At 44.4% G+C, this 72,089-nt stretch overlaps 1 protein-coding gene across 1 annotated transcript; it reads right to left on the reverse strand.

Moving 5' to 3' along the window:
• Positions 1-31,744: 31,744 nt before the first annotated feature.
• On the reverse strand, positions 31,745-39,672 carry PTMA (prothymosin alpha). The gene is made up of 5 exons (XM_089680080.1): positions 39,484-39,672; positions 35,948-36,022; positions 34,353-34,437; positions 33,822-33,895; positions 31,745-32,788 (listed from the first exon to the last, which is right to left on the reverse strand). Exons 1-5 carry the CDS (start codon positions 39,526-39,528, stop codon positions 32,738-32,740), a joined length of 330 nt encoding a protein of 109 aa, XP_089536206.1. The 5' UTR covers positions 39,529-39,672; the 3' UTR covers positions 31,745-32,737.
• Between the last annotated feature and the right edge of the window lie 32,417 nt (positions 39,673-72,089).

A 72,089-nucleotide genomic window follows, 5' to 3' on the forward strand; every position in this document is an offset into this window, starting at 1 on the left:
TTGCACCTTTTTCTCCTTACACAGGGGAGGAGATACAGGGTAGCAGGGGCGGACTGACCATTTGGAAGCTTGGGCATTGCCCGAGGGCACGGGGTCAGTAGGGGGCCCCATGAGATGCCCCTGGTACCTTTTTCATAGGCTTTTTTTAGTTTGGGCAAGGACACAGGGGCCCCATGATCCTCTATTGCCCGGGGGCCCCATGAGTTGTCAGTCCGCCCCTGCAGGGGAGTGATCATGTAAATGGGAGCCAGTCCTCCTAGTACCTGATCATAACTCTGAGAACAGTCTCCTTTTTGGGGGTATGCAATTGAGCACACTTCCAACACAAACATATATGCAATGGCAGAGTGTAGTGGGGTTTTATGCTGACTATACATATTTTTTTTTCCTCCTTCAGTAGACTCTGCCCTACGGGGGACATTGTATTGTGAAAGCAGCACCCACTGTTGTTTGAATACACTGATCAGTGACTGCAGCTGATTGAAAAATATTACAGGTCCCTTTGACAGAAGTTGAACGAGTTTATTATTTGATCTACTGGCAGAATTTCGATCAGTGTATGGCCAGATTAAATATCTTTGTCAGTTTTTTATATTAACTGTAGAACCTCAGTGGAGAGATCCCTCGTTGTCACCAAGACAAGAAGATGAGTGAAACTGCCTTATTTAGGATCCAATCAGCAGTGTGTTAATCCTTATCTACTCTATCAAAACTGAAAGAAAATGTTTTGTCTGCCATTCCGATTGTAGTGTAAGTAATGTTACCCTTTCACACAACTTCTTATATATACCAGAGAACTGGGAAACACTGTCACATAAAACCCTCTTCTGTAGGAGTCAGGCAAGAAGACAGATTGTTAATCAAGAAGAGTCTTTAAAGGGAATCTGTCATCCGTACAAGATTACTTGGACATGCAGCAACTTGCTAATTAGATAAGGTAACATGTTTCATGCCGAGTCTGTCAGTGTCCAGATTAATGTTACAATGCGATTTAAAATTCATTCTTAGGGCCTGCCATGTTGAAAGATATTCTGCTCTGTCCCAATACAGAACACTAGTTTTTCCCTATGTCTGGCTACAATAGAGTTCCAGATACATTGTAACGCTTGGCTCTTGACTTTCGTTTAACTATCCTGTGGTTGACTCCCCTTTTCTCTCTCAAGGTCTTAGGCTCAGTTCACACTAGCTTTGTCAGCAGGTGTCAGACAGACGTTTGGGAAGCGTTTTTAACGCTTCTCAAATGCCTATGAAAATTCTGAACATGGCAGCACACAATGCTGTTCACACTGAAGCATTAGTGTTGCATCGCGTCGCGGAAAAACTGACGCCTTGTGTCCAGTCAGGAGTTGAAATCTCCCATTCAAGTCTATGGTGCGGTTTCGGTGTGGTTGCGACGCGGTTGTGAGGCAGTTGCAGAGCGTTAATACCATTTAACTTCATTATAGGCGTTTGTGGTGCAGTTTTAACGCTTGGCAAACACCTATCAGCCGCCTCAAAACTGCGCATAGGGCGTTTGGGGAGCATTTGGGGAGCGTTTGAGGAGTGTTAAAAACGCTTCAAAAACACCTGTCTAACGCTTGTCAAATGCTATAGGGGCGTTTGGCAAGAGTTAGAAATAAAGTCAAGTTTGAACGAGCCCTTATATTCACAAGTCAACATTCCTGGCAGATCCAGTCTCTCTGGCCTATGGGTAATCATGCAGCTGCTAAAAACTTTTTCGGCCAGTTCCGAAGTCTTCTGCACAGTCGTGGACAAACCTCAGTCATTCGTATGGAGAGGCTCTCTATACAACCCAATAATAGATGGTCTACCCTCAAGAATAAATTAGATTTGTCAGTGTATATACAGGTGACTATGAAAAGAGGTGGGGGAGATGTACTGGAGATTCCTCCACCAGAGTGATTGGATAAAGTTTTATAACCTGTCCAGTCTGTTACCCCTTGTGGTATTTATAAAAGTAGAAGATAACTAGAGATGAGCGAATCGAACTCGGCGAAGTGGAATTCGTTTCGAATATTAGGAAAATTTCGACGAATCCGAAAATTAGCAGACTTCGGATGCGCGAATCGAAATTTTTCCTAAAATGGCGGCGACATGTGCGGCGACGGAGCGGGGATGTCTGGGAAGGCGCGCAGACAAGGCGCGCTGACCCATAATGCATTCATTCATGACATGTGATCGCATTAGCCAATCAGCAGCCAGCCAGCCAGCACTGTGTAATGGTCGAGCTATAAATGGCGGCCATTTTAGAATTCTCCATTTGCCTCCAGTCATTCAAGAGAGGCAGAGCTGTCTGTATTGAGGGAGAGAGTTAGGGACACAGAAACGTTACTTAGGGACACAGAAACGTTACTTAGGGCCAGAGAAACGTTACTTAGGGACACAGAAACGTTACTTAGGGCCAGAGAAACGTTACTTAGGGCCTCAGAAACGTTACTTAGGGCCACAGAAACATTACTTAGGGACACAGAAACGTTACTTAGGGACACAGAAACGTTACTTAGTGCCACAGAAACGTTACTTAGGGCCACAGAATTGTTACTTAGGGCCACAGAAACGTTACTTAGGGCCACAGAATCGTTACTTAGGGCCACAGAAACGTTACTTAGGGCCACAGAAACGTTACTTAGGGCCACAGAATCGTTACTTAGGGCCACAGAAACGTTACTTAGGGCCACAGAAACGTTACTTAGGGCCACAGAATCGTTACTTAGGGACACAGAACCGTTACTTAGGGCCACAGAAACGTTACTTAGGGACACAGAATTGTTACTCAGGGACAGACACAGAATTGTTACTGAGGGACACAGAATTGTTACTCAGGGACAGACACAGAATTGTTACTCAGGGACAGACACTGAATTGTTACTCAGGGACAGACACTGAATTGTTACTCAGGGACAGACACAGAATTGTTACTCAGGGACAGACACAGAATTGTTACTCAGGGACAGACACAGAATTGTTACTGAGGGACACAGAATTGTTACTGAGGGACACAAAATTGTTACTGAGGGACACAGAATTGTTACTGAGGGACACAGAATTTTTACTGAGGGACACAGAATTGTTACTCAGGGACAGACACAGAATTGTTACTCAGGGACAGACACAGAATTGTTACTGAGGGACACAGAATTGTTACTGAGGGACACAGAATTGTTACTGAGGGACACAGAATTGTTACTCAGGGACACAGAATTGTTACTCAGGGACAGACACAGAATTGTTACTGAGGGACACAGAATTGTTACTCAGGGACACAGAATTGTTACTCAGGGACACAGAATTGTTACTCAGGGACAGACACAGAATTGTTACTCAGGGACACAGAATTGTTACTGAGGGACACAGAATTGTTACTGAGGGACACAGAATTGTTACTCAGGGACAGACACAGAATTGTTACTGAGGGACACAGAATTGTTACTCAGGGACAGACACAGAATTGTTACTCAGGGACAGACACTGAATTGTTACTCAGGGACAGACACTGAATTGTTACTCAGGGACAGACACAGAATTGTTACTGAGGGACACAGAATTGTTACTGAGGGACACAAAATTGTTACTGAGGGACACAGAATTGTTACTGAGGGACACAGAATTTTTACTGAGGGACACAGAATTGTTACTCAGGGACAGACACAGAATTGTTACTCAGGGACAGACACAGAATTGTTACTCAGGGACAGACACAGAATTGTTACTGAGGGACACAGAATTGTTACTGAGGGACACAGAATTGTTACTGAGGGACACAGAATTGTTACTCAGGAACACAGAATTGTTACTCAGGGACAGACACAGAATTGTTACTGAGGGACACAGAATTGTTACTCAGGGACACAGAATTGTTACTCAGGGACACAGAATTGTTACTCAGGGACACAGAATTGTTACTCAGGGACAGACAAGAATTGTTACTCAGGGACACAGAATTGTTACTGAGGGACACAGAATTGTTACTGAGGGACACAGAATTGTTACTCAGGGACAGACACAGAATTGTTACTGAGGGACACAGAATTGTTACTGAGGGACACAGAATTGTTACTCAGGGACAGACACAGAATTGTTACTCAGGGACAGACACAGAATTGTTACTGAGGGACACAGAATTGTTACTGAGGGACACAGAATTGTTACTGAGCGACACAGAATTGTTACTGAGGGACACAGAATTGTTACTCAGGGACAGACACAGAATTGTTACTGAGGGACACAGAATTGTTACTGAGGGACACAGAAGTGTTACTGAGGGACACAGAATTGTTACTCAGGGACACAGAATTGTTACTCAGGGACAGACACAGAATTGTTACTCAGGGACAGACACAGAATTGTTACTGAGGGACACAGAATTGTTACTGAGGGACACAAAATTGTTACTGAGGGACACAGAATTGTTACTGAGGGACACAGAATTTTTACTGAGGATCACAGAATTGTTACTCAGGGACAGACACAGAATTGTTACTCAGGGACAGACACAGAATTGTTACTCAGGGACAGACACAGAATTGTTACTGAGGAACACAGAATTGTTACTGAGGGACACAGAATTGTTACTCAGGGACACAGAATTGTTACTCAGGGACAGACACAGAATTGTTACTGAGGGACACAGAATTGTTACTCAGGGACACAGAATTGTTACTCAGGGACACAGAATTGTTACTCAGGGACACAGAATTGTTACTCAGGGACAGACACAGAATTGTTACTCAGGGAAACAGAATTGTTACTGAGGGACACAGAATTGTTACTGAGGGACACAGAATTGTTACTCAGGGACAGACACAGAATTGTTACTGAGGGACACAGAATTGTTACTGAGGGACACAGAATTGTTACTCAGGGACAGACACAGAATTGTTACTCAGGGACAGACACAGAATTGTTACTGAGGGACACAGAATTGTTACTGATTGACACAGAATTGTTACTGAGGGACACAGAATTGTTACTCAGGGACAGACACAGAATTGTTACTGAGGGACACAGAATTGTTACTGAGGGACACAGAATTGTTACTGAGGGACACAGAATTGTTACTCAGGGACAGACACAGAATTGTTACTCAGGGACAGACACAGAATTGTTACTGAGGGACACAGAATTGTTACTGAGGGACACAGAATTGTTACTGAGGGACACAGAATTGTTACTCAGGGACAGACACAGAATTGTTACTGAGGGACACAGAATTGTTACTGAGGGACACAGAAGTGTTACTGAGGGACACAGAATTGTTACTCAGGGACACAGAATTGTTACTCAGGGACAGACACAGAATTGTTACTCAGGGACACAGAATTGTTACTCAGGGACACATAATCGTTGAATTAAAGAGTATGTCAGACAACATGCAGAGGAGTGGCAGAGGAGGCAATGTTTTAGGAGCGAGCAGACGTGGCAGCAGAGGAAGGGGTCGAGGCAGCACTAGTCGCAGCCAGAGGCCATTGCTCCCAGTGTCATCCAGCGGTCGTGTCTCCACCGACAACCCTGCCATCATCGATTGGTTGGCTCGGTCGTCTTCCTCTTCCCAGGTCACTTCTGACACCTACAGCCAACGGTCGGTGGGTACGTCAGACACAACCGTTAGTTGGCATGGCCCGGGAGCAAGCCCACTGAAATCACGTGTCCTCTACCTGCCCCTGTCCTTTGGTGTTCCCTCACCAAGCGAAGTATCGCATGCTGTGGGCTCAGCCCCACTGTACAGTGAGGAAGAGCTAACAGAGGGCGGTCAGGAACGGGGGGAGACATCCGCCTCTTCAGCAGCCAGGCGAAGAAGTAGTGACGAGGAGAGTGGCTCGGTAGCCGGTCTAGAGACAGGTCTGTCTCCTGACCCACACGCAGCCGAGGGGGCTAGTAGTGAGGCGGAGACCCTAATTGATGATGATGAGGCTGATCGCACTTGGCAGCCTCGTCGTCATCAGGCTATTGCTTCCGCATCATCAGGAGAAGAGGGTGGCAGCTTGGCAGCGAGCAAAACAGTCTGTGGGTTGCCCAGGAGGCAGCAGGGTCGCAGCAGTGTCAGTGGAGGCAAACGGCCACGGAGTAGAGCACCAGCTCCACTGAAGCCTACCACCACGGCCAATAGTGGTGCCGGTGTGCACGGAGGAAGTAGCAGTCAGCCAGTGAGGAGTATCGGGGGCAAAGTTTCCTACTCGGCGGTGTGGCAATTTTTCGTCAAGCCGCCCGAGGAAGTAAACGTAGCCATATGTCGACTATGTGGCCAGAAAGTCAAGCGTGGCCAGGGGGCCCATGTTGGGACTACAGCGTTGCGGCAGCATATGCAGCGTCGCCATTTGGTGGCCTGGGAAAACCGTGATAAAGATACGGCGGTTCTGCCTGCCCCAGCCCCCGCTCCATCACCCGCTCCGTTACTTGCTCCGTCACCCGACGTCAATCGCCCTCTATCAGCCAGTCAAGGCTCCAACACCTCTGCTGAGGGGAGTTGTCGCTCGTTGGCATCTTCCGCTCGTTCAGATGCTCCTTCTCCTGCTACTCCTCTTCACGGATTCCGTCAGCAGTCTTTCTTGGAATCCGTTTCCAAGAGACAACAGTTTGCGAGCACGCACCCGACGGTGCAAAAGCTGAACGTCCTCCTGTCCAAGTTGTTGGTGCTGCAGTCCCTCCCTTTCCAAGTGGTGGACTCAGCACCTTTCCGAGAAATGATGGCTTGTGCCGCGCCGCGGTGGAGAGTGCCAAGCCGTCATTTCTTCGCCAAAAAGGCAGTGCCAGCCTTGCATTCACATGTAGAAGAGATGGTGGGCCAGTCTTTGAGCATGTCGGTCTCTGCCAAAGTGCACGGCAGCGCCGACGTGTGGAGCTGTAACTACGGTCAGGGACAGTACATGTCATTTACGGCCCACTGGGTGAACGTGGTGCCGGCACAGCTGCACCAGCAACTTGGACAGGTCACGCCGCTTTTGCCTCCACGTTTGCACGTCCTTGGTCCACAAAAGATGTCCGCCTCTACCACCTCTTCTTCCGCCGTGTCCTCAGCCGCCACCCCCGTGCCAAGTCCCATTACCCGACCGGCATATCACATGTGCAGGGCGCAACGGTGTCACGCTGTGCTGCACCTGGTATGCCTTGGCGAACGTAGTCACACAGGGGAGGAACTTCTGAGTGTAATGAACAGAGAAATCGACAGATGGCTGTCTCCGCGCAAACTGAAAATCGGAACCATGTTGACCGACAACGGAAAGAACATGGTGTCAAGGAAGGTTGTGCCATGCGCCATGCATGGCTCACGTGTTCAATCTGGTTGTCAAGCGGTTCCTAAAATCCACCATCCCACTGCAAGACATCCTTAAAATGTCACGTAAACTTTGCATGCATTTCAGCCATTCCTACACCGCAAAGCACACCCTCCTTGAGCTGCAGCGGCAGAACGGAATTCCACAGCATCGCCTGATCTGCGACGTTGCAACAAGGTGGAATTCAACCCTACACATGTTAGACCACCTTTACGAACAGCAAAAGGCCATCACCGATTTCCTGATGTTACAAGCGGATAAAGGTACTCCCCTGTGTAACTTTGATGTCAGCCATTGGCAGCTCATGCGTGACACCTGCCGCTTGCTCAGGCCCTTTGAGGAGGCCACGCTATTCATGAGTCGGCAGGACTATGGGATGAACGACGTCATTCCTCTGTTGCACGTCCTGGAACAAATGCTGTTAACAATGGCTGGTCAGGGTGCGGTAGACGTGGCGCACAGATCTCAACGCCACATGACCCCTGTGGGGGCAGGACAGGCAGAAGAGGAGGAGGTAGAGGAGGACATTTGTGCTCAGGAATTATTGAGTGAAATGGGTGGTTTTTCCACTCAGCGGACAGGAGTGGAGGAGCAGGAGCATCTGGTAGAGGAGGAGGAGGAGGAGACAGAGGACCCAGACGCACCGTGGCAGTATGCTGTGGAGATGGAGGCAGGGAGTCCCTCGCATTCCTTGGCACAAATGGCCCATAGCATGCTCGGTTGCTTGCGTAGCGACAGCCGAATAATAACCATCAGACAGAGGGATGACTTTTGGCTGTCCACCTTGTTGGACCCTCGCTACCGTTCAAAAATGGTGGCCTTTTTCACACCTGCTGAGAGGGAGGCCAAAATAACGTACTATAAAAACCACCTATGTAGTCAGTTGGTCTCTGCCTTTCTGCGCCAACGTCCATCCTCAGACACTGTGGGCCCTGTGCGCTCGCGTTCCGCTGCCATGGCAGCAGGGGAGGGGTGGGGTGGTAGGAGCAGTGGCAGCTCCACCAGCAGCGGCTGCCTCAGTCTGCAGTCGATGATGAGTAGCTTTCTTCACCAGCGCAGTGAGGAAACTACTAACCAGCCGCAGCAGCAGCAGCAGCATCAGGTGGACCTGGAGCAGGACCTCAAACAACAGGCTTGGGCCTACTTGGACAGCACCCTGCCAACCGAGGTAGACAATCCCCTTGACTACTGGGCAACGAAACTTGACCTTTGGCCCCAACTAGCTGAATTTGCCCTTGAAAGGCTGTCATGCCCGGCCAGTAGCGTGGCATCGGAGCGCGTGTTTAGTGCGGCAGGAGGTATTGTAACTCCGCGGAGGACACGACTGTCCACCCAAAGTGTGGAGAGACTCACGTTTGTGAAAATGAATCAGGCGTGGATTAGTCTGGATTTCAAACCACCAGTTCCTGACTAAATCCGCCATGAATCATGCCCCAAACATGTGCCACTTTCAGGTCTCCTCACACTGCTGGTGTGTTCCATTTTTTGTCATAGGGTGCTGGCAGATTACGGGCCTCCCATTGCTGCTGCCAGGCCCGTAATCTGCCATGGGCCCCCGTACCACCTCCTCATGCTGCTGCCAGGTCCAGAGTGTCTCATGGGTCCCTGTACAGCCTCCCATTGCTGCTGTCTCCATCGCCACACTCTGCCATGTGCCACTTTCAGGTCTCCTCACACTGCTGGTGTGTTCCATTTTGTCATAGGGTGCTGGCAGATTACGGGCCTCCCATTGCTGCTGCCAGGCCTGTAATCTGCCATGGGCCCCTGTACCGCCTCCTCATGCTGCTGCCAGGTCCAGAGTCTCTCATGGGTCCCTGTACGGCCTCCCATTGCTGCTGTCTCCATCGCCACACTCTGCCATGTGCCACTTTCAGGTCTCCTCACACTGCTGGTGTGTTCCATTTTTTGTCATAGGGTGCTGGCAGATTACGGGCCTCCCATTGCTGCTGCCAGGCCCGTAATCTGCCATGGGCCCCCGTACCGCCTCCTCATGCTGCTGCCAGGTCCAGAGTCTCTCATGGGTCCCTGTACGGCCTCCCATTGCTGCTGTCTCCATCGCCACACTCTGCCATGTGCCACTTTCAGGTCTCCTCACATTGCTGGTGTGTTCCATTTTTTGTCATAGGGTGCTGGCAGATTACGGGCCTCCCATTGCTGCTGCCAGGCCCGTAATCTGCCATGGGCCCCTGTACCGCCTCCTCATGCTGCTGCCAGGTCCAGAGTCTCTCATGGGTCCCTGTACGGCCTCCCATTGCTGCTGTCTCCATCGCCACACTCTGCCATGTGCCACTTTCAGGTCTCCTCACACTGCTGGTGTGTTCCATTTTTTGTCATAGGGTGCTGGCAGATTACGGGCCTCCCATTGCTGCTGCCAGGCCCGTAATCTGCCATGGGCCCCAGTACCGCCTCCTCATGCTGCTGCCAGGTCCAGAGTGTCTCATGGGTCCCTGTACGGCCTCCCATTGCTGCTGTCTCCATCGCCACACTCTGCCATGTGCCACTTTCAGGTCTCCTCACACTGCTGGTGTGTTACATTTTTTGTCATAGGATGCTGGCAGATTACGGGCCTCCCATTGCTGCTGCCAGGCCTGTAATCTGCCATGGGCCCCTGTACCGCCTCCTCATGCTGCTGCCAGGTCCAGAGTCTCTCATGGGTCCCTGTACGGCCTCCCATTGCTGCTGTCTCCATCGCCACACTCTGCCATGTGCCACTTTCAGGTCTCCTCACACTGCTGGTGTGTTCCATTTTTTGTCATAGGGTGCTGGCAGATTACGGGCCTCCCATTGCTGCTGCCAGGCCCGTAATCTGCCATGGGCCCCTGTACCGCCTCCTCATGCTGCTGCCAGGTCCAGAGTCTCTCATGGGTCCCTGTACGGCCTCCCATTGCTGCTGTCTCCATCGCCACACTCTGCCATGTGCCACTTTCAGGTCTCCTCACACTGCTGGTGTGTTACATTTTTTGTCATAGGGTGCAGGCAGATTACGGGCCTCCCATTGCTGCTGCCAGGCCCGTAATCTGCCATGGGCCCCCGTACCGCCTCCTCATGCTGCTGCCAGGTCCAGAGTCTCTCATGGGTCCCTGTACGGCCTCCCATTGCTGCTGTCTCCATCGCCACACTCTGCCATGTGCCACTTTCAGGTCTCCTCACACTGCTGGTGTGTTCCATTTTTTGTCATAGGGTGCTGGCGGATTACGGGCCTCCCATTGCTGCTGCCAGGCCCGTAATCTGCCATGGGCCCCCGTACCGCCTCCTCATGCTGCTGCCAGGTCCAGAGTCTCTCATGGGTCCCTGTACGGCCTCCCATTGCTGCTGTCTCCATCGCCACACTCTGCCATGTGCCACTTTCAGGTCTCCTCACACTGCTGGTGTGTTACATTTTTTGTCATAGGGTGTTGGCAGATTACGGGCCTCCCATTGCTGCTGCCAGGCCCGTAATCTGCCATGGGCCCCCGTACCGCCTCCTCATGCTGCTGCCAGGTCCAGAGTCTCTCATGGGTCCCTGTACGGCCTCCCATTGCTGCTGTCTCCATCGCCACACTCTGCCATGTGCAACTTTCAGGTCTCCTCACACTGCTGGTGTGTTACATTTTTTGTCATAGGGTGCTGGCAGATTACGGGCCTCCCATTGCTGCTGCCAGGCCCGTAATCTGCCATGGGCCCCCGTACCGCCTCCTCATGCTGCTGCCAGGTCCAGAGTGTCTCATGGGTCCCTGTACGGCCTCCCAATGCTGCTGTCTCCATCGCCACACTCTGCCATGTGCCACTTTCAGGTCTCCTCACACTGCTGGTGTGTTACATTTTTTGTCATAGGGTGCTGGCAGATTACGGGCCTCCCATTGCTGCTGCCAGGCCCGTAATCTGCCATGGGCCCCAGTACCGCCTCCTCATGCTGCTGCCAGTTCCAGAGTGTCTCATGGGTCCCTGTACGGCCTCCCATTGCTGCTGTCTCCATCGCCACACTCTGCCATGTGCCACTTTCAGGTCTCCTCACACTGCTGGTGTGTTCCATTTTTTGTCATAGGGTGCTGGCAGATTACGGGCCTCCCATTGCTGCTGCCAGGCCCGTAATCTGCCATGGGCCTCCGTACCGCCTCCTCATGCTGCTGCCAGGTCCAGAGTCTCTCATGGGTCCCTGTTCGGCCTCCCATTGCTGCTGTCTCCATCGCCACACTCTGCCATGTGCCACTTTCAGGTCTCCTCACACTGCTGGTGTGTTACATTTTTTGTCATAGGGTGCTGGCAGATTACGGGCCTCCCATTGCTGCTGCCAGGCCCGTAATCTGCCATGGGCCCCCGTACCGCCTCCTCATGCTGCTGCCAGGTCCAGAGTCTCTCATGGGTCCCTGTACGGCCTCCCATTGCTGCTGTCTCCATCGCCACACTCTGCCATGTGCCACTTTCAGGTCTCCTCACACTGCTGGTGTGTTCCATTTTTTTCATAGGGTGCTGGCAGATTACGGGCCTCCCATTGCTGCTGCCAGGCCCGTAATCTGCCATGGGCCCCCGTACCGCCTCCTCATGCTGCTGCCAGGTCCAGAGTGTCTCATGGGTCCCTGTACCGCCTCCCATTGCTGCTGTCTCCATCGCCACACTCTGCCATGTGCCACTTTCAGGTCTCCTCACACTGCTGGTGTGTTACATTTTTTGTCATAGGGTGCTGACAGATTACGGGCCTCCCATTGCTGCTGCCAGGCCCGTAATCTGCCATGGGCCCCTGTACCGCCTCCTCATGCTGCTGCCAGGTCCAGAGTCTCTCATGGGTCCCTGTACGGCCTCCCATTGCTGCTGTCTCCATCGCCACACTCTGCCATGTGCCACTTTCAGGTCTCCTCACACTGCTGGTGTGTTCCATTTTTTGTCATAGGGTGCTGGCAGATTACGGGCCTCCCATTGCTGCTGCCAGGCCTGTAATCTGCCATGGGCCCCTGTACCGCCTCCTCATGCTGCTGCCAGGTCCAGAGTCTCTCATGGGTCCCTGTACGGCCTCCCATTGCTGCTGTCTCCATCGCCACACTCTGCCATGTGCCACTTTCAGGTCTCCTCACATTGCTGGTGTGTTCCATTTTTTGTCATAGGGTGCTGGCAGATTACGGGCCTCCCATTGCTGCTGCCAGGCCCGTAATCTGCCATGGGCCCCCGTACCACCTCCTCATGCTGCTGCCAGGTCCAGAGTCTCTCATGGGTCCCTGTACGGCCTCCCATTGCTGCTGTCTCCATCGCCACACTCTGCCATGTGCCACTTTCAGGTCTCCTCACACTGCTGGTGGGTTCCATTTTTTGTCATAGGGTGCTGGCAGATTACGGGCCTCCCATTGCTGCTGCCAGGCCCGTAATCTGCCATGGGCCCCCATACCGACTCCTCATGCTGTGACGTTGCAACAAGGTGGAATTCAACCCTACATATGTTAGACCGCCTTTACGAACAGCGAAAGGCCATCACAGATTTCCAGATGTTACAAGCGGATAAAGGTACTCCCTGTGTAACTTAGATGTCAGCCATTGGCAGCTCATGCGTGACACCTGCCGCTTGCTCAGGCCCTTTGAGGAGGCCACGCTATTCGTGAGTCGGCAGGACTATGGGATGAACGACGTCATTCCTCTGTTGCACGTCCTGGAACAAATGCTGTTAACAATGGCTGGTCAGGGTGCGGTAGACGTGGCGCACAGATCTCAACGCCACATGACCCCTGTGGGGGCAGGACAGGAAGAAGAGGAGGAGGTAGAGGAGGACATTGGTGCTCAGGAATTATTGAGTGAAATGGGTGGTTTTTCCACTCAGCGGACAGGAGTGGAGGAGCAGGAGCATCTGGTAGAGGAGGAGGAGACAGAGGACCCAGACGCACCGTGGCAGTATGCTGTGGAGATGGAGGCAGGGAGTCCCTCGCATTCCTTGGCACAAATGGCCCATAGCATGCTCGGTTGCTTGCGTAGCGACAGCCGAATAATAACCATCAGACAGAGGGATGACTTTTGGCTGTCCACCTTGTTGGACCCTCGCTACCGTTCAAAAATGGTGGCCTTTTTCACACCTGCTGAGAGGGAGGCCAAAATAAAGTACTATAAAAACCACCTATATAGTCAGCTGGTCTCTGCCTTTCTGCGCCAACGTCCATCCTCAGACACTGTGCGCCCTGTGCGCTCGCGTTCCGCTGCCATGGCAGCAGGGGAGGGGTGGGGTGGTAGGAGCAGTGGCAGCTCCACCAGCAGCGGCTGCCTCAGTCTGCAGTCGATGATGAGTAGCTTTCTTCACCAGCGCAGTGAGGAAACTACTAACCAGCCGCAGCAGCAGCAGCATCAGGTGGACCTGGAGCAGGACCTCAAACAACAGGCTTGGGCCTACTTGACAGCACCCTGCCAACCGAGGTAGACAATCCCCTTGACTACTGGGCAACGAAACTTGACCTTTGGCCCCAACTAGCTGAATTTGCCCTTGAAAGGCTGTCATGCCCGGCCAGTAGCGTGGCATCGGAGCGCGTGTTTAGTGCGGCAGGAGGTATTGTAACTCCGCGGAGGACACGACTGTCCACCCAAAGTGTGGAGAGACTCACGTTTGTGAAAATGAATCAGGCGTGGATTAGTCTGGATTTCAAACCACCAGTTCCTGACACAACTGACTAAATCCGCCATGAATCATGCCCCAAACATGTGCCACTTTCAGGTCTCCTCACACTGCTGGTGGGTTCCATTTTGTCATAGGATGCTGGCAGATTACGGGCCTCCCATTGCTGCTGCCAGGCCCGTAATCTGCCATGGGCCCCTGTACCGCCTCCTCATGCTGCTGCCAGGTCCAGAGTCTCTCATGGGTCCCTGTACGGCCTCCCATTGCTGCTGTCTCCATCGCCACACTCTGCCATGTGCCACTTTCAGGTCTCCTCACACTGCTGGTGTGTTCCATTTTGTCATAGGGTGCTGGCAGATTACGGGCCTCCCATTGCTGCTGCCAGGCCCGTAATCTGCCATGGGCCCCTGTACCGCCTCCTAATGCTGCTGCCAGGTCCAGAGTGTGTCATGGGTCCCTGTACGGCCTCCCATTGCTGCTGTCTCCATCGCCACACTCTGCCATGTGCCACTTTCAGGTCTCCTCACACTGCTGGTGGGTTCCATTTTTGTCATAGAGTGCTGTATGGCCTCCCATTGCTGCCGCCTCCACCGCCGCACTGTGGCTCCACACTCTGGTTTTGGCCCCGTGACTGCCCAAATGAGTGAAGTGTGCGGTGATTCTAAGATCGACGGCACTCATCTGCATGTCATACTGACTGACAGTATTATTTCTCTTCCCCAGCAGACTCCAAGGGCATTTAAATTAAAGGTACAGTGTTCTGCACTAATATAAAGGCTCTCTGAAGCCTAGAAACACCCTTTTACAAGTTAAAATCGCAGCGAATATATTCGCATCGAATCGAATTTATTCCTCGAATTCGCCGAATCAGCCGAATCGAATTTTTGAATACTTCGCTCATCTCTAAAGATAACGTCACAGCTCAGACACATAAATGGTAAAACTAAGAAGACATTGGAGTAAATATATTAGTCTACACTCACCAGCCACTTTATTAGGTACACCTTGCTAGTGCCAATAAAATATCCCCCACACCATTACACCACCACCAGCCTGAACCATTGATACAAGGCAGGATGGATTCATGCTTTCATGTTGTTTACACCAAATTCTGACCCTACCATCTGAATGTCGCAGCAAGAAATCTGCCCTTTCTCCTGTGACCTCTGACATCAACAAGGCATTTTTGTCTAAACACTTGCCACTCACTGGATAGTTTCTCTTTTTTGGACTGTTCTTTGTAAACCCTAGAGATGGTTGTGCGTGAAAATCCCAGTAGATCAGCAGTTTTTTAAATACTCAGACCAGGCAGTTTGGCACCAACAAATACGCCGCGTTCAAAGTCACTTAAATCTCCTGTCTTCCCCATTTTGATGCTCGGTTTGAACTTCAGCAAGTTGTCTTCACTATGTCTAGCTGCCTAAATGTATTGAGTTGCTGACATGTGATTGGCTGATTAGCTATTTGCGTTACCAAGGAATTGAACAGGTGTACCTAATAAAGTGGCCGGTGAGTGTATATCCCAATCACATTGGGAAATGCAGAATTTCTACTGTAGAGCCCTAAACCTGGCTATAATTAAGTATAAAGGGTCAGGTGTGCATGCACAATCCATCTTTTTTGCAATGTCTTCTGGGCCATGTTTTGCTGAAACAAAATCACTTTTTTGCAGGGTGCTCCTGTTAAGAGCAATGGAGGAGGGAGTATATGTTGTATGAGAGCCTTGCTGCTAGAAAAAAACAGCAGTGGTTAGGAGAGGTTTTCCAACCTGCCTAATCCCTTTGGTTCCCAAGAACATCTATTCAAGGCTGTTAAAATACTTTCCCACAGACATTGGTTCTTTACCCATCTAGAGCCATATTTGAAAACTGTCATCTATAGAATAAGGCATCCTTGCAGGTTGACTGGGCTAGCAAAGATTTGGGCACTAGCCATCATAAAGTTCAGCTTGATCATTTGTCTCCACACTTCCTTTTGTTGAAAAGGAGGTCTTCCAGCTTAACAGAACCTCATATGTCAAAATGTTTAAACTGTAACATCCATATCCTGCATCACACAAGCATAGCAACTGGTCCAAGAAATTGGATCATCACAAAAACTGCAAAAAGAATGTGAGCATGATTTTAGTATGATGAAAGTTCCAGCCATTCCTAATAGGTAGGGAAATTCAGAAGAATACCAGCAAATGTGTGAGAGTTTAATGACTAAAAATAGGGAATTTAAATAGGATAACCCTGTCTTTCTTAACCTTTTTAACATGGAAGAACCATTGAAATAACTTTCTGGCCTCAGGGAAGCCCTGGTTATTATTAATATACAGTATAGCGTAATCTTCACTTGGGAGAAGGCTCCTTATATTTATTGTCATTGAAAATAATCCTGCATTACAGATAGCTAAAAGAAAAATTGGTGTGAGTGGTTATCTATCTGGAAGGCAGAAATTGCTGATTGCTCAAGGAACCCCTAGCAACCTCTAGAGGAACCCAGGTTGAGAAAGGCAGAGTTAACCAATGAGACTATTATTGTTAATATTATTAGACAGGATTTATATAGCGCCAACAGTTTGTGCAGCACTTTACATAATATACTTATTTCTGTGCAATGTACAGATCAGCTGTCGCTTTTGTTTGAACATCGGTGCTAGTTTGAGCCTACACTGAAAAATTAGCTTAACACACAAATGACTAGCCCTTCATTTCGGATTGGAGGATGGTGGAATTTTCTACCTAATTTCCTTCCAATTTGTATTTAATCCTTCAGCCAACCAAACACAAGATTATATATTTCTGGAGTCCAATAAAGTATAGCAGTGTATTCATTGTTTCCTCCTCAGGAATATACATAAATCATTCTACTGTTGATGCTACTGTTGATGTTGTATGTTTAATTTTCTGTATTTTATGCGATTTTATTTCACAACTGTTAACAATTCTCATTTTATTTCTGCTTTATAACTTTCTTGCATTCTTCTATGGTAATGCAGTGTTACAATTTTTGGAATGTTAATAGAAAATGAATAGGTTGGCCTTTTAAAGCATTAAATCATATATTATGGCAAAAAACATAAGCAGAACAGCTCTGCAATACATGCACATTTCCTCATGCTTTATCTATTTAAAGATCCTGCAAGTACAAAAAATTCCCGTTGATCTACCAGAAATGCAGTCAGGGCAAGTGATGAAAGCAAACATTTGGGGTGGGAGGTAGCTGAGTGCTGTGCATTCTTATCCTTCTAGCTGTGTGTCAAATGCATACACCTGACCATGCCTTTGATTGGTTTGTGTGCATTTCTGGATTTATTGACCAGTGTATTGGTAAAATTTTGGACATGTGCATTCTTGCATTTATTGACCAGTGTGTTGGTAGAATCTTGGACATGACTGCGCCTACTTCACCTTGACTATCTGTGACAGGCAATTCATAAACAATTTAAACAAAAATAAAACAGCTTTAATTTGTCTATACATTTTTAAGTTACAGCATGATAAACTGTGCTTGAGCAATTTTGCTAAACTGCAATAAAATAAATAACTTTAGGTATAGCAATATTGGTTATGATCTAGATTTTTTTTTTTGTTACTCCTATCCAGGGGCGGACTGACCATTTGGAAACGCGGGCATAGGGTTTTTTGAGTTTGGGCAAGGACACAGGGGCCCCATGATCCCCTATTGCCCGTGCTCCTATCAAACAGCTTTTTATGGAACTTGAAAAAACTTACAAAGAAATTACATTTTCTACTCCTTATACAGCAGTATAAAAAGAGATCAGCCCAACCTGCTAATCAGGCATATCCATAGGAGCTGTAGAAGTTGGTGCGCAGGAATACTTCTTCTTTGATGCATAATTATTCCTAGTCCAAACACATATACATCTACCTTATCAAGGTCAGGATTGGCCAAAATATGTGAGCAGCGATGAAGGTTTTTTTATCCCTTTGTTGTACAGATAAAGTGTCAAGTGGATTGGTATTTTCTGGCTTGTTTGGATTATGGACCCCTCATACAGCATAGCCAGTAGTGGCTGAAAATAGACATACTGAACTTTCACATTCTTGTTCAAATTTTAACTCCTATATGAATTCACTATTAAATATACAACCTCAGTTCCAAAAAAGTTTGGACGCTGTGTAAAATCTACATAAAAACAGAATGCAATGATTTGCAAATCTCATAAACCCATATTTATTCACAATAGAAAAAAGAAAACATCAAACATTTAAATTGAGAAAATGTACTGTACAATTTTAAGAGAAAAATAAGGTAAATACTCTCCTTCCTAACAAATTACACCACAAAGCTCCTAGTTCACTCCCTGGTCATCTGTTGTTTTGACTACTGCAACTCTGTCCTCATGGAATTACCTTTACATAGGGTAGCCCCCTTCAGTCTATTGTAAATGCTGCTGCCAGGCTCATCCACCTTACCAACCATTCAGTGTATGCTACTGCTCTCTGCCAATCCCTCCACTGGCTTCCGCTCACCCAACAAATTAAATTTGAAATACTAACTATTACTTACAAAGCCATCCACAACTCTGCCCCCAGCTACATCTCTAACCAAGTCTCTAAATACCGACCTAATTGTTCTCTTCATTCCTCCCAAGACCTCCTGCTCTCTAGCTCCCTCTTCACCTCCTCCCATGCTCACCAGGAACTCTCTACCCCAATCTGTTTGAATATCTCCTACTCTGTTTGCTTTTATTCAAGCCCTGGAAACCCTCCCCTTCAGAGAAGCCTATTTTGCTCTCACCTAACAACTGGAGTTTTCTTTTCTCCATCAGCAGATCCCCCCCCCCCACCTATTATCTTTTGTATCACTTGACTCTCCCTCCTAGATTGTAAACTCTTAACGAGCAGGGCCCTCTGTTTCCTCCTGTATTGAATTGTATTGTAACTGTACTGTCTGCCTTCATGAAAATGTTCTGCAATTTTTTAAATTTTTATTGGCCCAAAGCCCATCAACACAGGCCATAAAAATGCAGCAGCTACAGAAAGATACTTGTTGATCTGCCAGAAATCTAGTGTGCTCCTAATCTCCTGTTTTCTTACATCTGTCTATCTATCCATTAAATTAAATTAACAAGAAACTTGGGCTTACTGGAGATTTAGTAAAGCATGACACGAATGGAAATGTCAAAACTAGCCTCTTGGATCCTTTTGTCAAGGCTGCAAAATTAGTCTTGACTTCTCTTCAAGTCAAATTCATGCCCCCTCCTTAGCTTTGTCCTTCACACCCTATCACTAAAGTGGTTCTAGAATCTCAATGTTTTTTTCCTTCACGCATTCTATGCATGAAGGCAAACCCCCCCCCCCCTCGATCCAGCGATGTGCACTGGAGTCTCAACTATCCTGGGGTTCCTGCTTCTCATTGGCTGAGAGAGATGTGGGAGCCATTGGCTCCCACTGCTGTCAATCACAGCCAGTGAGCCAATGAGAAGAGAGGCGGTGGGGCCGAGCTGCAGCTCCATGTGTGAAAGGACACACGTAGCAGCGGGTGCCCCCATAGCAAGCTGCTTACTGTGGGGGCACCCAACAGGAGGGAGGGGCCAGGAGAGCCTGCGGGGGACCCGAGAAGAGGAGGATCCAGGCTGCTCTGTGCAAAACCACCAAACACAGCAGGTAAGTATCGCATGTTTGTTATTTTTTCTTTAAAAAAACAATCCTTTTGAATCACTTTACATTTTCAAATGCCAGAGCCGATCTACTCATTAGGACTCTGGCATTCATAACTAAACAGCATTGGCTTTGACAAATTCAACCCCTTTCACTGTTCACAGGCAAGCCTGAAACCTCAAATCCATGCAGTCAGCCAGGTGGTAAGGCCCTAGAGCCTGCTCTTGCAGATTAAGCCCTACTTGTTGAGGGTGTGGCTTTGGGGGGAATGTGCGATGTGCTGTCTTTGCAATAAACCATGACTGGAGTCTTGGGTGTGCGGCCTTTTATTTCTATAGTGGACTACAGTGGAGCAAGCATAGGGATTGAGCTTAAAGTATAAATGCACTTTATTTCAGAGCACCCTCCATCCTAAGACACCCAACAACCCCCACCCCTCCCCTTCAGGCTTATAATCACCTGTCCCTGATCCAGCAAGAAATCATTATCTAATGCTTTGCAATCCCATTCATTCCTATGGACTTCAGTTGTACAAGCTTAAGGGGAGGAGGGCTGAGATTGATGGGTGCAGTCACACTTAAATCTCAACTTGCAGAAAATTTGGACACCTGTGTTATACCCAAAGGCCTAGGATCCAAAAGACTCCACAGGGAGAGGAATTGATTAGAAGAGTAACTCAGTCCTGCACTTTAGGACAGTTTTTCATGCTTAGTAAACAGGGCTTTGTCAGGTGTATTCATGCAGCTGTCATTTCTCACAGTTTTATATTCGTTGGAGTAGTTTTTAATTATCATTTTACTTTCTAAAAGCACAAACAAGCTGCTGTGTTAGGAATTTCTTCTTTTCTTTGCATATTTGTCTTTATAAATTTTAGTATAATGTCTGTTTTGCTGTTTGTACTTTTTTGGTTTTAACCCAGGTGCCTAAGGATCCCTGTTCTACATTTAGTAATGCAGCTAGGCTGGATTAGGTATTCCCTTAAAATGATTGTTACCCTAAATAATTTTTTTTATGTGTATGTTCACTTGTATGTGTGTTTTTTTATAAATTGTAGTCTCTATCATTCTCATATACATATTCCATCCTATTTACCTGACTTACCATGCCAGTCACCATTTTGTCTTGTTCTAAACTGACCACACAAAGTACAGAATCTGATTCATGTTAGTGTGGTCAGTTTTCATCCTGTGGCTGACCATTCGGAGATACAGGACACTGTATAGACACACAGCATGCCTGTATTAGGTAGTTTTTTAGCCACCACATTCCTGACCAGTCATAGCCTGACTCTGACACACACCCCTCCCAATCACAGTCTGCCTCTTGAAGATGCCCCTTCCAATCACTGCCTCTTGAACACGCCACCTGCTCAAGCACAGCCTGCATCTTGACTCAGGCTGTACAGACTATGGAATACAGGCAAACTGTGTGTATGCACAGTGTCCTGTAACCTGGAAGAAGAGATGCATGGTCACATGACAGGGTGTTTTGCCCTGGAAAAAAAACTGTGAAACTAAGCAAAAGCAGTTATGGTACCTGAATAGTTAGAACTGTATAAGAAAGTGTCTACAACACTGTATGTTCAAAACTACTTTAATTTCAGAATATTGTTTGCTTCTGCTAGTTGCAAGGGATTGTCTTCAGTAAGAAGAAACAATATTGCTGAGTTAAGAATACACTATGTTGCCAAAAGTTTTGGGACACCTGCCTGTACACACACATAAACGTTAATGGCATCCCAGTCTTAGTATATAGGGTTCAAAACTGAGTTGGCCCACCCTTTGCAGCTATAACAGCTTCAACTCTTCTGGGAAGGCTGTCCACAAGGTTTAGGAGTGTGTCTATGGGAATGTATGACCTTTCTGATGTACAGTCATGTTGGAATGGGAAGGGGCATCCCCAAACTGTCCCCACAAAGTTGAGAGCATAAAATGTCTTGATAAGCTGGTGCTTAAGAGTTCCCTTCACTGGAATTAAGGGGCCAAAACCAACCCCATACCATAATCCCCCCTCCACCAAACTTTACACTTGGCACAATACAGTCAAGTACCATTCTCCTGGCAACCACCAAACCCAGACACGTCCATCAGATTGCCAGACAGAGAAGCATGATTCATCACTCCAGAGAACACGTCTCCACTGCTCTAGAGTCCAGTGGTGGAATGCTTTACACCACTTTGCATCGCACTTGGTGATGTAAGGCTTGGATGCAGCTGCTCACCCATACAAACCCATTCCATGAAGCTCTCTTCACACTGTTCTTGTGCTAATCTGAAGGCCACATGAAGTTTGGAGGTTTTTAGCTATTGACTGTGCAGACAGTTGGCGACTTCTGCGCACTGTGCGCTTCAGAATGGGCTGACCCCGCTCTGTCATTAAACATGGCCTACCACTTCATGGCTGATTTGCTATTGTTCTCAGCTGCTTCCAGTTTGTTATAATACCACCAACTATTGACCATGGAATATTTAGTAGCAAGCAAATTTCATAGATTGCACAGGTTGCAACCTATCACGGTACCACGCTTGAATTCACTGAGCTCCTGAGAGCGACCCATTCTTTCACAAATGTTTGTAGAAGCAGTCTGCTTGCCTAGGTGCTTCATTTTACACCTGTGGCCATGGAGGTGATTGCAACACCTGAATCCAATGATTTGAAGGGGTGCCCCAATAATTTTGGCAATATAATGTATTTATTTCTCTCTGGCAAATCACTAAGAGGTTTATTAACAGTGAAGTCATGGCGCATGCTGGAAGAGGATATAAATATTTGTGGTGACATTGTAGAAGAGTTCTTATCCTTCTGGGATTTGTCTGGGAGGAGGTTTTGCTGGAGATCTTTGCCTCCTAGGTCTAACACCTGGAGAGGGCCTGCTCTGAAAGTGAGAGCAGTGGGCATGGAGAATTTATGCTGCCTTGCTGGATAGTACATCCAAAAGGAGGGAAACAGGAAGATGGTAAAAAGATGTTGCTGAATAGTGTCCTGGAAAACTAGATGCAAGCTTCTGCTGGTGGACATTGCAGGAATTTCTTTCTACTCATCCTGAAATTTATTTGTGCAACATTGTTGTGTCTACCAAAACAGATTCACTTTCAAGCAACAGGCAAAAGGAAGCCGCATTCCATTAAAAGCCTTGTGAATGTTTATTGAAGTATTCCATGCTGATCCCCCATCCCATGAGCTCTAACTCATTTCACGCCATCTGGGGCTTTGGAATGAGTTCTGGATGGAGTGACATGCATTAGATCTCATGGGACAGGTGGATCAGCTTGTGCTTGGAATACTTCAATAAATATACAGTGCATGTGGCTTTTAATGAAGAATGGCTTTGTTTCTTTGGTTGTTTGAGAATGGACTTTATGGAGTGGCCAGTGAGGCCTGCACCTGGTGTTGGAGGAGTGAAGGGGCGGTATGCCTGTAGAGGGACTGAATACTTTTCAGTGTACCAATACAGATTGCCGGTCTCAACTTAAAGGACCATAGTCTGTATTGACTGTTGCTATTAGAGAAGTCTGGAATCATTTTATTTACCTATTTTAGCTACCCTATGCCCTAGCCCTATCTACTAAGATTGTTGTGCCCTAAAAAAACTCTAAAATGTTCTAAAAAGACTAGTGCCTCATACTTTCCTCACAGAGAGTCAAGGATTCTGTCCTGAGGTTTAAAATGTTAGGCCCCTGAGCCACCTAAAGGAACCCTTCAAAACTGGGACATTTTCCACAGACAAACCTATTAACCTTGCACATTAGGAAGAGCTGACAACTGATCCCTGTCAAGTAAATTTTATCAAATTATTTATTTTCTTTTTACAGGATTACAAAGCAATGAATCAAAACAGGAATCTGAGAACTCTGAATCCAATATTTAGTAAATACAAAAATTGGTGTTATTTACGTATACAACACATCTGTATTTACCATGTGAAACAAGCTTTGTCATGCATGTACCCAACATACTTCACATTCTTGGGAGATGTCCGAAAAGAAAATGTTCCCCTATGGCGTTGATATCTAATACATACTGCAGAAATTACTACATTTTAAATCCTTAGCTTCTCCCTACACTGGACACATAACTAATGATTTGTGCACATTACAGTGTCACTCTTGGTAAATTTTGTTAAGGTATTTACCAGGGGCAGACTGACAACTCATGGGGCCCCCGGGCAATAGGGGATCATGAGGCCCCTTTGTCCTAGCCCAAACTAAAAAAAGCCTATGAAAAAGGTACCAGGGGCATCTCATGGGGATTCCTACTGACCCCGGGCCCTCGGTCAGTGCCCAAGTTTCCAAATGGTCAGTCCGCCCCTGGTATTTACTAATGCAGCCATTTGACTGCTAATAGTACAACCATATTGTCTTTAGTTATATGTGCCATTTATCACCAATGTTTTTCATTGACTTTTATTACCTATGTGTACAATATATACTACAATCACACTTGTGCAACTCCAAAGTTGCATGATTTGATCCGACTTTACACTCTCTACCACTAAGTTGCATCAAAGTAGTGCAGGAAGCTTTTCAAAGTCAGATCCAAACGGGTGCCTTTGAAAACAATGGGCTGCGACTTGTCATGCAACTTTATGTGTCCAAAGTCGCATGACAAGTCACCCAAGTGTGAATGGAGCCTAAAATGGAAAAGTTTCCAATACACTCATGAGCACATTACATTTAACAATCAATGAACATGTTTACATATATGTGCCCAGAACAGTAAAGAAAGCACAGCAAAGCAAGGAAAAAATCAGCCTTTCTTGTCAAATGCTGTGCTTTGCATTACAACACATGCGTTTGTGCAGTGTTGGAAAAGGCTGCTTTTAAAAAGAACGCCTGTGAAAAATTACTTTCTTTGTGGTGGGTCCACATAAAATCTATAAAATAAATTCCATTTAATTTACTAGAGAAGTTTTGGCATTTTGATGAGTAGAGTGAATCCACGCTTTGCAAAGTGAAAAATTACTGAGCTTGGTAAGTTAGGTGAAGCTGTGTTCACTTTGAATAGCCAATCAAATGCAAGGAAACATAAAAATAGAGGATTTTTTTTCTCTGCCATAGATTGATTGAACACAATTTCAATGTATTTACTAAGATTACTGAACCATCTATTTACATGATCCTCATAGGCTGAACTATAAGGGTGGAGGACATAACCAGCACCAGGCACCCCTCTCCCCTGGGTCTCAGCACTACGTCTGCCAGCATTTTTTTGCCATTTTAAAACATATGGAATACAGGCAATGCCTGTGATTACACTGTGCATCAGACAGTGCAGGTCACAGGCAAAACCCAGAGAGCCAATCAGAATGATCGCTGTTGTGGCCAATCACAGTAATCAAAACTGTAAAGAGAGCTTGTGTTTACATTTGAAAGCTCTCCCTTTGTCGCCAATTCTCTTCCTTCCTCCTCTGCCGGTGCGTCTCTGCCAATCCTGTGAGAGGCACATGGACCACCAATGAGCAGCAAGGGGTTACACAGCGGTCATATTGACCATAAAGGGGACACAATAACCACTAATGTAATGGGGACACATACACTAACAGCCAAACTAAAGGGGCACAGGCATTGACCCTCATTGTTATCAGGGCACAGACACTGACTGCCAGTGTAAGGGGGACAGACATTGACCTCCAATGTATCGGGAAACTGACTATGAGTATTTTTTTCTCCCTTTAACCAGCAGCGTCAGACATCTTTTACTCCCACTGAATGCTGATGCTGCCCTTTTTTCTTCCCCCTGACCACCAATACTGGCTATTTCCCCTCCCCCTGACCACCAACACTGGCCATTTTTTTCTCCTCCTGTTGGGTCATAGTCTCCATAGTCTCGGTTCAAATAGCCCCAGTCCACTGTTTTGACCACTATCCCCAGTCTGATTCTCTGCCTTCCTCTGCAAATTCCACTGCTCCCTCAGCCACCTTGTCTGACTTTATGAACATAATCTATGTCCAGTTTGAGGCCACAGATTGCAGGGATCGCAAGCAAGCCCCTTCAGTCTCTTCTGTATTTGTCTCTGGTGTTAATCTTGCTGCTGCTGCTTTGCCTAAGGAGAGGGTAGATGAGGAAGATCCCCTTTCTGCTTTGGAGGAATAGCATCAGGGTGAGATGCATTCTGTTGAGATCTCACCAAAACCTAAGGGTACCATCAAGGGCGGACTGACAACTCACGGGCCCCCGGGCAATAAGGGCTCATGGGACCCCTGTTTCCTTGCTCACACTCAAAGCACACCCAAAAAAGCTTATAAAAAGGTACCTGGGGTCCCCTACTGACCCCGGGCCCTCGGGCAGTGCCCGAGTGCTTGAATGGTTAGTCCGCCCCTGGGTACCATTGCTACCCTTATTGATGCAGGGTGGTCATGTTTATGGTTAAAGCAGCCTGAGTCTGCTCACCCCAAGGTCTCCAACATTGGTTCTTTAAAAATGTGCAAACCTGCTGAGACCTTTCCAGTTCAGCCTCTCCTACAGCCTGTGTTGTAAGGTGACTGGTCTAACCCTGAAAATCATTCTGTCTCTCCAAAACATTTTGCTCAGCAATACCCTCTTGAGGAGGGTTTCCTTTAGAAATGTACAGTCCCTGTGGTTGACCCAGTCACCTCTTGCCTTAACAAGACCTTGACAGTTCCTGTGGAAGATGATCCTGTTTTCAAGGACCCAGTGCCCTGTTTAAGGTCTTGTTCACTCTGATGGGTCTATCCATGTAACCATATAATTCATGTAATGTAGTTACACTCATTGGAGTTTTCATGACTCTTGCTGTCCGAACTAAGCGCATGACCCAAGATCATGCATGGCTCTACTTTATTGGATTGCTCCATTTATGACCACCTGTTTGAAGAATCCACTGGCTCAGTGCTGATCAGTGGAACTTCCATGCAAGAAGCATTTGAGAGGATGCTCTTTGTGGGATAGTGATGATTTGATATCTCCTTAGACAAGTAAACCATGAAATCAGTGGGGGTAAGAGTATACTTCCCATACGTAACAGATTTGCTGAAAGGTCCAGGGACCTTTAGTCATTTCAGTGGATACTCTGGTGACTCCATGGGATCAGTTTAATTTAATCTATACTTTTCATCCTCTACAGCTCCTCACTCATTTGCTCTGCAGGATCGAGAAGGAGGGCATTCCAGTGGTCCTCATTGCACTCAATTGGCAGACTCTTCATGGGCCCTTCCGGATCATCTGGATCTTCTGTCACAAGGACTGCTCTACTGTCCTGCTTCTCAGTTGCTGGCTTTAATGGCATGGCTGTTGAAGCCCAGGTGCTGAGGGAAAGGGGCCTAGTGCATTAATTTATCCCTATGCTCTTAAAGGCTTATAAGTCATCTTCTCACAAAGTCTACCATCAAACCTGGAAGGCTTACTTCGTGTGGAACAACACTATGAAATTCCATCCTAGGAAGTAATCTAGCCTTGAGTAGCACTAAAGGGCAAATCTATGCCCTGGCTATCCTTTTAGAGATCGTTGGCCTCTCATTTCATAGTTAGGGCCTTTGTGCAGGGTGTTCTCCCCTGTAGCTCTGTGGGATCTTAACCTGGTTCTTTTAAACCTTCATAAGCTTTTTCTCAATGCTTTAACCTCAGCCTGGCAGGTCTCTGATTTTGCAGCCTTATCCTGTAACCTGTAAAGAGCCTTTCTTAGTGTTACACACGGATAAGCTTGTTCTGAGGCCTAAGGCCACTTTTCACCCTAAGGTGGTTTCCTCCTTCCACCTTATCCAGAGCATTGTTCTTCCCTCCCTATGACTTTCCTGAAATATCACCGTGTGGGTGTACCTCTTGACTACAGCTTCTTTATAGCATTTGGATTTCTGCATCAGGCATGTTTCTTAGCTTTGAAAAGCCTGGTCTTCTGCTCACACATTTTTAGATTTTACCAAATTTCTGATTTCTGCTGAGCCCTTCCTTGAGCAGTTGTTGCATGGACTGGTTAGTGTGTGTTGTGTTGCTTACCACTCCGTTGGATTGCTTTTTGATGTCCTATGGTTACGACTAAAGATCCCATGTTATGTACTGTACCATTTAAGAAAATAGGATTTTTTACTTTTGACCTGTAAAATGCTTTTCTTGGAATACCGTAGAGGACACTGGTTCCTCCCCTCTGTTTTTTATGATCTCCCTAATTCTACATAACTGAGGGTTGCTGAGAGTTGGAGGATTATTTAGAGAATGCCCCTGCAGCTTTTTTTGCCAATGTCCAATCACCTGAAGATAGCTGCATGTAACCTCACAGTAATGATCCTGTACCCAAGCAAGTCAAAAACTTTTTTGTGGGTTCTAAAGGACTATGGTATATGTGTGTCATGTATAGTCAGTAGGCTCTGCTTGTATTTAACCATACCCATTTAGGCACCTCCCCACTATTAGCGCACCATTTACTGCAGTGCACTACACATAATGTATTTTCTCAGGGTGCTCTAGGTTTTTCAAAATCCTAGTTATGCCCCTACACAGGGGCCTATTTACACCGTGCTGGTTTTTTTTATGTTGTGCCTGCATTTTGGGGGGGGCACTCCATTTCCAAAGGACCCCAAAGCATGAGAACATGCTTAACCATCATAAAAGTTAAAACAGGTGTTGCATCCCATTAAAAACTAATGGCCTTGTGAAATACAAGCTGACGCAACAAAAACATTGATGCACAGAGAACACTGTAAATGGGCTCCTAGAACAGTGAAAGTAAAATTATACAGCTTAGTGTAAAAAAATCAGATTTGTTTGCTTCTGGAGGTATGCATAAAAACACCTAAAATTTAGGTTTAAAGCTCAACACTTACCTCTGTGCCCTCCTTCACAGGATGTTTCTGTGAAAACTCAGCTGTCACTGCTGTGCTATCCATGCCTGCACACATCCAGTTCTTGCCCATTATTGGAACTGAAGCAGTTATCCTATGGCTTATTCAGTAAATAAGGGCAACAATTTTCAACCACTCAGAATGTCAAAAAATGTCCTATCTGAGCTGACTGCAGTTAAATTAAATCTGATTCTTTAGTGTTGGCTAGTGCATTTTCACATTATCCCTGTAATTTGCACGGCTTTATAAAATAAGCTTACGTGATGTATTTAAAACCCAGTATCTGCATTTTCTACTGTATGTTCCTGCACTGTTTTGGATAATCTCTGTAGTTTGCACTGCCTTATTAAATAGGCTGACATGTTTGATGTACTAAAACTCAGCACTCAGGTTTTTTGCTGTAAGCTAGTGTGCTTTTCACATCATCACAGTAGTTTGCACTGCCTTTTTGAATCTGCTGACAAGTCTGATGTACTAAGAGCCAGTGTAGTTTCTTGTTATATGGCCAGATTCTGTAGTATCTGAAACTGCATCAGATATTCTAAGCATATAGTATTTATAGGTAAGGTTGGAGACATTAGCCAGTGTAGATGTATATGTGTGGATATTCTGAACAAAAACTAGGTTTATAGCTCATAATCTATAAAATTATTAAAGAATTTATTGCCATTTTAGGCTTTCTTCTCCAACTGCCGTGTGCCTTTCATAGCCTACTGCTGGTAGCATACATGCTTATTTTAACCAATTGATCTGCAATTCAATCAAATCTGCAAAAAAAAAAATCAAATAGCAATAATTTTTCTTCTGATCAATTTACTCATTTTCAAATTTGATCAAACGGAGTCCATCTGCCAGGGTAGAAAATTATCAAAGGCTTTGAGATAATTTGTTCATGAATATGTTGGTAGTTCGATAGATCAGATTATGAGGTTACATAGTGGAAACAGAGATGTGATTGATAATTTAGGCAAAACATAGATGACTCATTTTTCTGTGATTGCAGGAAAGATGATAGCTTGATTCCCCCATCAACACAGTCAGTGTTAATGGGGGAATGCCTCCCATGGAGCTATTGTATTCTGCCAGCGGGGAGCCTTCATGCCTGGCAGAGCACAATGATTACTACTAGCTATAGCCGACAGCAGTGATCGCATGTAAAAAATCCAACAGGCTGGTTGTACCCAAGCTAATCGATGGATCAACTTGGGTACAACCAGCCTACCCATAGATGGTTTGAATCTCAGCCAGTCCCTACTGAACGGGCCAATATTTGATCCATCTATAGTAGGCTTTACAATCGTAAGATCATAACTTGAAATACACTTCCCAAGTGTGGTATAGTGATCCAATGGATTGTCGACTATGCCAATAAAAAAAAAAAAAAAAATTAAAATAGTTTATAAAAATGTGTACAGCCTCCTTAAGAGGTAAGGACCGATTAGAAGATATCAACATGTTGAGAGCACTTATATTACAATTAGAGGATTATTGTAGATACAAGAGTAGTTTTGTGCAAACATATAACTATATAATAAGTAGGACGAGTATGCTAAAATAGTATTTCTTGAGTGCTGTCATAACTGACACTTGTAGTTTTCATAAAAAGCATTTTGTTATTTAATCTAGTGTGTAACTAGCTGCCGTGTCATGTTCGCATCCTAAGCATTTTATTAATTTTTCTAGTGTGTAGCTAAGGAAGAGTGGCTGCTAATTCAGACAACTCACCTTTTTAGGTCTGCTGGGGGGAATGCATGCTGAAAATACCCATTAAAAGTGCTAAAAGCAAAGCCACACATCTAAATCACTTCAGACTAAAACTCCATAAAATGCCTAGCTATTTATCCTGTAGTGTCACACAAGCATGAAGGTGGGAATCTTCCAAAAACACAGATGCAGCAATTTTAGTAGTGCATTACTTACACTCTCCCCTCCCCATAATAGTAGCATTTGCTAAAATGATAACATTCCACATGTCTAATCACAGGTAACGTTAGCCAGAGGAGCAACACCCTACAGCCTGATAGAAGCTCTTTGGGCTGAATATAAGTGGTTACTTCTGCTGTACCCAAGAGTTCATTTCTTCAGAATGTGTAGCTATCCTTTAAACAAAATTATATTGTTAATGATAAAGAGAATAAAAAAAAAAACAATAAAGTACTACCAATATTTTACTTTAATTACCATCAAACCCATCTGGCTGTTTAAATCAATTGCTATATGTAAAGTCATTTGGTTCCAGTCATCAGATGGGGGCTTCGTACATTCATACTGAAATATTTAGAACATCACAACGCTGTTGTGTGCCACCTAAATGGTCAGTAACAAACAAGCACACTGGGATTGCATATGTGTGCAATGTTATGTAAAACAACTGAAGAATGTAGTGTACTGTTGACCATACCAGTCTAAAAGACCACTTTACCCCAGCTCTTCACAGAATCACAAGTAAAATGAGAATAGGGCTTTATTTAAAAGATGGATTGAGAATAGCTGGACATCATGATCTTTAGGGTACCCAAGAGTTGGGTGAGTACTGGTACATGATCTAAGAACGCCACAGCTTGTCATTGTCTCTTGATTCCACCATTTAGTTCTTAAAGTTGAACTCCAGTTTTGATTTACCTTAAAGGGGTGTGTTTAGACCAAGCTAATCCAAACTATCTTTTACCAATACATGCACCAGCTGGGAGCACAGTGTAAACTGTATGTAGCTGCAGCTGTTTCAGGAGCAGAACAGGGACTTCCCCATCTTCCTGGGCCAACTTCAAGTCAGGATGAGGGCTGCTTAGCAATTCACAGGAAACCTTGTATTTTTATTAAATGAGTACAAGGCCTTGTCTGAATGGCTGAAGTGGAAAGGCAAGGGGATGACATCACAATCTCCACCTCAAGCATGCAGAGGAAGCCTTGTATTCATTCATAAAAATACAAGGCTTCCTGTGATTTGCTGAGCAGCCCTCAGTCAGGCTGTTTTGTTTCTGGGATCTATCTACATATATAAAAACTTAACCAAAACTATACTAATACAAAGATGGATTCTGGTTAGCTGATGTAAGCATCACACTTTGCATTAATGTGCTATAATGTTATAACTCCCTCTATATTCACATTTATGCATAATTATGAAGTTGTCTAAGCAAATACACTGCATGTAATCAGGACTGTGAAAGCCAATTTGCTAGTATAGGGCTATACCTGCTCTGCTGCAGAATCAAGACTCTGACATGGAAATATTTTTTTTTTTTAAATACCTGACTGTAGTAGGTTGTCATATGCTATTGCTATATATGATCGATAGAACAAGAGAAAACTGTGTGCTATAGTAATTACATATTGCAATACAACTCTTACTCAGATGTATATAAAATGGTTCACAATGTAATTCATGTTGGTGTGCGTTTCTTCTATCTCCATAACTGTTGTGTGCTATTATTTTAAAAGTTTTACCTATGACCTCCCCGTTGCCCCTACTAAAATAAATGAACACAATACTCAAACACCACATTGTTAGAACAAAAAGAAAGCCTGCAAATTAAAATTGCAGTTTTATTGACAATACTGCCGCACACATCCAGCCAGGCCAAGAAAATGACAAAGTAAACAGCAACTTCAGACAGAACAAAAAAAAAAAAAAAATTAAATCTTTGGCCATATTACTCATCCAAACCCATCTAAAGAACAGCTAAAAATATGCTCAAAAACAAAAAACAAAACAAAAAAAAAAACAAAACAAAAAAATAATGTAAAAAGTTACTGGAATGATCAGAATATTTTTCTTATATGGGAATTTTGTCTTATTTATTTAGGTTTTTTTGTAACAACTTTTTAACTTTTTTTGTAAAGATTTCTCCATTTGTTCCCCTTGGAGAAGAAACAGCCCAGTCTTACTCCACCCCACCCACCACCCCGCCCAGAGAAGAACAAAATACATCAGGATTTCATTGGCAGAAATCTACAGGAAAATTACCGAAAATAAAATAAAATTACATGTGTAATTTAAAAGCCCCACACCCTGTCAGCCGGATCCCCGGTACAGAAAAAGGACAGCTGTATACCAATATGTACAAAAATATAAAATGTAAATAAAAAATACAAACATAGGACCCCAATCCAAGGGCGTTTTTTGTTTCCCATTTTAGAATTTTATGAAGGAAAAACAAAAATTTTTCTTGCTGTTGACCTCAACCCCCACTTTTTCTTCTTAGGACCGGAGAGGACAGCAAGTGACTGCAGCCCACACTGGCAGTGAAGGGGTTGGCCCTCTCAGCTTGAAAGGACCTGGGGGCTGCTCTAAAAAGAATGCACCATGGGAACACAGTGACCTGCCTCACAGACACAGCCACTTGTGTGGACGGAGTAGGGGGCCATGGGAACCTGCATGAAGGGTGGGACGGATGCATCACTTTAAGTGACCATGTTCTGAGCGTGACAAGGGTGGGGAGGCGGTGGAGAAGTATTATATATAGAATTTATTTTGAGACAGGGAATATCCCCTCTCTAGTCGTCGTCATCTGTTTTCTGCTTCTTTGCATCAACGTCATCATCCTCCTAAATGAAATAATAGAAAAAAAATTAAATAGATTATACACTTTTTAGATATATACAAAAAAAAAAAAAAAAAAAAAAAAAAAAAAGTGGTCACACATTAAGCTGCCTCAAAAGGGATTTCAGCACTGCATTTGCGGTTTATCTCCATATCCCAAAATTGGAAGTATAGCACTTTGTAACTAGAAATTACTCGTGTCTTATTTATTGCAACAATATAAACTGCATGGAATACAATCTGACGGTGTGAACAAGACCAAAGTGACTTGTTATAGGGAAAATACCAATGATGCTCCGTTTGGACACATTACAAATTTGCTACATTTAGTACTCTACATTTTGTGAGCCAAAGCCATACTAAAGCAATTCTGTAATGGTTGTGCTTAGCATGGATAAAGATATTAGCTCTTCTGGTCTTCTTCAGTAATACTGAAGTTTCCATGAAGATAGAAGACAAACCCCTCATGCTTCTCCACTCAATCTCAGACTGTTACCAACTGCCATAGGTCCCATCTTCATCTTACCATTACCAAAGACTAGGCTATAAAAAGGTGACTATACCTAAGACAAGTAAATATATCCAAGACAAACTATGGACAGTCTAAACATTTTACTTGTGAATGGTTATCTGTATGTTAGCATGTAAGCCTTAAGAATCTTTATCTGTTAATGGAAGGTCAGAAAGAAATTGCATGTAGGCCTGAGGCTGCACAGAATATAAAATGAAGAGCCCCCAAAAAAACTGCATTTCTCCTGTGTTGAAAAATAATTGAAAGTTATCCTGTCAACACCAGAAAAGCAGACTGAGGCCTAAGAAAACTCCTGAGATTTCCCCCTACTCATTCAATAGTAAAGGGCCATGGCCGAGACACTAACTGCTTACATTTCTTATAGCCATTGAAATAACTAGAGATCTGAGACACCAGTCAATATACTGTAAGTCTCTACAGTGCTAATTGAAGCACATTACACAAGTTGTAGTTTTGCAAAACCCTACGAGTAGAATGCATTTTATTTGCATATTAGTGTGACTCACATCGTCATCTTCTGCTGCTCTTTTCCCAGTGGGTCCATCTGCTTCATCGTCTTCATCACCCTCATCTTCATCTCCTGGCAGGGTATTAAATTAGCATCAGTCATTTTGGACAGGCAGAATTATAGATGGTGATAAAGACTTATGTCTCTACGCCCCACCAATTTTCAGTTAAGCAAATTAGACTTGGTCAACGCAATGGCATTGTTACACACAAAGCTAGTTTGTTAATGAGAAGTTAGATACAAAGACTGTAAGCCACAAAAAGTCATTAAACAGAAACAGCCTGGTGCTATGGCCCCTGTTAGAAATTCATGTTCTCTGCTCAAGTCTATTCAGTCAGAATGCCAAACACCTGTGTGAGAAGGCTGAAATTGAAGCAGCTGTTCGTCAACTCACATGCTGTATACCAATTCTAATGCTATTAATTTGGTAATATGTCTGTATGCCTATTGTATAGTTAGTAATACAAGATAACCCGTTCTGAATGGTTGCAAAAAGATAATCCATCACCATTTATTGTGTGTGTCTTACCTTCTCCTTCATCCTCCTCATCTTCCTCATCAACTTCTTCCTCTTCCTCATTGTCTGCCCCATCTTCTCCATTCTCTTCATTCTCCTGAAAGTGATTTAAGCAGCATAAGTATTACATTGCTCACATTAGATGCAAGGCCTATACTGGAACCTCGTATGTCACACTATGCTAGGATGAACTGCATTCTCCATTTATTTCTCAAACTCTAGTAAGCATACAAGTTACAATATATAGTAATACAATTCATTCCACCACAGGTAGACACAGTAACTTAGGATACATATATAACGTGAGGTTAAGAGAGACTCTTAAAATGGACAACTGCATAACATGTATACAGCATTCCTGTGTAGCATACATCTTTGTCAATTAAGAAATGGGAGATAGAATTCTGTGCTGTTCTACTACTATCAAACCTTCATGAAACATGTATATGCTGCACACACTAAGCCTACTATAACCAACAAGAAAAAGCAGCTCGAGGCATTTTATTTCTTGATGAGCACTTCTACCATGCTTTGTATGTACAACATATGCGTTTCTTACAGATTGTCATTTCTCAGCGCTGCCACTCAGTAGTTATTTGACAGCATTACTCAGGCTTAGTCTGAGAATCACAAAAAAAAGCGTGAGATGTCAAAATACCTAAATGGGTTTCATCGTTAATAAGACAGGCAGTTATTCTGCAAATGATGCAAAAACATCACAGCAGATAGATCAATCTAATGTTTAAACAGAGTCTGCTTTGTGAATGTTTTCACATGTACACATTTCTAGTCATACATCCAAAATCTAGGTACAATATCCTTATAAAAAAATAGGAGGAATAGAATAGGAGCTAATGCAGATACTGAGAAGTGTTTACCTGTCATTTAGATGTGATACCAACAGTACCTCTGGCAACATGTATATAGTTCTAAAAAAAAAACCCTTGTTATCTATTGGCTGATGTGCAGATTCCATTGCTATTCTGGATCAGTATATCAGAACACTGCAGCCTTTGAAATAGGTGGGTAGATGTGTGTGTAAAACATCGACTTAGTATCAATCTCAGCAATGATTTACATTTATTAAAAACTGTGTGTATAGTCTGCAAATACCCAAATACATAGGAAGGCCTTTTCTATGTTATCTCACAGCTGATTGAAAACAAACTCAGCAGTAATGGATGGAGACAGATTATTTTATTTTATTACAGGTACTTATATAGTGCCATCAATTTAGATTACATGTGATGTACACCACTGGCTGGAGCACGCTGAGGTATGTGTTTCAAGAATAATGACTAACAATTTGGGGGAAATGTGAATTTAATGACAGGTCCTTAGTAACAAGCTTTGCTAGCCTAACATTACACCTTGCATACACCATGGGATGAGAAAACTGCACTATAAGACCAGTTACAACTGCTGGCTATGTGACAACTGTTAAAGGGAAACATAGTAATACAGAAGTACAAAATGTTACAATGTTTTATCTGACTGAAACACACAAATGTTAATGATGGGAAAGGCATGATACAGTATTCTAAGAGGCTGCTGCAATCACCTAAATGTGATTTTTTTGAAGAAACTGGAGATCTTAAAACACTTACTGCATTCCCATTGGCTGGTTTGTCCTTCCCGTTTTCTGTTTCTTCTACAACTTCCTTGTCTTTTGCTTTCAAGTCCTTTATAACAACAATAAAAGTCATTTAGCATCTCAATTAATATAATGGAAATAAAAACAATATCAAATGTTTTTAGTGATATTTACAAGGACTATTTGGGTAAAAACAGGCTCTCTTCAGTTTTCTTTATGAAGCAATAATTCAAGAAAAAAACAAAAAAACAAAAACACCTTTCTACTGATAATCACTTACAATTGTCAGGGGTTATTGAACTAGTTACAGTATCTCCTATAGTGGGAATCATTTTGGACAGTTGGGATTGCCTGGGAAATCCAGTAAGTGGCCAACCTGACCTGCTGTCCAAAGCCTTAACAGCTAAAATGTGTATTTAACACAGCAAACCTATTTAATGCCAGCATACTCTTATAAATCTACTTGGCCTAGATTACTGCAAATACCCTCCATTGGCTGTAAATGTTCCTAAAGCACTGAGTGAAGCTGGCATGTATCAGTTATACTCCACATCAACCACTCCTGAGCAGACCATGTCCCTATAGCCCTGGGAAAGCTGTACAGCACAGGCAGCATACATAACCTGGTACCTACTGATAGGACACTCCAGCACACTCGCTCAGTGACCAGAGGGCCCCAGGCTAAAAACTATTTACATTACAAGCTCTCTTCACTTCAACGGGCTTGTTCATAGCATGTCTGTACAAATGTAACTATGGCTGTCTGAGATCAGATATGCAGTATTTGTAAAGACACTACCCCTTAGCAGACAGGTCATTAAATTATTACTTTTATTTCCAACCTTAACCTGGAAACAGAATATGTCTGAAGTACCAGTGCATATGTAGTCTGGGGTAAGTGTTGATATAGAAATTCTTCACCTCGAATTGGTAAAAACAGCTGGAAAACATGCACATCTGCATTAATGTCCTGGGAACACTGGAGCTAAAGCAAATGCATGTCCTACGCAATGATTGGTTGGTAGGGGCAGCTCATTATGTGTACCATTTCCATAGCCAGGCCCACCAACATAAATGGAAACGATCCTATATTAAAAACCCAGCTTGCCCAGCTTAAGTTTGGCAGTGAAGCCTTTACTCAGGCTGTTGACAATGTAATGATTGCAGCAGTACATGAACCACTTAAGACATTATGAAAACGTCAAACATTGAGGCCAGTACATGACAAATGGGGCCTCTATGGCCTTGCTGGTTTCCATTTAATATAGTATAACCCATACTAACTAATCTGAATTTATTCTGCTATGCTCACACCATTAAAATGAGTCTGATTGGTTACCATAGGTTTCTGCACTTAAATTGGATGTTCACCCTATAATTACTCTATAAACATTAAACATCCGTGTAAACATATGTGCCTGATAAATACTGTCCCATATTTGACTAAAGTGCTCTGGTTGTCCAGTAGTCAGCATTGGAAACTGCCATCCCTTTACCAGTGACACCATACAACTTATGGTGTCACTCAGCCCCTCTCATGCTACCTATGTCTTTGTCAGCATCAGTGCACAGAAAGGTGTCTCAGTCAGGGCTTTGCAATCACAAGATATAGATCAGGGGGCTGAGTGATGTCATGAGATACATGGTGTTGCTAGTAAATGGCTGGTAGTACCCAATGCTGATGGACAGACTAGTGGAGCACAGACATACATCAAAGATGGTGCTATGTATTCATCAAGGTACACATATTACATGGATGATTAATATTCCCAGAGCAATTCTAGGGTGAACTTCCACTTCAAGATTTAGATTTTTAATCTCTTCAGTGAGTCAAACTCCACGAGTTGAATACAAATATATGGATTTATCAGATTTGTATTGTGTATCCAGGGCAGTGTCTTCATCAGAATTGAAATATATCACCTGTGGTCCAGCAGTCATTTAAATTGTTGGAACCATAAGTCCCAGGAGAACCTGCCATGCACCACAAGCTGATCAGGGTCAAATGAAATACTCAACATAAAAATAAATAAAACCCCTCTCAGGGGATAAAAACTATGGAAATGACACCCCTGAACCAGTCCCTGACACTAGGACACTGGCACTGATCTCCGATCCCACTGGAAGGCCAGCCAATAGCACATTCTATGCCTGACCAGCCACAACATGCAGCAAAACTCATTTCAAACCTAGTGCCCATCACAGCGGCCTGCCATTGGCCCAATCTCGGCTGCTATCACCTCCCATTTCCTTATACGGCCTTCCGGAGCCACTGATTGGCTGCGTGCCCCATACGCCGGCCCCCTTGCAGAGCATAGGCTCACGGGATTTGTAGAGCGATCACACTGGGCTTCGCTGAGTCCCTAATGCAGACACGCCCGGAGAGGAAGGGCGGAGAGACTACAAGTCCCGGTAGGCTGTTCAATGGAACTTGTGCTGAGTGACGTGCAGCCTCCCCGCTGGGGGTGAGGAGCGATGTGCGGACTATTCTAGGAGGTAGATGGCAATGGATGAGATGAAGGTGATCTATATCAGTCCCCGATGTGTACAGCGCCCCCCACCTCTATTACTGGGAATAGAAGAACTGGGACAGGAGGGCGCGATTAGCCTCCGCAGGTAGACACTGTGCCATCAGCGGAGTTAGTCATTAACCCTCCCCCACCTCCTAATTAAAGGCTCTGCCTTCCAAGTCCTAATCCGGTTACCATCTGTCCCCCTCCCCTATCTCCCTTCGGATTGATCGTCTCCCCCGGGACTGCAGCCGGTGGACGTGGTGAAGTGTGGAGTGCACAAACAAGTGGCAACCCCCCCCCCCCCCCATCATCATCATAACTCATCCGCGCAGCTGGGACCTCATTAACCCCTACAGTGCAACACAATGCCGCCTCCTCCGGGGGGATCATTGCCGATCTATCATCAGCACCGCTGTGCCCGGACTAGACACATCACTGACAGCCCGCTGACATCCACACTGCCCTCCGCACACAGGTATTCATCACCAGCACTGGCATCACAGCACATCACTTGTCTATATACATAAGACATAAGGCGCTCACCTCCCCCCCCCCGATCTGTAATATAAAGGGGTCACCACAATATACAAAGGTGACATCTCGGGCTGATCGGATCAATCCCCTCCATCCTCACACAGCGATCCCACCACCTCCTCCCGGGTGACCCTGATCACAGATGACAGCTCTCCGTGACACATCGCCCCTACCGCGGGGGATCCCGAGTCCTCCCACCAGTGTGCGTGGGTTGGTTCCGAACACGGCGACCCTCCGCGCACATCACCCACCGACGATCGGGGACTTCCCTCCATCCCGGAGACATCTGGTACCCAGCCAGAGCCATCCCGATACATAAGGCAGGTAGGAGCCCGCTGTCCTCTGCTCCTGATCCCCAACACCTCCAGCCGGGGAGCCCTCCTGTCATATGTATCTCACAAGGTGTCGAGGATCAGGTGCAGCACACCTCCATCCATAGGAACAAAGAGGGTTGACCGCCGCCGGGCTCCCCGCCGAACAGCACACAAAGCTCCGCGCTTACCTTGGTTGTCTTCTCCACACTGGCGTCTACTGCTGTGTCTGACATGGTGGCCGGGATAGGATCGAATGGAACCTGCAGGAAAAGTGTGTGCCTAGATCCGGGGAAGTTGGAGTGCGGGCAGCCTGGTGCGGGAACAATGCAAAGATGGCTTTTTTTATTTTTTATAGTGACTGCCAGTGAAGGACTCACGCGGCGCCAGTCCCTTTAATATAGATTAGTGGGAGGAGCGTCAGGCCGGCTCGTCGCCTCTTCATTGGCTACTGTCTCCTGACAAAGGAGGGGGCATCATCTTTAGCTCAGGATTGGTTTGCGCTGAAACAATGGGGGAGGGTGGCTTGTTTTCCTTTCCTCTCTAAACTGCAGTACCTCCGAAGACCGCCGCGGCGCTTCATGCCTCTACTGCGCCTGCGCCCTTGGCTTTAGCATTAGCCGCTCTTAGCTTGGCAATCCAATGCAAATGAACAGTTTTTTCCTCCTCTTGTTCAGGAGGGAGGGGGAGAGAGAGGGGAATAGTGGCGTGTGCAAAACTAAAGAAAAAAAAAAGAGGTAGCACAGCGCGCAGAATAAGAACAGCCCCCTGATCATTGGGAAACATGCCCCGGGGCATTCAGTGAATGGGATCCGGGCTATAACCTTTGTGTGATCTGGCTGCGGGATGTGGCATGGCCAGTGTGTGGCGCTGCACAGCCCGATCCGGATTGGACGATGAACAGCCCGCTTTATTACAGGGCGATGTGCGATCAGCGGTGCCCCTGTCATTCCAATGTGTGGCCGGGCTTGTACTTGGCACAGGCTGCTCATGGACTGCTCCCGCTAATTGGCTTTTGTTCCTCATCACCTACAGGGAGCGCCGCTCATCCCCCAATTCACTAAGGCGCGGAACCTGCCCGCACGAGGCTCGCTTTGCGAGGGAATTTTTTTTCTTTCTTAACCCCTCCAGTGCTGAAGGCGGCGAGTGGAAAATTTCCATTCCGCGTTAGCCCTCCCTCTATTCCTAACCGTCATCTCCCCACACGGCTCCGCCCACCGCACGGCACCCTTTCTCTGCCGGGCCCTGCACTACCCAGGCTCGCCATTGGGCGCCCCCCTAGAGCACAAGTGCCTCGGAGAATAAGGGCAGCTATGCGCGCCGTGGTTGTGCTGGCGCTTGTAGTGAGCCAACAATGGAGGGCACGTTGAGGGAGAAGCATTAGCTGTGGGTGAAGGGCGCGCTAGCTTCCGGCAGCCCCCTCACATCAGGAGTAGGAAACGGTCCGCTCCATTTTTATCATCCGTTATAGAGCTGGAAGAGGTCACTAGGGGTAACAGGAAAAGATTCACCTCAAAACCTCTAATAGTAGCATAGGTGTATGTAAAGGGCAGTATCTCAGAACAACCAATCGGGCTTCAGTGCGCTGACGTCACGTCCCCTGTGGATTGGTTGCTATGGGATACGGCTCTTGGTGACTGGCCCAATTAACTACAGAAGGTCGATGGCAGCTGGCGCACGTGTTGGTCTTTGTGGATTTAACCCCACCCCCTCATTTGTGTTCAAGCCTCGCTAGCACGGCGTGGGTTAACGTCCTAACAATGATTAGTACTGCACGGTGTCATTTGGTAGAGCGGGCAACCCACGTTGCGCCCGCTAAATCATCGGAAATCTATCCAGCACCACGAATATCATGCGTTCGCCGCGCGCTGAAGTAACATTTAGGGTCATTTCAACATAATCTGAATTCACAAAACTGGCGGTTTGTTTGGCTCTCTTCCAATGCCAGCAGGGAGCGCCACAACAAAGATGGCGCCTTGCGAGCTTCACCGGCACATTCCATCGAATATCTCCGCAGATATTGGGTAAAACCGCCATTGCTCACCTCTACCTCATGTGGCGGCTCTAGGAGAGCAACATGCCGCGAAGAAAACAGACCGAGCGCCCTTTATCTCTTGGAAACGTCGACGAACGTTGTCTCAACGCGACGACGTTTGCGCCACACACAATATGGCGCCTCGACTTCACCAGAGTATTGGCGTCAACAGGGTTCGCTCTGTGATTGGCCACCTGGAAGAGCGTAAGTTGGAAGCCACACCCGCAGGCCGCTGATTGGCGCATGGGTTAGAACGAACACAGAATTGACGCTTTGCGGGTTTTCATTGGCTGAGTGAAGTGCCCGTCTTATGTCATGGCTTTTGCTAGACAAACACAAAACCCGGAGTGCGGGCAGGAATCAGCGAGGCAGTAAAGTGAAATATGAGACGCTATATAGTTTTATGTGGACGGCTATTAAGTGTTAGTAGGTAGAAATATGAATACACCGAGCACAGCAGCCGCATGTGGAGCGGGAGAATAGGTCCAGGCTGTGCTCTGTATGAGCAGACAGCTTTATAGACAATATAGAGCCAGGAGACCAGTGATATGTGGGAGTTCTGGGTGCACTACAAGCCGCCTTCATACTTTACTGTTGTAAAAATTCTACATTTTATCACGTGTCTGCCCATTCACTGTGTTTAGTGAGGTTTTAATGCGTGTGAGGAAAACACGGGAACGCACGGCACACCGCGGGGGACATTTATCAATTCTGTGCTACGTAAGGTGACGCCAAACTGGAGCAGCCAGAGAGATTATTAGAGCACTGATTTACCACAAGGTTGTAGCTGGAGTCCTACAGTCCTCCCTCACTCCACAGAGTCGGCCATTTCTGAATGTGGCGGCCTGTGTGGGAGATAATAGGTTGGGCCCCCTTACCTGCAAACGGGAGAGCCACACCGCACTCCAGCTACATACATGTGTGCGTTATTTAACACCCCTTCATACATATAACATATTCAGTAATAAAGCGCCATTCCTATGTAGTGCTAAATGGCGGCCAGGGAGCGCTATCAGGAGGAGGGTCTTTAAGGGACATAAATATAATCTGAGTTTAACAGACACACAACACTCCACACAACTATTAAAATGGTCATAAAGGCTCGAGGCTTTTTGTTTTACCTTCGTGCAATCCCCCCCCTAATGCTCACCTAAGCCCCCTCTCGATCCAGCCATGTGCATTGTAGTCTCGGGTAGCCTGGGACTCCCTCTTCTCATTGCAGCCATGTGCATTGGAGTCTCGGCTAGCCTGGGACTCCCTCTTCTCATTGCAGCCATGTGCATTGGAGTCTCGGGTAGCCTGGGACTCCCTCTTCTCATTGGCCAATACAGAAGCAGGAGCCATTGGCTCCCACTGCTGTCAATCAAAGCCAATGAGAAGAGAGAGGGCGGGGCCAAGCCATGGAGCTGTGTGTGAATGGACACACGGAGCAGCAGGTGCCCCCATTAGCAAGCTGCTTGCTGTGGGGGCACCCGACAGACAGGAGAGCCTGCGGGGGGCCTGAGAAAAGGAGGATCTGGGCTGCTCTGTGCAAAAACAACTGCACACAGCAGATAAGTATAGACATGTTTGTTATTTAAAAAAAAAACCTTCAGAATAACTTAAAAAATTGAACTTTTCCAGAAAATATTTGTCAGGATACCTTAAAGCCCACCTATTGCATATTAGCAACCCTAGATCTAAATGCCTGTATGGAGAAAAAAACCTTTCCAAATGCCCATATTAGTTACATGAAGCTAAGGTCACAAGACAACCCTCTCTTCACTTCCTGGGGTCCTTCTTTCGGGGTCTATATCACTGCCGTTGTGGTGTGGACACTACTATTGGTGGAGGTGACACTTTCAGTGGCTGGGTCCTCTCATAGACCCCAGAGGCAGGAGAACTCAAAGAGGTGGTGAGGAGACCATTGCCTAAGAAGGAAACGAGCTGGAAAAATGTCTGGTCCCCAGGTCAGGATATTAGATTTGCTCAGGAAATTGTGACTTTTATCCATTACACTTCAGTATGGCTTAGGAAGAGGTGTTTGGAATGAAGACTGAGGAGTAAGGCCATTAACCACTAGTCTACTGGGCACTTATACCCCCTTCCTGCCCAGGCCAATTTCCAGCTTGTAGCGTTGTTGCACTTTGAATGACAATTGCGCGGTCATGCAACACTGTAACCATATGAAATTTGTATCATTTTTTTGTGACAGATAGAGCTTTATTTTGGTGGTATTTATACAACTCTGGGTTTTTAATTTTTTCTTAAACTACAAACCACTGAAAATGTTGAAAAAAAAATTTTTTTCCTAGTTTTTGTTATAAAATTTTGTAAATAAGTGATTTTTCTCCTTCACTGATGTGCGCTAATGAGGCTGCACTGATGGACACCGATAGGTGGCACTGATGAGGAGGCACTGGTAGGTGGCACTGATGGGCATTGACAGGCATCACAGATGGGCACTGAAAGGTAGCACTGATAGGTGGCACTGACTGGCAGCATTGATAGGTGGCACTGACTGGCAGCACTGATAGGTGGCACTGACTGGCATTGATAGGTGGCACTGACTGGCACTGATGGATGACACTGAAAGGCAGTTCAGATGGGCACTGATATGTGGCATTGATGTGGCACTGAAATGTGGCACTGATGGGCACTGGCAGGTGGCATGGATGAGCACTGACATAAGGCACTGATGGACACAGGTGGCGCTGCTGGGGCTATATAGATCATCAGGGCACACTGATCATCAGTGCTCTGATGATCAGTGTACTTGTCCCCTCCGAGGAATGCCGATTACCGGCTCTCCTCTCGAGTTGTCAGTGTGACAGCTCGAGAGGAGCGAAATGCCGATAACCGGTATCTCCCTGTTTACATGTGATCAGCTGTGATTAGACACAGCTGATCACATGACCGAGCCGACATCTTCGGCTGTTTCCATGGATCGGTGATCCGCTGTGTCCGAGGGGCACAGCGCACCGCCAATTGCCGCGCGCTCCCGAAGCCGCGCATACACGGTTAAAATGGGAGGACATCATATGACGTCCTCCCAGAACGAGAGAACCACCTTGGGCCCGTCATACTACTATATGGCTGGGGGGAGGTAGTTAATGCACACTTGTTTTTAGCCTGGAGTTGGGCTTTAAGGGCCCTTTCACATGGCATTCCAATAAGGTCTACAAGTCAGTTTTTCAGATAGTATATGAAGAAACAAAAAGAGGGCGCACAAGCCTAGTGCATTACCTTTAAAAACAAGATTTATTGCTAAAAAGTAAAATCCTCACAAAGGAATAAAATCAAATGAAGGGCATGTGACAAGAAATGCAGCGTGGTCCAATCACCCTGAAGGATGTCTGGTTGGGGACTGTAGACCTCTAGGTGGCTGTTGGCTGCCGCGTTTCCAGGCTGTGCCATGTGACATCCCCTTCATTTGATTTTATTCCTTTGTGAGTATTTTACTTTTTATCAATAAATCTAATTTTTAAAGGTAATGCACTAGGCCCATGCGCCCTCTTTTTGTTTCTTCATATACAGTTCGTTTTGGATTTCCCTGGTCCGTTGAGGGCAGCAAAACTTGCATTTCTTCTATACTCCATGTGGGGATACAGACAGTGTGGAGTCCACTGTCCAGCGCAGGAATTCAGGCATTCGGTTGCTTTTTTTGTTCCGTTTTTCAGATAGATCAGATCAGAAGCTCTATGCAGTCCTATAGATTGGGGGGATGGATGGATGGATGTGTAGGCAAGTGCAGTTTTTCCTCCCTGCTGTAGCTGGTGCTGTTCAGCTGGTTATTGTGCAAAGGGAAATGGAAGTTGAGAGGATCTTTGTTCATCTGAAGCCTCCATAGGTGTCATCAGGGGAGCAGCAGTCTGATTGGAACTGAACCAAGCCATCAAATGGCTGGTGTCATAACTATCCCGCCTCCACCTAACAACTGAATTTCCACTTTCTCCATTAGCTCATGCCCCACACTTATTACCTATGTATCATTTGACCCTCACCTTTAGATTGTAAGCTCTGACGAGCAGGGGCCTCTGATTCCTCCTGTATTGAATTGTAACTCTAGTGTCTGCCCTCATGTTGTAAAGCGCTGTGCAAACTGTTGGTACTATATAAATCCTGTATAAAAATATTCATAATGAAATGTGCAGCTCCATGGCAACTATAGATCAAACAAATGCTAAGATTGCAGCTTCTTTGGCTTTAAAGGATAGGAGGGTTTAATGCTGCTTTAGGCTGGGTGATACAATTTTGATTCGACTTTCAGAACGATCATGTAGTGCAACTTGGATAAGGTTTGTATAGTCTATGGGGCCAATATCATGCTGGAATCATTCTAAAGTAGTGCAGGAACCTTTCCCAAAACTGTGCTGAGTTGCATTGATGTGAACGGCACCATTGAAAACAATGTGATTTCCATTGTCATGTAATTCTGTGCAATTTAAGTCATACCTGAAATTGCACTAGTGTGAACGGATCCATACGAAGAAACATTCTAAAAGTGTCTACTCGACAACCAGGTAGCAGGCAGTGACAACTTAAAGCGGAACTAAAATCCAAGATACCCTAGCTCCAACAGTCTGCTGTCTGATAGATCCCTCACCGGTACCAGCATCTTCTCCTCCGCTTCTTCTGTCTTGATTGGTTGGTGCGGGATGACGTAATGCCTGCACATGCACCAAAGTGTAGTCATCCCAGCACACAGGCACAGGGCCGGAATGTATACTGAGCTGTGCATGTGCAACTGAGTGTACATTTTAAGAAATGCTGAGATAAGGCAGGTAGGTTTATTTTATTGGAAAAGAGACATTGCATGCCTCTTCTGCAATAAAGAGCCCACCTGCTCACAATTAAAAAAATAAAGAATTTCGTTCTGCTTTAACAACGTTTACATCAGGAGCCAACGTATCACATTAGAGGCCCCCCCTTCATATCCAGAGTCCCTGATTCCTGATCACCTGACCTTGAAAGGCAAGCGTGGACTGACCTGGATCAACACCATGGTTTATTAGTAACACATAGAGGTGAATTGGGCCAAAACATTGCCTCCCCACCACTCTGTGTTTTGGGTTTATCCGTGACATCTAGCCATTGCACACAGTGCCATTACATATTATCCTCCAGGGAGATTCTTCCCTTACTAACCCCTGGTTCACATATCTGCATTCTGTGTTTTGCGCGGGCACAAGAGCACATTCTTTTGAATGGACTCCCGTGACCCGGGACACGCAGAGAAGAAGTCCCTGCACTTCTGAAAACGCAGCCCGCACGGCAACCTCGGTTCCCAGTGCGGTTGCGATTTCCAGTGCAGGCGGCGTACCATTAGAACTAATGGCACCTGCCTGCGGGTCCGCATTCTTCTGTGTGGGTGGTACAGCTGCATGGATTTTTGTGCGAGTCCGCAGCGGCACCACCCACACATATTTGAACCTAGCCTAAGGCTGGCCATACACTATACAATTTTCTGCCCAATTTACTTTAGATTTACCTTCAACTGTGTAGTGCAAGAGCTTGCCTAATTGGATACAATTGAAAGTGTTGTTAGGTTTGACCTTCTATTATATGGTTTTTGGTAAATCTAAACCAAAAATCTCAAGAAAATTGTATAATGTATGGCCAGCCTTAGGGAATACTTGCACTTGACTTCAATGGGAAACTTTTAAAGGCTAATTGTGCACCTGCTTTGAGTGAAAATCGGTCTCATCTGCATTGTTAAATCTGATTGCAGTTGGCTGCCTAGGATAACAGGTGCAGGGGTCACAAAAACACAGAAAAATGATCCCACTGATTTTATGGCATTATGAGCAGTCTGTTTAGCCCCTCTGATCGCCAGAACTGGCAGAAGAAAAGCTGCTTAACCACTTGCCACTCACCCCAGTATATCTGCTGTGGGCAGGTAGCACAGCCAGGCTAGGCAACATACCTGTGTGTTGCAGCCTTCCTTCTGGGTTTGGGGCTCACATTCGTGTGCCCCCCCCCCGCTGACTCATGCTGTGACTGGACAGACCACGAGTTTGTCAGCAGGTTTCATCCAATGATTTTGGCTATAAACCTGCTGATCAACTGTGGCCAATCACAACACAAAGTTCTGTCTTTACAAACACACAGAACTCTGTATACACAGAACTGTGATTTGGTGATTTCTTTTCCCAGAAACACAGAGAGAAAAAACAGCCAGATCTGTGATTAAAAGCCGCACATGTTACACTTGTTAGGCACACGGTTAACTCTTGATGTTAACCCCTTCCCAGCCAGTTTCATAAGTACAGTGTACGGTATTATATGTGATCACTGTATCAGTGTCACTAATTACGTTAGTGTCCCTCCTAGCCAGTGTCTTTTAGTGCCAGATTGCCTACCACATTATCACTGTCCCACTATAAGTCGCTGGTCACCGCCATCATTAGTATAGTGTAAATTCCAGTATAAATGCCATCGTTTGTAGGCGCTATACTTTTCACACAAACCAATTAATATACACTTACTGGGATGTTTTTACCAAAGACGTGTAGTAGAATCAGGGGCGGACTGACCATTTGGAAACTCAGGCACTGTTTGAGGGCCCGGGGTCAGTAGGGGGCCCCATGAGATGCCCCTGGTACCTTTTTAATAGGCTTTTTTGAGTTTGAGCAAGAACACAGGGGCCACATGATCCCCTATTGCCCGGGGGCCCCATGAGTTGTCAGTCCGCCCCTGAGCAGAATACAATTTAGCTAAAACCACAACAGTAAAATCAGTCTGTATATGCAGTAAAGCATGCTTGTTATACTCACTGTGGAAACAAATGGGTTAATCCTCTGCTTTGTGTAAAAAGGCTGTTTGATTCTGTATCCTCTGACCCTCCCCATTCTTCTGCTGTCCCCAGTCCATCTTTTGATAGTACAGCAGACCCCTAGGAGGCACTTTGCACATGCTCAGTTTGGTGTGTATTGAGCGATTTTTGTTTTGTTTTTTTTGGGTGCATGTGATTCTCACAGGGCCAATCAGCACTGTCCAGACAGAGGTCATGGGTTTTGAATATTCTTAGAGCAGAAAGAAAACTCCTTCTACGAGATTTAACTAGTGCTCTGCCGAACACTAATAGAAGTAACAAGACCGCTCTAACTGCTGATGAGAAAAAGTATTTAGCGGTTTATAGTTTCTAAAATAATTGCATTTCCATGTTCTGTGTACTATTGGAGACCAGATATAGTGAATGCAGGGTCCTGGGTTTAGTAACACTTTAAATATATGAAGAAATTTGATTTTATTGGATATGTTTTATAACAGAATGTAAAAAATATTGCTTTTTTTCAGGGGGTCTTTGTTGTTTAATAAAAAATAAAAAAAGAACAATAATGATCAAATACCACAAAAAGAAAGCTCTATTTGTGTGAAAAAAAATAAGAAATTCATTTGGGTACAGTGTTGCATGACCAAGCAATTTCCAGTTAAAGTAGCACAGTGCCGAATAGCAAAACACATGCCCTGGTCATGAAGAGGGTAATGCAGGACATACATGGGTCGAATTCCGAACAATTTTTTGTCCAAAAATCAAAAACTTAGTTCGCTCTGTAATCCGATGGTGCCATCAATGATTTCGAAAATCGGCCGACCAAGTCATAAAGTTCACCCCATATAACAGGTGAAACTTCTGTTCCTTCCAGGTCACGGCTCATGCGCATATTCTTTTCGGAAAAACGATCGTACAATTTTACCATCATTGAGTCGAAAATTGGTAGATTTTCACAAATTTTCCAACATGCTTGATCACTGAAAAGGGGAGGAACCACAAAAATTGGCTGGTGCCATTGACCCACTAAGAGAGCAAAAATCATCTGATTATTCTTAGGTCCGATTTTCGGATGAAAAATCGGTCGAATTTCGATCCATGTATGGCCGGCATTAAACCATTCTGGAGGTCAAGCGGTTAAAGAACGTGGTAAAAGTCATGTAGTACACACACATTTAGATGCGTCATGCATTTGAGTGTTAATGGATTCTATTGGCCAGAATATTAATGTATTTTGGCCATTGGAATGCATTAACACTCAAACGCTAGACACTTCTAGTGTTTAGGCGTGTTGAAGCACGTTTAGCATTTTTCTGCCTCATCTTCTGAATGTGCCTTTGGGTTTTTTTTTTTTTTTGTTTTTTTCAGGTGGTAAAGACTCCTCTTCTAATACGCCTGTAAACACCTATGTGTGCATGGACACATAGGCTAACATACACTAGGTGTGCTTTTACTGTCAAATGCATGAAAAAAAAAAAACTGATTTTTAAGCCCCGTGAGCAGAAGGCCTAACTTAGAGGCAGCCTGATTGTGTTTGCTAATTATATCAGAAATATGGTGGTAATTGGTTCCCAATGGTCAACATAATTTAACCACTTCCAGTCTGGACACTTTTACCCCCTTCCTGTCCAGGCCAATCTTCAGCTTTCAGTGCTATCACACTTTGAATGACAATTGCGCGGTCATGCAACACTGTACCCATTTGAATTTTTTAGCATTTATTTGAGACAGATAAAGCTTTATTTTGGTGGTATTTATTCACCACTGGGATTTTATTTTTTTTGCTATGTAAATGAAAATGTCCAAAAATTTTGAAAAAAAAGAGTGTTTTTCTTATACAATTTTGAAAATAAATAGTATTTCTTCATAAATCGTGCCCAAAATGTATTCCCTTATCTTTTTAGTAAAAAAAAAAAAATAACCCAAATTAGTTTATAACCAAAAATTATAATTTTTAAACATTTTTTTTTTTTTATATTTTATTTTTTTGTTTTGTTTTTTTTTTTACATACTGTCACCATAGCAGTACAGTGTCACCATGGTGACACTGTACTACTTGTGGGGGGTGAAGATTTTTTTTTTTTACACTGATTGCTTTTACACCCATAAGGGCTGTAGACGCAATCATTTCTCCTTCTCTCTGGCTGCATTCTTGCAACCATTGAGAACTACTGTTTGAGCTGTGATTGGTCAAAGCTTGTCACATGTACAAGGCTGTTGGGAATAGCCTTGTACCATGTGACATCTGTGATCATTCACAGATTTCACACGTAGTAAGCAATGATGTCAGAAGTGACATCTTGCTTACTACTCTGCATGTGATCACTGATTGGCCAATCAGCGATCACATGATCGGGACCTCGCACAGAGGTCCCGTACGACGATCGGTGTTCCACTGTGTCCGGAGGACACAGCGGGCACCAGATCGCGGTGCTGTGCGCTCCCAGGGAGCGAACAAAAGCAGGGTGCGCGGAGGCCGTTTTATAAACGGTCGTCTGACCCTGTACTGCGACCGTCCGGCCGTTTATATACAACGGCCGGATGGGAAGTGGTTAAAAGCATCAGTGGTTTAGGTGACGGGTTTTTGTTTTTTGTATAATGAAGCATGAACAGCATATTTACAAAAACGTCTGTTTTGCATAAAACATGCATAGTTAGTCTGGCTGAAAAAAGACAAAAGTCCATCCAGTTCAACCATAAAAAAAATCAGTTATGATCCAATATCCACAGTTGATCCAGAGGTAGGCAAAAACAACCCAGCAAAGCATGATCCAATTTGCTCCTGCAGGGAAAAAAAATCCTTCCTGATCCCATGAGAGGCCATTGGATATTCCCTGGATCAACTTTACCTATAAATGTTAGTAAAACATTTTGTTAAAGTGTCCATTATCTATTTTTTATGTTGTTGGCTCTCTGTGTGCTCAACATTTTGATTACTGTAATCTAAATATCTTTTTATGCATTACTATATTCTAAAATATCTTGACACTGGTATGTCCTCCAACTTTCCTGTTCAGAGTGGCAAGGCCATTTCATCTGATCTGTCTTCTGTGTTGCCACTCCCACTGCACATGCCCCACCACTTCTGGAGGAAGCCTTTTATTTCTCCTCTGGAGGCCACCACTCTCCTCCAGAACAGTGCTTGACAGTGACCGCATGTAACACTGTTCTTTGGCTTGCAGTATATATGACAGCAGCATCTCTAGGGGGCCATAATGTCACAATGGAGCAAAATAGAGTAGCATGTGCTCCATGAGGTCTCTAGATAAGTATCTATTTGCAAAGTAACTTGTTGCTGCATTTATATTTCTAAAAGGAAGGGAACTTCCTATTGGGATGTATGCAGAATACGTCACATCGTAACACACGTGATTTCTGCCCCACTATTAAAAAGTGAGGTACAGAGGTAAAAGAACAAAGTCGTGTGGCCACAGTGTAAGGTATTTGGGCTTAGTCGAATTCTGCAATCTCTACACAGTTATACTTAATTTGTTATTTGATGCTTATAATAACAAAGTTGTTCTCATGGACTTGCATTCACCTGAACAGTGGTCTCAAAACAGCGGCCCATGGGCCAGATGCAGCCCCTTGCCTTGGGGCTTTATTCCTTGCACTGACATCAATAATGTGTCACCATTCCTCCCACTGACACCAAAGATGGGGCACTCTTCCCACTGACACCAATGATGAGGTACAATTCCTCCCACTGACACCAATGATGAGGCACTGTTCCTCCTCCTACTGACTACAGCTGCTATGGCATTTGTTTTTTTACTCCCATTGACACTAACAATGGGGTAAAATTCCTTCCACTGACACCAATGATGAGGTACAATTCCTTCCACTGACACCAATGATGGGGCACTATTCCTTCCACTAATATCAACAATCTGCCTGTTCCTCCACGTACTGACTACAGGTGCTATGTAATTTTTTTTTTACCCCCTACTGATACTAACCTCGGGGCATAATTCCTCTCACTGACACCAATGATGGGGCACTATTCCTCCTGCTAATATCAACGATTGGCACTGTTCCTCCTCCTCCTGACCATAGGCGCTATGTAATTTTTTTACTCTGACTGATCACCAAGCCTGAGGCATTTTTCACTGTCTCTGACACTGGGACATTTTCTACTCCCACTGGCCACAGTCTGGCCCCCAAAGTCTGAAGAACAGTATAATAACCCTTTTGTTTAAAAAATTTGGAGACCCCTGACCTAAAGGGTAATTTTACAGCTATGTGCACATTTATGATGCACTTTAATGCTTGCATTTCCACATGTATGTCTGTGTGCATTTACCATGTTTTTGTGTTTTAAAATATTTTATTTTATACGTTTTTATTGAAGTGTTATGTAATGTGGAGCAAGAATAATAAAGAATATTGATGATCACATGTACACAAAAAATTGCTAAAAACTGCATAATACATGTATTTTTGTTTGTCTACTATTTATCTCAGTAGTACTGATTAATGCGTGTTAATGCAAATGTAACATCCTTATTTTTAAAAATATGCTGAGCTGCAGTTCATAAGTTAGTATTAATATTATACAGGATTTATATAGCACCAATAGTTTGTGCAGCTCATTACAATATAAAGGAAGACAGTTCAGCTATAGTACAGTTCAAGATAAGAGGGTTAGGAGGGCCCTGCTCATGAGAGCTTACAATCTAAAATAGAGGAGCAAGTGAAACAGAAGGTAATAACTGTGAGGAATGAGTTGATGGAGAAAAGTAAAAGTAAAATTCATTAGGTGGAGGTGGGATAGGCTTCCCTGAAGGTATGAGTTTTCAGGGATCAACCAAAGATGAACAGAGTCAGAGCCAAACAGACTGTAGTAGAGAGTTCCAGAGGATGGGAAAGGTTCTAGAGAAGTCCTAGAGGTAAGCAAGTGAGGAGAAGACAAGGTAGTTAGAGAGCAGGAGGAGTGAAGAAGGTGGTTTGGATGATATTTTGAGGTGAGGTTGGTGATGGAAGTCAGGGCAGAGTTTTGGATTGCTTTGAATGTTGGTGTGAGTAATTTTATTTTCTGGGGGAGCAGAAGCCAATGGAAGAACTGGCAGTGAGGGGTGTGGAGCCTGAGCAGTTTACTAAAGTGGATGAGTCCGACAGCAACATTAATGATAGACTGAGCAGGGATAGTCTGTGTACCAGTAACGACCACGAAGGAATTGCAATAGTCAAGTCAAGGCTTTTTGACTACTGAAACTCCAACTAGCTGTTGGGATGTCTATTAGGGGTCTTTTCACACCATGCGTGTTGGAGGCATGGTTTACTGCAGACCCAATGCAATAACATGCCCGAAAGCCATTGCTTCCAATAGGCCCAAGATTACAGCAATGCCTTGCGTTGGTGCGCGCTGGGTGGAAATAGAACATGCTGCATTTAAAAGCAGTTCAACACATTCCTGCTGTGAACAAAAAAGGGGTTAAAAAATGCACATCAATGTAAGCAATGCGTTAAAAAATGGATGTCAACATACATCAACTCAAGTACCTTAGCCAAGTTAAAGCAGAACTCTGGGCAAAAACTTATTTTCAAGTCCTTGTTTCTGATTTGCTACCTTCACTGAGTATGTCATCTATCTTCTGGTTCACTCTTTAGTTGCTGTGAAATAGCCTACTTATTTTCAAATCAAACCATTAATTCTCTTTGATTTCCTGTTTGTAAGACCAGTGGCTGCTGTCTCCTATTCCCCCAGCTACTGGTCTTGGCACATCCCTTCTGTAGTTCTTTCTCCAGGAAGCAGTGATGTAATTCAGCCCCACTTGCAGTGGTGGGCGGATCGAGACTCTCAGAAACATTCAACGTGTACCCACAAGAGAGCGAGAGGAGAGGATATGGTGTAATCCCTGCTGTTACACCTCCTCCTTGGCAGAGCAGATGCTGTTATCTTTTGAATTACAGAGCTGAGGTCATGAAAATTCAATTAGACTTTTCTCTTAAATGGTGATGATTTTTAAAGTGTATTTAGCTGTTTAGTGTTTTGTGTAGGGAGTGTATTAATGGGTGATTTTTTTTTTTTTGCCTATCCTGGAGCTCTTCTTTAACTTCTGCTAAATGCATCCAAAGTGTTGTAAATCCAGCATTAACCACTTGCCTACCAGGCACTTATACCCCCTTCCTTACCAGGCCAATTTTCAGCTTTCAGCGCTGCCGCACTTTGATTGACAATTGCGCGGTCATGCAACATTGTACCCATATGAAATTTTGATCATTTTTTTCTCACAAATAGAGCTTTCTTTTGGTGGTATTTAATCGCCACTGGGCGATTTACTTTTTGCGCTATAAATTAAAAAAAGTGCAAAAAATTTGAAAAAAAAAAAAAAGTTTATTTGTTTCTTTTATAAAATTTTTCAAACAGGTATTTTTTCTCCTTCACTGATTTGCGTTGATGAGGCGGCACTGATGGGCACTGATAGGCGGCACTGATGGGCACTGATAGGCAGCACTAAAGGGCACTGATAGGCAGTACTAATGAGGTGGCACGGATAGGCGGCACTGATAGACAGCACTAATTAGGGGTCACGGATAGGCGGCACTGATATGCGGCACTGATAGGCGGCACTGATAGGTGACACTGATGATGGGTACTGATAGACGGCACTGACTGGCATCACTTCTGGGCACTGACTGGCGGCACTGACTGGCACAACCCCTGGGCACTGACTGGTGGCACTGACTGGCAGCACTGGTGGGTGGCACTGGTGGGTGGCACTGGTGGACAGCACTGGTGGGTGGGCACAGGTGGGTGGCACTGGTGGGCACAGGTGGGTGGCGCTGGTGGGCACAGGTGGGTGGCACTGCTGGGCACATGTAGGTGGCACTGCTGGGCACAGGTAGGTGGCACTGCAGAGTGGCACAGGTGGGGGCACTGCTGGGCACAGGTGGGGGCACTGCTGGGCACAGGTGGGGGCACTGCTGGGAATGGGTGGGCGGGGCTAGTGGGCGCACAGCTGATCGGAACTTGCGGGGGTCACTGCTGGGCACCGATCATCAGGGCACTGATCATCAGTGCCCTGATGATCGGTGCCGATCCCCGCTCTGACAACTGCCGGTTCTCGGCAGTACTTTCCTCACGATCTGACAGCGTGAGGAAAGTGCAGCCGAGAACCGGCACTTGCATTTTCCTGTGATCAGCGTGTCATTGGACACCGCTGATCACGTGGTAAAAGGCCGGTGGGATCGGCCTTTCACCACATCTCGTGATCAGCTGTGTCCGTAGGACACAGCGATCACGGAGATCGCCGGGTGCGCGCCCCCTGGGGCGCGCAGGAGAGCGCGTTCTGGGAGGACGTCATATGACGTCCACTCAGAACTGGCCGGCCGCGGTGAAGCCGTCATTCGGCTATGCGCGGTCGGCAAGTGGTTAAAGCAGAATTATACTCACCTTCTATCCAGCACTGCAGTGTCCCGGAGCCTCCTACTTGCTGCTGTCATCTTTGGCTGGACTGGCTTCCAGATACCGATCTTTGACCATTTTCATTGGCCCAGCCAGGATGGCATCACTCCCGTGCATGCAGGGCAGTTCTTTCATCTCAGCTTTGCTGAAATTTGTGCACTAAGCTGCGCAAATACCCCCAGATCCCTGCCAATGATTCATGGGTGGGACTTGCTGATCAACTGTGTTGAATCACAGCCCAAAGCCCTACACTGACAAACAATACGGGGCTCTATACAGACGGAAAAAGGAAAAGAAACAAATTGATCTGTAGTAAAAAGCAGCAAATATTACACACATTACACATTGTTAACCCCTTGATTGCCCCTAGATGTTAACTCTTTCCCAGCCAGTGTCATTAGTACAGTGTATATTATTAGCACTGACCACTGTGTTGGTGTCACTGGAGATGTTGGGTGTAGTCAGTTCCCACAAAGTGTCAGATTGCCCGCCGCACTATCCCAGTCCCACTATAAGTCGCTGATCACCGCCATTACTAGTATAAAATAAATAAAAAGTTCAGTATATGTACCATAGTTATAGGCACTGTAACTTTCACGCAAACCAATTAATATTATTTTATGTTATTCTGATTTTTATTTTTACCAAAGACATGTAGCAGAATACATTTTGGCCTACATTTATGAAGAAATTTGATTTTTTTTCAAATTTTCATTTTTTTAAATGAATGTGTTTTATAGCAGAAAATAAAAAAACATGGGTTTTTTTTAATTTTCTTTTTTCATTTATATATTTAAAAAAATAAAAAGACAGTTGTGAGCAAATACCAAAAAAGAAAGCTCTATTTTTGTAAAAAAAAAAAAAAGATAAAACATTTCATTTTGCATTGCATGACTGCGCAATTGCCAGTTAAAGTAGCGCAGTGCCGAACAGCAAAAATTGGCCTGATCATTGGGGGGGGGGGGGGGGGGGGTTAAACCTTCCAGAGCGTAAGTGTTAAAATCTTGCCTGTTTGCGGAATGTTTTTTTTCTTGCCTAAAGTGGGCCCTAAAGGTGTATTTTTCTACTCTTAGAAAGCTGGACTGATGGGACTGCGTGTGGTAGGTCAACAGCTGGCCTCATCTCACCACAAAGGAACCTTAACGTGGCAGTTGAAATGACTATCAGTCAAGCAATCTAATGTCTCTATATCTTTCTTTCTACATTTCACATAGTCTGGCACTCTAGGATTGCCTGAATGCATGTTTATGTGAAGGGAAGAGGAATTGCTGTCAGAAGCTTCTGGTGCAGACTTATCTTACAAGAAAATAATAGTGCAACACAAAGGCTTTCAAATGTGTCTGGTTGCTAGTTCTCCTGAGATTAGTTGGCTGGAGATATCTACTGGTCCCCATACACATGAGATCATCTCCCAACTCAGCTGGATTAGGCAGCAATAATTACATGCTTATGGCTGGAATTACACCACACATACACCTAATGGGAACATTCACCAGCAGTCCGATCTCTGCTGTTTATGTTGAAGCTCCATGTACACACATTTATGCTGTCCCCAATACAGGACACTCTAGATCTATTTTTGGTGCTTCCAGCAATCAGGATTTTATGACTGTGTATAAATAATGTGGCCCTAATGTAAGGAATATAGATATCTGGAATGAGACTGTGATGTTGTTCCCAGCATGATGAACACACTGTGCAGTAAATGCTCCAATGCATATGTGTATGCATTGTGCCCCAATGGGCACAATTACTCTTCATTTTCTTGTCTGTTTTGTATTTTTTTTTCTTTTTGAATCACTCAGCTATTGGCTTGTGCAATCTCCAACTGTCACTGGTTTTAGAACAGTTAAAAAAGCACTTGAAAAACACAAGATATGTTGAAACAAAGGATGAAAAGCATGTGAACAGGCTATGCACTTGAAATGACAGATGGTTATTAGACAAAATTCTGTTGTAAACATATGCATGTATATTTATGTAAGTGTCCTACAGATGTATAGGACTGTGAACAGGGGCGGACTGACCATTTGGAAACTCGGACACTGCCCAAGGGTCCAGGGTCAGTAGGGGGCCCCATGGGATGCCTTTTTCATAGGCTTTTTTGAGTTTGGGCAAGGACACAGGGGCTGCATGATTCCCTATTGCCCGGGGGCCCCATGAGTTGTCAGACCACTCCTGACTGTGAACCACATCTACTTAAATACTTCTAAAGCTGATTGAAATTTGGCCAGTTAAGCAGGGACCTGCTGAATTTTGTTGCATCTATGACTGTTCCCACTCAACAGAAGTCAATCTAGCAATTCACATCTGTGGAATGGGACTGTTGGAAAACTTTTGTCAACCAGCAGCAGCCACTGATCAGTGTATTCTGACAGCAGAGGACTCGGGGAGAGACTATCCATCCACCTCGCTTGTATGGATGGAGGAATCCGTTCGGTTTTCTTTTTCTTTTTTTTTAATCATCCCTTTGAGTGATTGGAAAAAAAACGTCCATCCTTACTGATGAGGAGACAATAGGGTATCTCCCAGAAATGTCCCTACCCACTTGATAGAAGGCAGTGAATCCATGTGACGGATAGACTGCTTAATTGTGAACATATAGCCCAAAATTTCAACTTATTTCAACAAGTGAATAATTTTGCTCACAATACGTATAATATGCAGTTTGATTCTTAACTATGGGCACCCCTGGACAAATTACATATTTGGTTGATTGTTTAGTGACAAGTAGTTATAACTACTGCAGGAAATGCAGTTTAAAAAAGCCATATATTTGCAAAAGTAACAGTTGATTTCATGGATTTTAATACATAGGGACAAAGAAAATAGAACATTTGTAGTGATTTGTTCTAAGAGTGATAAATATTGCAAGGTTATTGAGTCTAATTCATTGGGTCTTTATAGCTGTTAGTAGTTGTTACCTTTTGATAATTGTAGCCCTTAAAGCCCGGTTGAACTTTTACATTAATACCTCATGCACATTGGTCTCCATAGCCTGTATGCAGCCTACCCTCTTGAGGGCCGCTGGATTTGTTTTGGATCCCCCTAAGCACTGCTTGATCAAGCAACACTCGTTTTCCACACATGCATACTTTGAGTCAGTAAACAGTCCTAGAGCTGGTTTTTAATTGTTATTATTAAAGGCTTAACAACTTGGATGGGGTCTAGGGGTATAAGGGATGCCGAAAGAACTGTAAACTTGTGGACAAACTTCTTAGCAACCTGTACACTGTACAAAAAAGATGTGGATCCAGAAAAATAGAACACTGTCTCTTTAGAGAGCTCTAAGTCCCCACAGTGTACCTCCTCAGGCCCAAGTGGATCATTCCTCTTCATCTGGCTGCACTGAGGGTATCCCTGGGCAAGGGATTCCAAGATCTAACAATGAAGTAGTTCCAGATGAGAACTACTTGGGTCTTGCACCTTGACAGCCCTCTCCCTTTATCTGGCCTGGGGGGTGTAGGGGTACTCACACTGTCCTGTCAGAGTGGTGGGTTGGTAGCTGCTTCCAGACCTTTCACTGGGCTGGCTTCTTACCTGCTGCTCATGATGCCCTCCCTAAGAGACAGTGGAACAGTGAACATCCTTCTGTCCAGCAGCCAGTCTGTAGGTAGGCTCCCCTCCCTGGCTCCACACTCCAGCACCTTCCTTCAGTCCATCTTCCACCCAACCCACATTTAAGGGTTGTCCTTGGTCACCATGCCCAGCCTCCTGCCTAGGGATTGGCCAAGTTCCCTCAAACATGCAAATCTGGGACTCCTCCGCCCCTCTTCCAGAAAGTTCTCTGAGTTTCTAGAAGAGTGGGAGGGCTCCAGAAGCCCTGACCTGTAGAGCCTCCGAGCCTGTCCTGAGGAGAACTCACTGCCTCAGGCTCATTTATCACAGGCTGCTACCCAGCCTCTCTCTAAGAAAAGCAACAAAGCCTATATAGCTAGGCCTAGAGGGCACTATATCTATAATAAGCCCTTTGTTTACACGACTTGAGAAGCTTGGAGCCGTGTGCAGGTAGTCTATGTTACCATGTGGTGTACCAACTCACCTGCATGTCCTAATTGCCCTGAAGGCAGACAGTGTGCATTTGGGACAATGAACCCACCTCTACACACCTGTCAAATTAGGACACGCAGGTGAGTCCTGCATTACCTAGAGTAACATAGGCTGCCTTCACATAGCGCCAGCCGCATAAACCAAGGGCTCATTAATGTTGTACGAGCCACAGCACCTGTATTAATGAGGCCTTACTTAGATAAATACATTCCAGGTGCATTGAAACAAAAGATGACCTACAGTTTGTTTTCTTTACAAAATATCCACAGCCTCAGTGGAAAAGCCCATGTATACCAGAATACTGCAAAGTGGGACCCTTGCTGTCCCTTGCAGAGGTCCGGTACACCTCCAGATGAGTCAGAGCCAGAACCAGAGCTTTGCAATCAGCATGGCAAAACACAGCAAAAATGCACTTGATGTACCTGGAATGTATTCAGATGTTTAAACTGAAGGTTCAGGTGTACTTTAATAAAATATGACACTCCAAACTTTGGCCTGTCACTCAACAACCAAGGTCTACTCTACACACAGTAAGGATTTGAACATAAAGCTTATTGTTGCCCACAATGCAGGGGAAGGCCATAAAAATATTTCTAAATGCTTTCAGTTGCTATTTTCCACTGTCCATATTGTCATGATAAAATGGCCACTGAAGAGGAACTGAGGAAGTCAAGGCAAGATCTGGATGACCAAGAAAACTTTCAAAGGGTGCTGTTTTATTGCTGGCAGGAGAGGCAAACTGATTTCAAAAGACCTGCAGTAACCCCCGGTTCACAAATACGCGGCTGCGTGAGCCCATTCATTTGAATGGACTCCTGTGCCCGTGACACGCAGGGAAGTCCCTGCACTTCTTTTTCCATAATGCAAATACACAGAAATGCACACAAATGCATGTAAATGCATGAAAATGCACAGTGTACATAAAACCTCAAAGAAGTAAGAAGATGGAAGTGACCTCAAAGCAAATACAAGCTTAGAAAAAATGCACCACAAATGCATTCAAATGCATGCAAAAGCACCCATGAAATGCACATCACTGCACATGCAAAAAACACGCAGTAAACAGTTTCTGGTGTGAGTGTGAATTGCTTTCACAAACAGTGTCTGCATGAAAGAGATCTTGGGAAGAAGCCTTATGTGCAACATTGTCACAAATCTCAACATCTAAGGCACGCAGAACAGCATGCAGACAAGCCAGAGGCCATTTGGTTGTTCCTATATACTTGTTTTCTTCAGTTTCGCTTGCACATGCCACAGTTACTATTTTCTTTGTTTCTACAGCATGTTTATAAACTTTGGGAGACATAATGTAACTGTGCATTAACATTTGTAAATATGTTGCTTTTATTTTAACACATTTTTCTTTTTGTTTTTTAAAAGGCTAGAGCCCTATCTTTCATCTGGCTCATCAAGTGAGGTCAAGCTATTCACTAAGCTAATTGAAAACAGTTTTCAAAGTGGGATTCCTTTTTTATTATTATTATTATTATTATTATTATTATTATACAGGATTTATATAGCACCAACAGTTTGCTCAGCACTTTACAATATAACAGGAGACAATACAGCAACGATACAGTTCAATACAAGAGGGTTAGGAGGGCCCTGCTCCTTGGAGCTTACAATCTAAGAGATCCCTTTAGAAAATCATCCCCACTGTGCGTTGCTGTAATTTTTTAAAAGCTTTTCACTAGCAAAATTTACTAAATATTAAAAATAGCCAGGGGTGTGCAAACTTTAGCATGCAGCTGTACTATAGGCAATCATTTTTACAGCATGTGTTGGAAACCAAAGTTTCCAGTGCATATACTATCCAATGACTGAATGAAGGCACTACATCAACAATTCAAATTCAAAGAATTTGATTCACCAAAACAAAGGTAACCGTTATAACATATGTTTTACCAGCATACTTTCACTGTACTTATTTTCTGAAAAAAAAATCACTGTATCACTGTTCTTTAATCCAAGGTTATTTTGAGGAATGTTAACCTTTTTAGGTTTCTTGTAATGCAAAATGAAATGGGTGGGCAGCAGAACTCTTTGTAGTCTGCACACAAAGAGCTTTAGTGTGGCTTGTTCATATGCAGAAATGCAGGTAATATGCATGATTTGATTTGTAAAGCTTTGCATTTCACTAAATTAACAGTAGAGTACCCTGCAGGGTGCAGGTTATGTACATAAATATTTCAGGACATCCTCTTGTGTAAAATGGTATTATCATTCTCACATAGCCATAAGGTTTATTGTTATAAGAATTTATTGAAATTTATTTTTGAAATTGCTTTTTAGTGTTCTGAAATTAAAGCTACAAATGCAAAGACATCTGTTCTTAACACTTACTATGACTTCAACTTCATGAATAACGCTGTACACAGATAATGAATTTATTATCCCGTAACTGTCATTTTCCAGTGCACTTACAAATATGATATTGGTGGGTATCCTCAGTACAGTATGTGTCCTTTACTATAATTGCAAAATACAATTATCTGAATTAGGCCACTGTTTATCGGATATATATAGTGTGTGTCCGTTTATATAAAATACATTTCAGGTAACCTGTAATTTTTTTTCAGGCTAAAACTAAGACTATAGCTGCTTAGAAGGCACTTATTACCTATAACTGGGTATATACTTGCCACCTTTACAATAATGTTGGAAACTTTCCATCATGTTTTAGTTGTAAAACCGATCATCTGAAGGGTCCAAAGCAATATTTTACCCACTGTTTCAATCATTCCCTGGCTTTGAGCAGCCAAGGAATCCGTATGGTAATGGGATTAAAAGATGCTGCCACCATCAAATTCAAATGAAGTTCTAGATTATATTTCACACAAATTTTGATCATTGATCTGTGGGTGTCCTATTCCTGTGGGCCATTCATTTCCTTGCATTCTTGTTCTCAATCAAAAGTTGATGGAATGCTTCAAGGGTTTTCAAATTTATAGCCTTCAATAGTGTGCCTGTACATCATCCTAGTAAACTGCTGCAACCCCCCCCCCCCCAATAAACTGGAACTCCTAGGTAGGGGACAAATGTGATCTCTCCTCCCTCTTCACAAATTACAGTGCCTTGAGTGACCGATCATTAGGCCCCTTTCACGTGGGCGTTCCATATGTCTATTTCTATGGACTAGCGGATGTAAACGTATGATCATCTGTTAATGTGCACATCCATTAGCTGCTTTAGTGCCATCCCATAGCAGAAATACTGCCACAGGGGGGCAGCGGTGCGCAAAATCACATATATATGTGATTTTGCATTTCCAGGTAGGGGGTGCATGTGCGCCCTACCCGCGCTGCCATTCGTGGCTGCGGCTGACAATCACCGGGTCCCGGCCGGTGATTACCAATGATCTCCAATGGGGGGGAACTGTTAGTAAACAAAACAGTTCTCCTCCCTGTCACCTCCAGTGCACTGCTTTGCATGGCTGTGCACAGCACAGCCATGCAAAGCAGTGTGCTTACAGTGAAGCACAAACACAGAACTTAATTTGAAACCGCACACAGTTAACCCTTTGATCGCCCCACATTTTAACCCCTTCCTGCCCAGTGCCATTAGTACAGTGTCAGCGCTTTTTTTTAGCACTGATCACTGTATTGGTGTCACTGGGGAAGTCACTGACACCAAATCAGTTCCCCTCAATGTCTGAATGCCCGCCGCAGTCCCGCAGTCCTGCTATAAGTCACAGATCGCTGCCATTACTAGTAAGAAAAAATCCCAGTATATATACCGCCATTTGTAAACACTATAACTTTCACGTAAACCAATTCATTTCCATGTATTAGGATTTTTTTTGTAGCAAAGACATGTAGCAGAATAAAGTTTGACCTAAATTTATGACAAAATTAGATCTTTTTTATTTTTTTACTGGACATGTTTAATAGCAAAAAGTAAAAAAATATTATTTTTTTCTCAAAATAGTTTTTTTATAGCGCAAAAAAATAAAAAACGCACAGGTGATCAAATACCACTGAAAGAAAGCTCTATTAATGGTAAAAAATGGGCATAAATTTCATTTGGGTGCAGCGTTGCATGACCACGCAATTGTCAGTTAAAAAAAAATGCAAATAAATGGCCTGGTCAGGAAGGGGGGTAAATCCTCTAGAGGACAAGTGGTTAACATCCATTTTTTTAACAACTTGCCCTCCAGAGGATTTACCCCCTCCCCACCCCTCCTGACCAGGCCATTTTTTGTGTTACAGCATTGCTTTACTTTAACTGACAATTGCACAGTCATGCAATCCTGCACACAAATTTAAATTTATATCCTTTTTTTCCCACAAATAGAGCTTTCTTTTGGTGGTGTTTGATTGCCTGTGCAATTTTTATTTTTTGCGATATAAACAAAAAAAGACTGACAATTTTGAGAAAAAACTATATTTTTTACTTTTTGCTATTAAAAATGTCCAATAAAAAAATGTAAAAAAATTGCTTTAAAAAATCCCAATACGTATAAATTAATTGGTTTATGTGAAAGTTATACCGTTTACAAATGGAGGTATATATACTGAATTTTTTTTTTTTTTTTACCAGTAATGGCGGCGATCAGCGACTTAGAGCAGGAAGGACTGCGGCGCACATTCTGACATCCCCAGTAACACCAATACAGAGATCAGTTCTAATAAAAAGCACTGACACTGTACTAATGGCATTAGGCAGGAAGGGGTTAACGTGGGGCAATCAAAGGGTTAATTGTGTGCTGTGTGTTTTACTAGGGGGATGTGTCTGTGCTTTCCACTGTAAGCACACTGCTTTGTATGGCTCTGCTATGCATATATTCCCAATGATAAACAGATAGGGAACAAAAACCTGACAGGGGTTATACCCCTTCTTTTTTCCAAAATGAAAGAAAAACAAATTGTCTTTAGTTCTACTTTAACCACTTCCATACCGGGCACTTTTACCCCCTTCCTGCCCAGGCCAACATTCAGGTTTCAGGGCTCTCACACTTTGAATGACAATTGTGCGGTCAGAGCCATACAAAGCAGTGTGCAGGAGCTGACAGGGAGAGAGCTATATATTGTTTACATACAGTTCTCTCCCCCCCGTCAGTATTTCTCAGCGATCACCGGGTACCGGAGAGTAATCACCGGCTGGGACCCGGTGATTGACAGCTGAGGCCATGGAAATGCAAGTGGAAGTGCCGCCCTGTAGCAGTATTTCTGCTATAGGGCAATGGTAAAGCAGTTAACAGAAGAAAACACCATTTTTCTTCCATAAAAAAAAATGAATGGATGTAAACAGACGAAAAATGGACGTAAACGGACATACGGTCTGTTTTTGCATCGGGAAAGGGTGTAAGAAAGCAGATGTAAACTAATGAAAAGTAGATGTAAACTGATGAAAAACTGATGTAAACTGATGAAAAACTGGTGTGAACTGATCCATTTTCTCTTGGAAAAAACGTGACTGAACTGATGAAAAAAAACAGAATGCCCTTGTAAAAGGACCCTCAGGGCAAAGCACAAGAGGGGTGTGCCTAGCTCTATGCAAATACCAACCTTCTGAAAAAGATCTCTTTAGGGGCTTCAGAAGCATTTGGGTATCCTCTCCAAAGGAAACATCTGTAGAATGCCTTCTACACAATTTCAGTTTTATCTTGCTAGCTTAAAAAAGGTTATTGGTATACTTTTAACATGAATATGCCACACAGGATGCAAGATCTAGGTGTTGTAAATTAAGATGCCTTGTTGTTATTTTTCAGAATTTATATATCAGCAACAGTTTGTGCAGCACTTTACAAAATAAAAGGAGACAGAACAGTTACAATACAATTCATACAAGATATCTGGTCCAACAGATAAGAGTGGCGTCTGTAGCTCTTCAAGAAAACTGAGATTTGACTTATCACAGCCAGAAAAATAGGTAATAAATTTCTTCTTTTACAGGTTAGTTGTGTTTAAATTTGTTTTTTTTGGTGTAGTGACAATTGCTTCAAGGAAGCTGAATGGAGGACTGATCCATCATCATGCTTCTCACTCTTGGTCACTTAACTTAATGAGCAACGGGGGTACAGGGTAGCGGCAGGCCAAACTAAAGTTTCCTTTCTCAAGTTGATATTTGCATATTAGTGCAGTCACCAGGGCTGTTGTGCTTGGGAGGAGATTGAAAGGTATATGCAGGTGAGGGTTCCTGCATTTCATTCATCTAGCCATTATACATTGTTTTTCCTATGGAAAGGTTTTTTTTAAAGTTGGCTTGGTGATTGTTATGCTTGTATTGTTGCATTTTTTTTTTTTATTAATCGTATTTATTTATTTTTCTGTAGTTCATAACGCATGCAAAGACCAAATTCACCTTTGAAGGAAGCAGGTTTTTTTTTTTATATATATATTTGTTGGTGTTATAAAAGCTTTAGACCAGGGGTGTCAAGCTTTTTGACTTTCCAGGGCTACATTGGAAGAAAAATAATTGTCTTGGGCCATACATAAAATCCACTAACAATATCAGAAAAAGTTGGGCAGATCACAAGTTAATAATCACTGACATACAGGGCCACTGATAATGGGGTACCACTGGTCCTCCTGTACTGGGCCCGGGGAAACAAAGGGGGCCCAGGCAGCATTATGTTACATTGTAGCGTACAGGTAGTTTTCAAAGCTTGAGAGCAGCTCCTAGACCGATCAATAATTAAATACTATTTCCCAAGTCCCAATCCTTTTATCATAGGGGCCCAGGAGGCAGGAGCACAGCAGGAAGTCTTTTTTTTTTTTTCTTTGGGTGCGGCGGTGGCCAGTGCCGCATTTGCCGATGATAAGTTTAATGTTCCGGCCTCCAGCTTGCCTATCCCTGGTGGAGTAGTATGGAAGAGATGCCTGTCTGCCTTGCTCTCTCAGTAAGTGTTGAGGGCAGAATTTGGGGCTGCAGATGGCGGTGACTGTGAGGGACTGTAGCAGCCCATCAGCAAGGTGCGTGGGGTGAGGGTACAATCTGTGCAGGGATAATCATCTAGGCAGCGGTGGTTGGTGCAGGTATAGTCTGTGCAGGGATCATCATCCAGGCAGTGGTGGCAGGGGCAGAGAGCAGGACAATGGGGAAGCAAAAGGGTGCAGGTAGCATGTGAGGTGGGGAGGGCACCAGGAGAGTTCCTGCCACTACAAGGCAGACATAAGGAGTGACAGTGGCATCACTACTCCTGTCAGCTTAGAACTGGATGAGAGAGGCCAAATCAGGAGAGCAGAAAAGAGCTGGGAGGAGGTGTGGGATGTGCTCTCTCTCCAGCTTCATGTTCCTATTACTGCTCCACTCTTGGCACTGTTGCATCGGAAGTTTACAGTTTGCTTTGTTTTTAAGCAAACTCTGTAAAGTGACGATCTGACATCCAGAAGTGTACCAAAGCCGCAATCCCATACCCCTTCATCAGCGGCATCTCCTGCCAGCTGCCTGTAGGAAGGGTTAGAAATCAGCTTTCCCTAGGCTCCTCCTCAGCTCTGACGTGTCAAGATGTAAAAAAAGGACATGCCATTTGCCACACTTTATCTGATGTCTGTGTGTTTTAGGGAGGGACACAATGAGGGGGGGGGGAGGTGAGGAGGGGGGTAGATAGAGTAATAAAGATTTGTGCTGGGGATGAGAGTATTTGTAATAGGAAAGGGAGGGAGCAGGTGATTATTTTTAGGTGGGGGGGTTTGGAGGGATTTGTGTTGGGGGGGGGGGGTGATGGTGACTGGGCTAAGATTTGTTTTTGGAGGGGAAATTTAGGGTGGGGGTTTGGCTACAAGGGGTGATTTGAGCAGGGCAATGGGGGAAGATAGTTTATGGTAGGAGGGGGGATTTGGGGGGGTTGTGTTAGTAGGGGTAATTTGGAAGGGGAGATTTGTGCTAGGAGGGGACATTTTTGGGGATGTGCTAGGAAGGGTGATTTTAAAGGGTTTGTGGATATGTGTTAAGTAAGGATTCGTACTGGGAGGAGTGGGGATTTTTGATTAGCGAGAATTTTGGCTTGAAAAGGAAATGTATGCTTACAGGCTATACGTGCCATTTAGTGCTCAATTTTTTGGGAGGAGGGGTTTTTTTGCTGACACATGATGCTCATATGTCTTGGAGGGGGCACAAGATAACCTTTGCTTTTAGTAACACGTGGTTGTGGGACCCTACTATGTCAAAAGGCACATGGTCACAGCTCTAAAATGCTTTTCTGAACTGTGCCTTTTAGGGCTAAGCCTTTTGGCTAAGTCTGGTGCAATTTTTGCTACCAGGTCCCAGGGCCTAGCCAATGCACAATTCCATGGCCACATTTATTTATTTTAATTATTTTTTTCTCCATGTGTTTGTCATCTTTCACTTATGTATGTGCTTTTTTTCTCACTGGGTGGAGAGTGTGGGTCCTTGGGCCTGCCCATGAGGAGAGGGGTCCGCCAGGCCTTTTGGCTAGGCGGACCAAGTTGGAAACCTTGTCCCTGTCTGGAGCCGTGCTCCCTAAGGGTTCAGGGTAAATGTCCTACCCCTTCAGGGGGTGGGAAAAGCCACCCCTAAGTGCACTTTTTTGTGTGGGTTTTGCACTTGCACGTTGTTTGTACACTTGCCGGGTTTTAGGGAGTTTATTTTACAGCACCGCGGAATAATTAAAAAAAGACTTGATGTGCTTGGTTTGTACAGGCTGAATAGCTGCCACTATTTGCATGCGCTTGCCATTCCAGCCAAAATAGTTTACTGAGTCTTTCTGCTGGAATCCAGTGGATGCAGCTAAACAGCTGTGTGAAGGAAACCTGTAAAATTCTGCATGAGTGTGAAAGCAGGGAACATGTTTGCTGCGCAAAAAGCATCACTACCGCAGCATATATTGTCCCCCCTCCGTTGCCTTTGCAGCATATGGGGGAACAGTAAAAATGCATGACAGAAACGTGTGTTTTGGGGGGCCCAGTCAGGTCAGCTGTGCAGGGCCCCATGATTTCTAACAGCTGCCCGACTGATATAGATAATGTACCTGAGTAATAAAACTTATTTTTTTTAATATCTTTTAATATAAAAATTAAAGAGAGCAACATAAAACAAGTGCCATATTTGAGACTGTTTTTGATAAATTAACACATCAATATCTGGTTCGATGGATGTAGCAGCAATTCTCAATTGATTCTCAAGGTGCTCATCAGAAATTTTGTTCTAATTTTGCTTCATCTTTTAAAATAGTTGCTCACAAATATACAGTTGCAAGAAAAAGTATGTGAACCCCTTGGGATTACGTGGAGTTTTGCATGAATTGGGTATAAAATGTGCTCTGAACATCATCTAAGTCACAACAATAGAAGAACACAGTCTGCTGAACATAATACTACACAAACATTAGATGTTGCCATGGTTTAATTGCACATAACATGTAAACATTCACAGTGCAGGGAGGAAAAAGTATGTAAGGCCCTAGCTTAATGACTTCTCCCAGAGCTAATTGGTGCCAGGAGTGAGCCAACGTTGACTCCAATCAGTGTGATGATATTGGATGTGTTGCTGACAGCTGTCCTGCCCTTAAAAAACACACACCTGTTTTGGGTTTACTGGTTTCAAGAAGCACTGTCTGATGTGAACCATGCCTCGCAAAAAAGAGCTCTCAGAAGACCTACGATCAAGAATTGTTGACTTGCATGAAGCTGGAAAGGGTTACAAAAGTATCTCCACAAGCCTTGATGTTCATGTGTCCACGGTAAGACAAACTGTCTACAAATGGAGAAAGTTTAGCACTGTTGCTACTCTCCCTAGGCGTGGTCGTCCTGTAAAAATGACTGCAAGAGCACAGCGCAGAATGCTGCATGAGGTAAAGAAGAATCCCAGAGTGTCAGCTAAAGACCTACAGAAATCTCTGGCACATGCTAACATTTTTGTTGACACATCTACAATAATGAAAACATTATACAAGAATGGAGTACATGGGAGGACACCACGGAGGAAGCCATTGCTGTCCAAAAAGAATATTGCAACATGTTTGAAGTTTGCAAAAGAGCACCTGGATGTTCCACAGCACTACTGGCAAAATATACTGTGGACAGATGAAACCAAGATTGAGTTGTTTGGGAAGAACACACAACACTATGTGTGGAGAAAAAAAGGCACAGCACACCAACATCAAAACCTCATCCCCACTTCCTCTGCGGAGGGAGCATCATGGTTTGGGGCTGCTTTGCTGCCTCAGGGCCTGGGCGGATTGTTGTCATTGATGGGAAAATGAATTCCAGAGTTTATCAAGACATTTTGCAGGAAAACGTACGACCATCTGTCCGCCAACTGAAGCTCCGCAGAGGATGGGTGATGCAACAGGACAATGACCCAAAGCATACAAGTAATTCAACAAAACAATGGCTGCAACAGCACAGAATACGCCTTCTGGAGTGGCCCAGTCAGAGTTCTGACCTCAACCCGATTGAAATGCTTTGGCATGACCTTAAGAGAGCGATTCACACCAGACATCCCAAGAATATTGCTACACTGAAACAGTTTTGTGAAGAGGAGTGGTAAAAAATTACTCCAGATTGTTGTGCAGGTCTGATCTGCAACTACAGGAAACGTTTGGTTGAGGTTATTGCTGCCAAAGGAGGGTCAACCAGTTATTAAGTCCAAAGGTTCACATACTTTTTCCTCCCTGCACTGTGAATGTTTACATGTTATGTGCAATTAAACCATGGCAACATCTAATGTTTGTGTAGTATTATGTTCAGCAGACTGTGTTCTTCTATTGTTGTGACTTAGATGACGTTCAGAGCACATTTTATGCCCAATTCATGCAAAACTCCACGTAATCCCAAGGGGTTCACATACTTTTTCTTGCAACTGTAGGTGCTGTGGAAAGCTGACGACATGAATAAGGGTTGATTGTGAAGCGTGGGATATTTTTCTGTGGGAAGATAAAACTTATAAAAGTCCAGTAAAGAGACACTGTCAAAATTTTCTTTGGCCGCATGTGTTCACTAGTTGTAAATTCATTTGTACAAAAATTCCCCCCAAAATTAACACTTTTCAGTAAGGTTATGATTTTGTGTTGGGCTGCATTCATAGCCTTCTTGGCCCGCAGGTTAGACACCCTGGATTAGACGGGGTTGACTTATGCAGGCCATAGATGGGGAGAAAAACGGCAGATTTTTCTATTAAAAAACGAAAAATCGGTCGTTCAAGCGGCCGACGTTACCATCAATGGTAAAAAAAATCGGCCGATTTTCATCCTGTCTAGAGCCGGCAAAAAGTGTCCCTGCAGAGAGCTCTGCTATTTCTTTGACAGTTCTCTGACAGTTCCTTGACATTTACAGAGGTTGCAACATTGTATCTATTTGTTTCCATTTAGGATACAGATGTTTTTATTCGGAAACAAATAGATACAATGTTGCAACCTCTGTAAATGTCAAGGAACTGTCAGAGAACTGTCAAAGAAATAGCGGAGCTCTCTGCAGGGACACTTTTTGCCGTACTGGAATTCCTCTAATTTTTCATTCTTCTTCTTCTCCTGCTTCATCATCCTCCTCCTTCTTCTTCTTCTTCTTCTTCTTCTTCATCATCATCATCCTCTTCTTCTTCTTTTTCATTATCATCATCCTCTTCTTCTTCGTCATCATCATCCTCTTCTTCTTCCTCTTCATCATCATCATCCTCTTCTTCTACTTCTTCTACTTCTTCTTCCTCTTCATCATCATCATTCTCTTCTTCTTCTTCTTCTACTTCTTCTTCCTCTTCATCATCTTCATCCTCTTCTTCTTCTTCTTCTTCCTCTTCATCATCATCATCATCCTCTTCTTCTTCTACTTCTTCTTCCTCTTCATCATCTTCATCCTCTTCTTCTTCTTCCTCTTCATCATCATCATCCTCTTCTTCTTCTTCTACTTCTTCTTCCTCTTCATCATCTTCATCTTCTTCTTCCTCTTCATCATCATCATCCTCTTCTTCTTCTACTTCTTCATCATCTTCATCCTCTTCTTCCTCTTCATCATCTTCATCCTCTTCTTCTTTTTCTTCTTTTTGTCTTCCTCTTGCAGGTCACTGCTCATGCGCAGATTTTTTATCGGTAAAAAATCGACCGATTTGCCCATTATTGCCGCGAAAATCGGCCGATCGGCAAAATCGGCCGATTTTTTTCCAACTTTACCGGAAAAAAAAAACCGGCCAAAATACCGAAAAACGGCCGACCAAATCGCCCACTAATGATCCGAAAATCGGCCGATTTTATTTTCGGCCGAAAAATCGGCCGATTTTTGACCCATCTGTGGCCTGCATTACTAAAACTGGAGAGTGTAAAATCTTGTGCAACTCTGCAAAGAAAACAATCAGCTTCCAGGTTTTATTGTCAAAGCTTAATTGAACAAGCTGAAGTTAGAAGCTGATTGGCTACCATGCACAGCTGCACCAGATTTTGCACTCTCCAGATTTAGAAAATTAATCTCTTTTTGTCTAAACCTACTTTTGTTTTATGAAATATGGCTACTCTCTAGAAGTGAGTGTGGACAGTGATAGCGAAGATGAAGTCTCTTCTTTTTTGTCTAATACCAACTACAGAAAGTGTCTTCATTTTCACTTCCAACACAAAATTAAAAAAAAACAAGAGGTTAAGGGTCCTTTCAAATGGGGAGGA

The sequence above is a fragment of the Staurois parvus genome, unplaced genomic scaffold, assembly GCF_062004578.1.
Source record: "Staurois parvus isolate SC_StPar_1 unplaced genomic scaffold, SC_StPar_1.0 ptg000235l, whole genome shotgun sequence".
NCBI lineage: Eukaryota > Metazoa > Chordata > Amphibia > Anura > Ranidae > Staurois > Staurois parvus.

Bases quoted from the DNA above. Each gene is read 5' to 3' on its own strand.
- PTMA (XM_089680080.1), bottom strand. From the start codon at position 39,528: ATGTCAGACACAGCAGTAGACGCCAGTGTGGAGAAGACAACCAAG. The intron at 36,023-39,483 runs GTAAGCGCGGAG...GTTGTTATAAAG, and splicing joins GTGTGGAGAAGACAACCAAG to GACTTGAAAGCAAAAGACAA. The intron at 34,438-35,947 runs GTAAGTGTTTTA...AATCACTTTCAG, and splicing joins AACCAGCCAATGGGAATGCA to GAGAATGAAGAGAATGGAGA.